Source organism: Tachyglossus aculeatus, unplaced genomic scaffold, assembly GCF_015852505.1.
Source record: "Tachyglossus aculeatus isolate mTacAcu1 unplaced genomic scaffold, mTacAcu1.pri scaffold_179_arrow_ctg1, whole genome shotgun sequence".
In the NCBI taxonomy this organism is placed as follows: domain Eukaryota; kingdom Metazoa; phylum Chordata; class Mammalia; order Monotremata; family Tachyglossidae; genus Tachyglossus; species Tachyglossus aculeatus.
The window spans coordinates 83,974-155,674 of record NW_024044899.1 but is presented as its reverse complement, the minus strand read 5'-3'; the positions used below and the strand labels follow the sequence as shown (position 1 = coordinate 155,674).

Genomic DNA, 71,701 nt, shown 5'->3' with positions numbered 1-71,701 from the left:
GAAAAATTATAGTGGGCTGATTGATGGATAGACTGAGTGTCTCAGACTGGGAATTAGACAAAGGTGAAACCATTCGCAATGGCTAAAGATGGTCGTTGGAAAGAGGAACAGTTGGGACGCTGGGATGGAGATGCCGCTGTCTCCTCAGGAACCCCGAGGGCCGGCTCCATCGCTTACGGTGCAGGGACAGGGTCGTCGTCTCCCAGAAGCTTCAAGAACCACATGACCAGAGGGTGTTTGGCTCGTTCACGTCACGAGGTTCCCTCGGCAGGGCCCCGAGCCATCCTCCAGGGATAAAGCTCCTGCTTTATCTACAGCGACGAGGGCCCGTCTGGAGAGCTTATCAGGGTCTGAGGCAGAGCAGAGAGGGATAGAGGGCTCCTCTCTGCTCCTTCCTGGCTGACCGAACCCAGGCGTCTGAGGGGAAAGAAGGGACCAGACCAGCCCTGAAGAGGTCGGTGACCCCCAGCCCCATGCTGCCATGATGACAGTGACCGGGAGTGAGTGGGATGGAGGGGCGGGGGGACGAGGATGAGGATGGAAGAGATGGAGCCAGTCTGGGGCCGAATTTGGGGTTAGAACCAGGGCTGAGGACCCCAACGGGGCAGGGGTGTTAGCAGGAGGGGAGGGGTTTTCCAGTTCAGTAACCCCCAACCCGTCACACCCCTCTCCTCCTTCCTCCTCAAACCTCGCTACCATGCCAACTATCTGCCGGGCTACAGTGCTCCAGGACAGCGTCAGCGCTGTAGACAGTCGCTTTGGCCTTCAGTGGGTCCCAGAATCCCTTGCAGAGGGTCAATGACAGGCAGAGCTGAGAGAGCGTGGCCAGCCTTGGACAACCACTGCACTATCAGCAATTCCTCCCTGTAAGGGTTCTTCCCAAATGTTGGGAGAAGACAAATAGTGGGAAAGGCTGGAATCCCTGCCCTCAAGAACTTTCCAGCCAACTGGGCTAGGTTGACACGGTATAAATTATTATCAATCGGTTAATCTTGAATCATATTGATTGAGGGCTTATTGTGTGCACTAAGCACGTGGAGAGTAATAATAATGAGAGTAGTACTTGTTAAGCTCTTACTCTGTCCCAAGCACTGTCCTAAGTGCTGGGGTAGATACACGTTAAGCAGGTTGTATACGGTCCTTGTTCCACATGGGGCTTACAGTCTTAACCCCCATTTTACAGATGAGGTAACTGAGGTTCAGAGAAGTGAAATGGCTTAGCCATGGTCACACAGCAGACATGAGGTGGAGCTGGAATTAGAACCCAGGTCCTTCTGACTCCCAAGCCCTGCTCTATCCACTTTAGAGCACCATTACAGGCACATTTCCTGCCCCTCCTAGAAGGAAAGATGAATATGCAATTATTGGGCGCCATTTTACAGATGGGGAAACTGTGGCCCAGAGAAGTGAACGACTTGTCCAAGGTCCCACAGCAGCAAAGGGACAGAGGCAGGATTAGAACCCAAGTCCGCTGACTCCGGCTGAGCTATGTTTGGGAGAGTCCAATAGAACAGAGCTGGGAGGTGTGTATGCTCCCCTCAAGGAGCTCGCGGTCAAGAAGAGAACTCCTGGGCCCATTCTTTTCCGCTAAATGAGGATGGACTTGAGTTGATTCACGCTTGAGTTGGGTAAAGTGGGTTTAGAGGGCTGGGAAATTAATCGGGGAAGCTGTTTGGAGGAGGGGGGATTTTAGCGGTGCTCAGAGTTCGGAAAGTACTGTGCCCTCTCTGATTTTGAGCCGATAAGAGAGGGAGTTCCAGGCTAGGATGGGAACGAGAGAGTCAATCGCGAGTAACTACTAGAAAGTTGCTCTGAGAGCTGGGGAGACGTGTTGAATGATGGAAAGGGAGTGAAGTGCAGTCTTAGGGCAGGGAGCCTTCAAGCCGATCGTGAGTTTTTGTTGCTTGAGAAAAGACACAACTTGTCATGAGGGGAGGTTGAGGAGAGGACAGATGTAGGCTGAGCGATGCTTTAGGAAAGGACTTGATGAGCTATGCTTGTGTTTGTGTGAGTACGTGTGGGAATGCAGATATGTCGTCAAATGGATCCAGCTTGGTGTATATGTGGGTTTTATTTTTGTTGTTTGTTATATGATATCATTAAGTGCTTATTATGTGCCAGGTACTGTACTAAACACTAGGGTGGATACAAGCTCATCCGGTTGGACGCAGTCCATGCCCCACATGGTGCTTTCAGTAAAAATCCCCAATTTACAGATGAGGTAACTACTGAGGCACAGAGAAGGTAAGCGACTGGCCCCAGGTCATACAGCGGACAAGAGGCGGAGATGGTTAGAATCCAGGGCCTTCTGTCTACCAGGCCCATTCTCTCGCCACTAAATGGATGAATTTATGTAGAAAGACCCTTCTTGTTTGGCTCTAAAACCATCAAAAAAATTTCACTACAGTCCATGTTCGAATCTTTACATTCTCTGACCTCTCCTATCCGCTATTCATTTTAGTTTCGGTCTCCTCAACCGAAAATAATACTCTTGATATGTATTAAGTGCTTACTGCATTCCAAACAGAGTATTACGTGCTGGGGGAGATTCAAGACCCTGTGGTAGAACACAGTCCGGGTCTCAGGAGGGATTCACAGACTAAGTAGGAGGGAAAACAGATATCGAATCCTCTTTTTACTATTGAGAAAACAGAGGCGTAGAGAAATTGTCACTTTCTCATGGCTTTGCAGCAGAGAACTGGTAGAGGTGGGGTTAGAACCCAGGTCCTAGGATTCTCAGGCCTGTGTTCTTCCCAATAGCCCCCTGCTTCTACACAGTTGGGAGCTTGGTGCCTCCAATAGAATGGAAGCTCCCTGGGGACAGTGATTATATGGATTAATACCACGTCCTCTGTAGGTCCTCAATAAATAGAACCGATCGACTTTGTCCTATTCCTTCACCCCCAACATCAATGTCTCTGAATTGAAGTCTTCCCTCTTCCTGTGCAGGGAGTCAACATCATTCCCCAGAAACGTTCAGTGTCTCCACCGTGAACTCAGAGATCATTTTGAATTCAATAACTCCCTCCTCTCCATAGAGAATCACCAGCAAGTGTCCTGTCAATTCCTTCAATCATACCCTCAATGGACTCTAACTATGGCTCTTCCCTCATACACTACAGAAAGTCACTGCTGCCTCCCCAAAATGCCCAATGTCTCCACGGTGAAGGAATTCCTCCTGCTGGGTTTCTCGGAGGTCAGGGAGCTGCAGCTGGTCCACACTGCGCTGTTCTTCCTGATCTACCTGGCGGCCCTGACGGGGAATCTCCTCATCGTCACCGTCACCGTCCTTGACCGGCGCCTCCACACCCCCATGTACTTTTTCCTCAGGAACCTGTCCGTCCTCGACCTCTGCCTCATCTCCGTCACCGTCCCCAAATCCATCCACGACTCCCTGACCGACAAGAGATGCATCTCCTTCCTGGGCTGTGCCACCCAGCTCTTCTCGGTGATTCTGTTTGCCGGATCCGAGCTGTTCCTTCTCATGGCGATGTCCCACGACCGCTACGCAGCCATCTGCCTCCCCCTGCGCTACGAGCTCATCATGACCAACACAGCCTGTGGAAAGATGGCGGCCGCCTCCTGGCTCACCGGTGTGATGTTTGGAGTCTTGTATTCAGCTTTGACTCTCTCCCTGAGCTTCTGTGGGTCCAGCCTCGTCCTGCAGTTCTTCTGTGACATCCCCTCCCTGCTGAAGATCTCCTGCTCCGAGGAGCATATCGCCATCGACGTGAGCGTCAACGGTGGGGTAGCTTTTGGTGTCGTCTGCTTCATTCTCATCATCGTCTCATACGTGAGCATCTTCCGGGCCGTGCTGAGGATGCCGGCCGCCGAGAGCCGGGCCAAAGCCTTCTCCACCTGCCTGCCTCACCTCGCCGTCGTCACTGTCTTCCTCTCGGCTGCGGCGGTTGACTACGTTAAGCCCGTGTCAGACTCTCCTTCGACCCTGGACCTGCTGGTGTCCGTTTTCTATACCGTGGTGCCTCCCGCCCTTAACCCCCTCATCTACAGCCTGAGGAACCGGGACATGAAGGCCGCCCTGGGGAGAGTCCTAAAGGGGAGATTCCTCCTCCCTCTTCTAAGAGACAAAATGTCTGTTTCCTTTTGCTATCTCATTCCTCATCAGGTTCTGACTTTGGGGGTAGCCATGTAAGGAGGTGTCCAAAGAGAAAGTGCAGCGTCTGAGGATTTCTCAATGTCTGGGATGGAGGCTGATAAGCCGCGTGTGACTGTAAGCCCGGCGTGGTGAGGGATTTTCTCTCTTTATCCTGAATGGTACTTTCCAAGCGCTTAGTACGGTGCTCTGCACTCGGTGAGCACTCAATAACTATGATGGAATGAATGACTGACAAGTGATTGTTTGGGCAGCATCGTGGCTTAGCGGAATGAGCACGTGGCTGGGAGTCATGAGATTTGAAATGTCTGCCCGATTCTGCCACCGGCCGGCTGTATCACCTTGGATCAGCTACATAACCTCTCTGGATCTCGCTGTAAAATAGGGGTTCAATATATACCCTCTTTTTCTCTTACAATCTGAGCCCCCGTGGGTCAGGAAACATGTCCGATCTGATTAGTTTTTGTCTTCTCTGGCACTTGGCAGTGTTTTGCAAATAAATTCTTCATAAATTAAATAATAATCATGTTGATACTACTACTGAGAATAACAGTAATTCTATGAATTTTAAGATCACTCTTGGTGGTTACGAAAATCAGAAAATCGGAGCGTGACAAGGGAGAAGGGACACAATCATGGAAACTTTTCTCCACATTTAGTTGCCTGTTTACTTGTTTTGATGCCTGTCTCCCCCCTTCTAGACTGGGAGTCCGTTGTGGGCAGGGTTTATCTCTATTTGTGGCTGAATTGTACTTTCTAAGCATTTAGAAAGTGCTCTGCACACCATAAGCGCTCAATAAATGCGATGTAACCAATCAATGAATGAATTTGACTGATCAAATCGTCGCCTCGAACCCACTCGTTCATTCATTCATTCATTCAATCGTATTTATTGAGCACTTACTGTGTTCATCCATCCATCCATCCGTTCAACCATCCATCCATCCATCTGTCTGTCAGTTTACCCATCTGTCTGTCCATCCATCCATCCATCCATCCATCTATCCATCCATCCATCCATCAATCCATTCACCCATCCATCCATCCATAATAATAGACACACTAAGACTAAGACACCCTCCAGAGGGGTGCACGTGAACAGTTGTCTTTTCCGGCTGAAAGGAGGCTTTCTCGGGGTCCGGAGGGACGTCTGATAAGATCAGTGTGTGATGGACAATTCCGCCTCAGAGGGCATTGTGCTGGGGTCGATACAAGCCACCAGGTTGGACCAAGTTTATATCCCACGAGGGACTCAATCTTCATCCCCATTTTACAAAAGAGGGAACCGAAACCATAGAGAAGTGAAGTGACTTTTTGATGGCATTTATTAAGCTCTTACTATGTGTAAAGCTCTGTTCTAAGTGCTGGGGAGATTACAATCTGATCAGGTTGTCCCACGTGGGGCTCACACTCTTAATCCCCATTTTCCAGATGAGGTAACTAAGGCCCAGAGAATTTAAGTGACTTGCCCAAAGTCACACAGCTGAAAATTGACGGAGCCAGGATTTGAACCCGTGACCTCTGACTCCAAAGCCCGTGCTCTTTCCACTGAGCCACGCTGCTTCTCTTGGGTAAGTCATTTAACCTTCACAATTAACAAAAGTATTTTTTCCTTCCCAGACCACTGAAACTCTCCAAAATCTATCAGTCTCACGGGATGTGGAAAAATTCCCTCCTTGTGTCGCATTCCTTAGTATCGATGTCTTCTTCGGAATAAAGTTTATCTGTCCGACTTGGTACTTTTCCTTTCTGAAAGTGAACGTGTTATCAGCGCTGTGACTTGTGAAGTCCAGTGAAAACAGCATGGGCCTAAGAGCCATTCATTCATTCAATCAATCGTTTGAGTGAGCGCTTACTATGTGCAGAGCACCCTCAGAGCGCTTGGGAAGCAGTGTGACTCAGTGGAAAGAGTCCGGGCTTGGGCGTCAGATGTCATGGGTTCTAATCCCGGCTCGGCCACGTGTCTGCTGGGTGACCTTGGGATAGTCACTTCACTTCTCTGAGCCTCATCTGTAAAATGGGGTTTAAGACTGTGAGCCCCCCGTGGGACAAGCTGATCACCTTTTATCCCCCTCCAGCGTTTAGAACAGTGCTTTGCACATAGTAAGCACTTAACAACTGCCATTATTATTATTATTATTATTATTATTATTATTATTATTATTATTATTATTATTATTATTATCCAAACTGCCAAGGCTGTGCCACAGTGCCAAAACCGAGCAGGCGGCTGTCCGGTAGTCATGGTCGGGCAGTGGATAATAATAATAATAATAATAATAATAATAATAATAATAATAATAATAATAATTGTAATTCTCTTACTATGAGCCCGGCACTGTAGTGAGCACTGGGGTGGATACAAACCAATCAGGATGGAGGGGCTTGTGATGTTTGAGGTCACTGCAGTGAACAAGCCCCCTGCTCGGTCGTGGGACGTGGCCCTGTTCTGAACCCCGACATAGTTCCCGTGTGTGAGCATCTCCCCAGGCTGGCTCCGACTCTTCCATCCACCTCCTTGTCTTTCCCGGTCCCTCCACCAAAATCCGACTCTTCCATCCGCCTCCTTGTCTTTCCCTGTCCCTCCACCAAAATCCGACTCTTCCGTCCGCCTCCTTGTCTTTCCCGGTCCCTCCACAAAAGTCCCTCTCACTGGGGAGCGTGGGTCTGAGGGGCCCTGGCCTCCATCTCCCCTTGGTCTTCTGGGTGGGGAAGGTCACGAAGTCCCCAAAAAGCAGGCCACCACACTTGACGCACAAGATGTGCTCGATAAATTGCGGTGATGGACTACTGGATGGATGAATGGGTAGATTCAGAGAAGCAGTGTGGCTCAGTGGAAAGAGCCTGGGCTTTGGAGTCAGAGGTCATAGGTTCAAATCCCGGCTCTGCCACTTGTCAGCTGTGTGACTTTGGGCAAGTCACTTAACTTCTCTGTGCCTCAGTTACCTCATCTGTAAAATGGGGATGAAGACTGTGAACCCCCTGTGGGACAACCTAATCACTATGTAACCTCCCCATTCATTCATTCATTCAATCGTATTTATTGAGCGCTTACTGTGTGCAGAGCACTGTACTAAGCGCTTGGGAAGTACAAGTTGGCAACATATAGCGCTTAGAACAGTGCTTTGCACATAGTAAGCGCTTACTAAATGCCATCATCATTATTATTATAGATGGTTGGATGAGAGGAGAAGGATCTGAGCAGTTGGATGGGATCTGTATCTATCTACAGATTTACAGTCTAGAAGCAGAGTGACAGGCATCAAAACAAGTAAACAAGCAGTCAAATGTGCAGAAAGGTTTCAACGATTGCGTCCCTTCTCCCTTGTCACCCTCCGATTTTCTGCTTTTCATAACCATCAAGAGTGATCTTAAAATTCATAGAATTACTGTTCTCAGTAGTAGTATCAACATTATCATTATTGAATTTATGAAGAATTTATTTGCAAAAGACCGCCAAGTGCCGGAGTAGAAATGAATTAATTAGATCGGACACGTTTCCTGACCCACGGGGGCTCAGATTGTAAGAGAAAGAGAGAGCATATATTTCACCCCGATTTTACAGCGAGACCCAGAGAGGTTACGTAGCTGAACCAAGGTGATACTGCAGGGCCGTGGCAGAACCAGGCAGACATTTCTAATATCATGACACCCAGCCACACGTTCATTCCACTAAACCATGGTGTCGCCCAAACAATCACTTGTCAGTCATTCATTCATTTAATCATACTTACTGAGTGATTACTGTGAGCAGAGCACCGTACTAAGCGCTTGGAAAGTAGCATTCAGAACAAAGTGAGACAGTCCGTGCCCACACTGGGCTAACAGTCACACCTGGCTTGTCAGACTCAGCCCCAGACATAGACAAGTCCTCAGATGCCGGACTTCCTCTTTGGAAAGCTCTTTATATGGCTACCCACACAGTTGGAATCCTGATGAGGAACGGGATAGTCAGCAAAAGGAAACAGACGTTTTGTCCCTTAGAAGAGGGAGGAGGAGTCTCCCCTTTAGGACGCTTCCCAGGGCAGCCTTCATGTCCCGGTTCCTCAGGCTACAGATGAGGGGGTTCAGGGCGGGGGCCATCACGGTGTAGGATATGGACAACAGGAGGTCCAGGGTCGAGGGGGAGTCTGACACGGGCTTGAGGTAGGTGAAAGTTCCGGTCACGAGGAAGATGATGACGACGGCGACGTGAGGCAGGCAGGTGGAGATGGCTTTGGCCCGACTCTCGGCGGCCAGCATCCTCAGCATGGCAAGGAAGATGTGCACGTACGAGATGATGATGGAGACCAAGCAGATGACAACTACAGCTACCACACAGGAGACGGTCACGTCAACGACGATGTGGTCCTTGGAGCAGGAGATCTTCAGCAGGGAGGAGATGTCACAGAAGAACTGCTGGATGATGTTGGACTCGCAGAAGCTCAGGGAGAAAGTTGAAGCTGAATACAAGACCCCAAACATCACCCCAGTGAGCCAGGAGGCTGCCGCCATCTTTCCACAGGCCGTGTTGGTCATGATGAGCTCATAACGCAGGGGGAGGCAGATGGCGGCGTAGCGGTCGTAGGACATCGCCATGAGGAGGAACATCTCTGAACCACCAAACAGGACCACCAAGAAGACCTGGGCGGCACAGCCCAGGAGGGAGATGGCTCTACCATCGGTCAGGGAGATGATGGCACACTTGGGGACGGTGACGGAGATGTAGCAGAGGTCGATGACGGACAGGTTCCTGAGGAAGAAGTACATGGGTGTGTGGAGGCGCCGGTCGAGGGCGGTGATGGCGACGATGAGGAGATTCCCCGTCAGGGCCGCCAGGTAGACCAGGAGGACCAGCGCGGCGTGGACCAGCTACAGCTACCGGACCTCCGAGAAACTCAGCAGAAGGAATTCCTTCACCGTGGAGACGTTGGGCATTTTGGGGAGGCAGCACTGACTTTCTGCATGTGATGAGAGAGAAGCCAAAGTTAGAGTCCATTGATGGGATGAGTGAAGGAACTGACAGGACACTCGCTGGTGATTCTCCATGGAGAGGAGGGAGTTATTGAATTCAAAATGATCTCTGAGTTCACGGCGGAGGCATGGAACGTTTCTGGGGAATGATGTCTACTCCCTGCACAGGATGAGGGAAGACTTCAATTCAGAGACATTCATGTTGGGGGTGAAGGAGTAGGACTAAGTCGATAGGATCTATTTATTGAGGACGTACAGAGGACGTGGTATTAATACATACAACCACTGTCCCTGGGGAGCTTCCATTCTATTGGAGGCACCAAGCATCGAACTGTGCAGAAGCAGAGGGCTATTGGGAAGAACACAGGCCTGGGAATCAGAGGACCTGGGTCCTAATCCCAGTTCTACCAGTTCTCTGCTGCATAGCCATGGGAAGGTGACTTAATTTCTCTACGCCACAGTTTTCTCACTAGTAAAATGAGGATTCGATATCTAGTTTCCCTCCTACTGAGTCTGTGAATCCCTCGTGAGACACGGACTGTGTTCTACCAGATGGTCCTGGATCTCCCCCAGCATTTAATACTTTTCTTGGAACGTAGTAAGCACTTAATAAATATCAAGAGTATTATTTTTGGTTGAGGAGATCAAAACTAAAATGAATAGCAGATAGCAGAGGTCAGAGAACATAAAGATATGTTCGTGACTATCTTGAAATGTTTTCGGTGGTTTTAGAGTCAAACGAGAAGTGCCTTCACACATAAATTGTGTGAGCCCCCTCCTCCCAGACTGAGCCTCCTCCTTCCTCTCCCCCTCGTCCCCCTCCCCATTCCCCTGCCTCACCTCCTTCCCCTCCCCACAGCACCTGTATATACGTATATATATTTGTACATATTTATTACACTATTCATTTATTTTATTTGTACATATTTATTCTATTTATTTTATTTTGCTAATATGTTTTGTTTTGTTCTCTGTCTCTCCCTTCTAGACTGTGAGCCCGCTGTTGGGTAGGGACCATCACTATATGCTGCCAACTTGTACGTCCTAAGCGCTTAGTACAGTACTCTGCACATAGTAAGCGCTAAATAAATGCGATGGAATGAGTGAATGAATAAATTCATCCATTTAGTGGAGAAACTATGGGCCTGGTAGAGAGTAGGACCTGGATTCTTAGCCTGTCTTCGCTCCTTGTCTGCTGTGTGACATGGGTCCCGTGGCTTACCGTCTCTGTGCCTCGGTTACATCATCTGAAAAATGGGGGTTACAACTGTGAGCACCCTATGGGGCATGGACTTTTTCCAACCTGATCACCTTGTATCTACCCCAGTGCTTAGTACAGTACCTGGCACATAATGAGCACTTAAAAACACCATAAACCAACCAAACAACAGCAACAAAAAACCACGTATACTCCAAACCGATCCCATTTGCTCAGATATCTGCATTCACACTTGTACACACACAAACACAAGTGTACCTCATCATTCATCTAGTCCTTTCCTATAGCATCGCTCAGTCTACATCTCTCCTCTCCTCATCCTCCTCTCATGACAAATTGTGTCTTTTCACAAGGAACAAAAACTCTTAATCGGCTTGGAGGCTCTCTGCCCTATGACTGCACTTCACCCCCTGCAATCGTTCAACTCGTCTTCTCAGCTCTCAAAGCAACTTTCTAGTTCGTACTCACGATCGACTCTCCCGTTTCTATCCTAGCTTGGAGCTCCCTCCCTTTCTGTCTCAAAATCAGAGAGAGCACAGTTCTATCAGAATTCTTCACTGCTAAAATCCCCCCTCCTCCAACCAGCTTCCCGGATTCATTTCCCAGCCCTCTAAACCCACTTCACCCAACTCAAGAGTGAATCAACTAAAGTCCATCCTCATTTAACAGAAAAAGGATGGGCCCAGGAGTTCTCTTCCTGACCGCGAGCTCCTTGAGGGGAGCATACACATCTCCTAGCTCTGTTCCACTGTACTCTTCCAAGCATAATTTAGTGGGAGTCAGAGGACTTGGGTTCTAATCCTGCCTCTGTCCCTTCGCTGCTGTGGGATTTTGGGCAAAGTACTTAACTTCTCCGGCCTCAGTTTCCTCATCGGTAAAATGGCATGCAATAATTGTACATTAATCTTTCCATTCATTTTTTTGTCTTCTAGGAGGGCTAGGGAATGTGTCTGTTGTGGTGTGATAAAGTGGATTAAGCATTCCCCCTCTGCCTTCAAACATGCCCACGTCTCCCCAAAACTAGCTCTCTTCCCCTGTTCAAAGCCCTGACGCCTGTCTGCTTATTTTTTTGTGGATTGTCTCCCCCTTCTAGACTGTGAGCCCGTTTTTGGATAGGGATTGTCTCTATCTGTTGCCGAATTGTACTTTCCAAGCGCTCAGTACATGCTGTGCACACAGTAAGCGCTCAATAAATACAATTGAATGAATGAATTAGAGCCCAGATCCTCTTGACTCCCGGGCCCGTGCTCTTTCCACTAAGCGACACTGCTTCTGATTTAGAGAAATTGCGATTCTGACCCTGGTCATCCCAGTTCCCTACTGAAATTTCCCTCAGCTTTCCCCGGCTCCTCTCCGGATTCACCGGGCCCGTCCTGGGCTGGGGAGCGTTGAACTCTACTGAGAGAGCGACTCACTCCATCTTGTCGGTCCTGGAGGTGGATGGGGATGACAGGAAGGGCTGGGCGAGGGATGGGGCCTGTCAGGATCCTTCCTCCCCCTCTCTGCTCTCCGGCTGGCTATGCCATCCCCTCAGACGACGGCGGGATATTTCCTGGGAGATTCCCCGTGGGAGGACGGACCCGGGCCTCCGCTGAGACGGCCGTCCATCCGGGACTCTCAGAAGGCCTGGATCGTGCTCTCCCTGTGGTCCCGGCCCTCACAACTTAAATAACTGCCCATTCCCGTGTGGTTCCCACTCTGTGACTCCTTCAACAGACTAATCATCATTCCCTTTCTGTGATTCATTCATTCATTCATTCAATCATATGTATTGAGCACTTACTGTGTGCAGAGCACTGTACTAAGCGCTGGAAAAGTACAATTCGGCAACAGAGACAATCCCTACACAACAACGGACGCACGGTCTAGAAGGGGCAGCCAGACTATGAGACAAAACAAGTAGACAGGCGTCAATACCATCTAAAGAGATAAACTGAATTATAGATATACACATATCATTAATAAAGTAAATAGATTTTTAATAGCGTTCTGGTTATGCTCTGAGGTTTACAGTTTCCTCCCACACCAAGGCTTGGGACCCCTTCTAGACTGTGAGCCCATCGTTGGGTAGGGACCGTCTCTCTATGTTGCCAACTTGTTCTTCCCAAGCGCTTAATACAGTGCTCTGCACGCAGTAAGCGCTCAATAAATACGATTGAATGAATGAATAAATACGATTGAATGAATGAATGAATCTGAAATCTGCAGCAATCTAACTTTGACATTCCCCTCTAGACTGTAAGCTCATCATGGGCAGGAAATGTGGCTACCAACCCTGTTACATTGTTCTATCGTACTCTCCCAAGCACTTACTACCAAGGTCTGCACTAGTAAGCACTCAAAAAATAAGATGGATTGATGGATGTGCATTATCTTCCCCTGCTGAATTTCTATCTGCATTCTCCATCCCTCCCAAGCTCCCCCTCTCACTGTGCCATATTCCCAACGCCCCCGACTCAGACCCCTACCTCACCACCTATCCCCCACTTGGAATTCCCTCTCCTTTCATATCCACCAGCCCTCGGGGCTTCCCATCTTCCACACTCCTTCCCGAAACTCTATGAAATCCAGGGGACCATCTCCGATTAATTTTGTCATAATGGTACATGGTAAATGTTTCCTATTTTCTAGGGACCCCTCTAGGGACTAAAGTCCCCAAAAGCTAGTCAGGCTGGAACAGTCCCTGTCCTGCATAGGACTTCCAGTCTTAATCCCCATTTTACAGATGATGCAGTTGAGGCAAGAAGTGAAATGACTTGCCCAAGGTCACATGGCAGACAAGCGATGGAGGTGGAATTAGAACCCAAGCCCTCGGACGCCCAGGTCCATGCTCTATCCACTGGGCTATGCTGCTTCCCCGTTCTTCCTTATCTCAGGGTGCTTAATTGTCTCCATCTGGGCCTGTGTAAAAAGCCCCCTACCCATCCTTAATAATAATGACAACAATAATAATAATCGTGATATTTGATAAGCGTTTATTATATGCTGGAGTGAATATAAGCCAACTGAGTCAGACGTGTCCCTGTCCCACACGGTCTCAGAGTCTCAACGTCCATTTTACAGCCGAGGGAACTGAGGCCCAGAGATGCGAAGAGACTTGGCCGAGGTCACACGGCAGACAAGTGGCAAAACTGGGATTAGAACCCGTGACCTCTGACTCCCAAGCCCGGGCTCTGTATGGATGAATGGATTGATGGATGGATGGATGGATGGATGGATAAATGTATGGTTGGAAGGATGGATGGACGGAAGGAAGGAAAGATGGATTGCTGAGAGAGGATGGATTTGCCAAGGCAGTTGGAGCTGCAGTCATCCTTTCTTCCCTACTCACATACCAACTCCCAATTCCCAACTTTCATTCCCACCCCCAGAGGCATGCTAAAGAGGGTATCATTACATTTTCATAGTCATTACTAATAATGATATCTTTATCATATTAATTAAAAAGTCGTGTGCCTAAATCATTCCGCTTGCTGGAGTAGAAACCAAAGAATCGGTTCAGACACAATTTCTGTCCCACAGGGGCTCAGAGTGTAAGAGGAACAGAGATCGTAGGGTTGTTACGTCACTGACCCTAGGTCCCTTCTCCCTTGTGACCCCCTGATTTTCTGATTTTCATAACCGACAAGAGGGATCTTAAAATTCATAGAATTATTATGATTATCAATAGAAGTATCGACATTATCATCATTGAATTTACTAAGAATTTACTTACAAAAAGACTGCCAGGTGTCAGAGTAGAAACAAACAAAGGAGGCCTTCCCAGACTGAGCCCCTTCCTTCCTCTACCCCTCGTCCCCCTCTCTATCCCCCCATTTTACCTCCTTCCCTTCCCCACAGCCCCTGTATATATGTATATATGTTTGTACATATTTATTACTCTATTTATTTATTTATTTTACCTGTACATATCTATTCTATTTATTTTATTTTGTTAGGATGTTTGGGTTTTGTTCTCTGTCTCCCCCTTTTAGACTGTGAGCCCATTGTTGGGTAGGGACTGTCTCTATATGTTGCCAACCTGTACTTCCCAAGCGCTTAGTACAGTGCTCTGCACACAGTAAGCGCTCAATAAATACGATTGATTGATTGATTGATTGATTGATATCGGAGACGATTCCTGACCCGCGGGGGCTCAGTTTGAAAGACAAAGAGAGAGCGCCGATTGAATGCCGATTTTACAGCGAGACCCAGAGGGGTTATGTAGCTAAACCAAGGTGATACAGCAGGCCCGTGGCAGAACTGGGCAGACCTTCCTAATCTCATGACGCCCAGCCACACATTCATTCCACTAAACCATTGTGTCGCCCAAACAATGACTTGTCAGTCATTCATTCATTCATCAATCATATTTATCGAGTGCTTACCGCGAGCAGAGCACAGTAGTAAGCGCTTGGAAAGTACCATTCAGAATAAAGAGAGATATTCCGTGCCCACACCGGGCTTACATTCACACCCGGCTTATCAGCTTCCATCCCAGACATTGTCAAATCCTCAGACGCCTGACTTTGTTTTTTGAAAGCTCTTTATACGGCTACCCCCACGGTCGGGAAACCTTAGGAGGAACGGGATAGTCAGCGAAAGGAAACGGACGTTTTGTCCCTTAGAAGAGGGAGGAGGACTCTCCCCTTCAGGACTCTCCCCAGGGCGGCATTCATGTCCCGGTTCCTCAGGCTGTAGATGAGGGAGTTCAGGGCGGGGGCCATCAGGGTGTAGGATATGGACAACAGGAGGTCCAGGGTCGAGGGGTCGTCTGACACGGGCTTGACGTAGGTGAAAGTTCCGGCCAAGAGGAAGACGATGACGACGGAGAGGTGAGGCAGGCAGGTGGAGAAGGCTTTGGCCCGGCTCTCGGCGGCCGGCATCCTCAACATGACCCGGAAGATGTGCACGTACGAGACGACGATGGAGACCAAGCAGATGACAACTACAGCTACCCCACAGATGACGGTCACGTCGATGACGTCGTGGTCCTCGGAGCAGGAGATCTTCAGCAGGGAGGGGATGTCACAGAAGAACTGCTGGATGATGTTGGATCCTCAGAAGCTCAGGGAGAAAGTCGAAGCTGAATGCAACACCCCAAAAATCACCTCGGTGAGCCCGGAGGCGGCCGCCATCTTTCCACAGGCCGTGTCGGTCATGGTGAGCTCATAACGCAGGGGGAGGCAGATGGCGGCGTAGCGGTCGTAGGACATTGCCGTGAGGAGGAACATCTCTGAACCACCAAACAGGACCACCGAGTAGACCTGGGTGGCACAGCCCAGGAAGGAGATGGCTCTACGATCGGTCAGGGAGATGATGGCAGATTTGGGGACGGTGACGGAGATTTAGCAGAGGTCAACGACGGACAGGTTCCTGAGGAAGAAGTGCATGGGGGTGCGGAGGCGCCGGTCGAGGGCGGTGACGGAGACGATGAGGAGATTCCCTGTCAGGGCTGCCAGGTAGACCAGGAGGAACAACGCGGCGTGGACCAGCTGCAGCTCCTGGACTTCCGAGAATCCCAGCAGGAGGAATTCCTTCACCGTGGAGACGATGGGCATTCTGGGGAGGCAGCACTGACTTTCTGCATGTGATGAGAGAAGAGCCAAAGTTGGAGTCCATTGATGGGATGAGTTAAGGAATTGACAGGACACTCGCTGGTGATTCTCCATGGAGAGGAGGGAGTTATTCAATTCAAAACGATCTCTGAGTTCACGGTGGAGGCACTGAACGTTTCTGGGGAATGATGTCGACTCCCTGCACAGGATGAGAGAAGACGTCAATTCAGGACATTCATGTTGGGGGTGAAGGAATAGGACTAAGTCGATCGGTTCTTTTTATTGAGGACCTACAGAGGACATGGTATTAATACATATAATCACTGTCCCCAAGGAGCTTCCATTCTATTGGAGGCACCAAGCTTCGAACTGTGCAGAAGCAGGGGGCTATTGGGAAGAACACAGGCCTGGGAATCAGAGGACCTGGGTTCTTATCCCACCTCTAACAGTTCTCTGCTGCATAGCTATGGGAAGCTGACTATTTCTCTACGCCTCAGTTTTCTCACTAGTAAAATGAGGATTCGATATCTAGTTTCCCTCCTACTTAGTCTGTGAATCTCCCGTGAGACACGGACTGTGTTCTACCAGATGGTCCTGGATCTCCCCCAGCACTTAATACTTTGCTTGGAACGTAGTAAGCACTTAATATTTATTAAGAGTATTATTTTTGGTTGAAGATACCAAAACTAAATCAAATAGCAGATAGCAGAGATCAGAGAACATAAAGATATGTTCGTGACTGTCGTGAAATGTTTTCGGTGGATTTAGAGTCAAACGAGAAGTGCCTTCACACATAAATTCATCCATTTAGTGGAGAAAGAATGGTCCTGGTTGAGAGTAGTACCTGGATTCTAATCCTGTTTTCGCTCCTTGTCTGCTGGGTGACCTGGGGCCCATCACTTTCCGTCTCTGTGCCTCGGTTACCTCATCTGAAAAACGGGGGTTACAACTGTGAGCACCCTATGGGGCATGGACTGTGTCCAACCTGATACGTTTGTATCCACCCCAGCGCTTAGTACAGTACCTGGCACATAATGAGCACTTAAAAACACCATAAAACAAACAAACAACAACAACAAAAAACCACATACAACTCCAAACCGATCCCATTTGCCCACATATCTGCATTCACACTTGTACACACACAAACACAAGTATACCTCATCATTCATCGAGTCCTTTCCTATAGCATTGCTCAGCCAACATCTCTCCTCTCCTCACCCTCCTCTCATGACAAATTGTGTCTTTTCACAAGGAACAAAAACTCTTAATCGGCTTGACGACTCTCCGCCCTACGACTGCACTTCACCCCGTCCATCGTTCAACTCATCTTCTCTGCTCTCAGAGCAACTTTCTAGTTGTTACTCACGATCGAATCTCCCGTTTCCATCCTAGGCTGGAACTCCTTCTCTTATCAGCTCAAAATCAGATCAAGCACAGTTCTTTCTGAATTCTTTACTGTTAACCGCCCCCTCCGCCTCCAACCAGCTTCCCTGATTCATTTCCCAGCCCTCTAAACCCTCTTCACCTAACTCACGCGTGAATCAATTCAAGTCCATCCTCAGTTAGCGGAAAAAAATGGGCTCAGGAGTTCTCTTCTTGACCGTGAGCTCCTTCAGGGGAGCATACACATCTCCCAGCTCTGTTCCATTGTACTGTCCCACGCATAGTTTAGTGGGAGTCAGAGGACTTGAGTTCTAATCTTGCCTCTGTCCCTTTGCTGCTGTGGGACCTTGGGCAAGTCGCTTCACTTCTCTAGGCCTCAGTTTCCTCATCGGTAAAATGGCATGCAATAATTGCATATTCATCTTTCCATTCATTTTTTTTTTCTAGGAGGGGCAGGGAATGTGTCTGTTGTGGTGTAATAAAGTGGATAGTGCACTTCCCCTCTGCCTTCAAACATGCCCATGTCTCCCCCAAACTAGATCTCTTCCGCTGTTCAAAGCCCGGACACCTGTCTATTTGTTTTTTTTATGTGGAATGTCTCCCCCTTCTAGACTGTGAGCCCGTTGTTGGATAGGGATTGTCTCTATCTGTTGCCGAATTGTACTTTCCAAGCTCTTAGTACAGTGCTCTATAAATACCATTGAATGAATGAATTAGAACCCAGATCCTCTTGACTCCCGGGACCGTGCTCTTTCCATTAAGTGACACTGCTTCTAATTAAGAGAAATTACGACTCTGACCCTGGTCATCCCAGTTCCCTACTAAAATTTCCCTCAGTTTTCCCCTGCTCCTCTCCGGACTCACCGGGCCCGCCCTGGTCTGTGGAGCGTCGAACTCTGCTGAGAGAGAGGCTCACTCCATCTCGTCGGTCCTGGACGTGGATGGAGGTGACAGGAAGGTCTGGACGAGGGATGGGGGCTGGCAGGATCCTCCCTCCCCGTCTCGGCTCTCCGGCTGGCTGCACCGTCCCCTCAGACGATGGCGGGTTATTTCCTGGGAGATTCCCTGTGGGAGGACAGAACCGGGGATCCGCTGAGACAGCTGGCTGTTCGGGAATCTCAGAAGTCCAGGATCGTGCTCTCCCTGCGGTCCCGGCCCTCACTACCTAAATAACGACCCATTCCCATGTGGTTCCCACTCTGGGACTCCTTCAACAGACTAATCATCATTCCCTTTCGTGATTCATTCATTCATTCATTCAATCATATTTATGGAGCGCTTACTGTGTGCAGAGCACTGTACTAAGCGCTGGAAAAGTACAATTTGGCAACAGAGACAATCCCTACACAACAACGGGCTCGCGGTCTAGAAGGGGGAGCCAGACAACAAAACAGAACAAGTAGACAGGCAATAATACCATCTAAATAGATAAATTGAATTACAGATGTATACATGTCATTAATAAACTAAATAGATTAATAATAGTATTCTGGTTATGATCTGCGGTTTGGAGTTTCATCCTACGCCAGGGCTTGGGATCCCTTCTAGACTGTGAGCCCGTTGTTGGGTGGGACCGTCTCTATGTGTTGCCAACTTGTACTTCCCAGGTGCCTAGTACAGTGCTTTGCATGCAGTAAGCGCTCAATAAATACGATTGAATGAATGAATAAATACGACTGAATGAATGAATGAATCTGAAATCTCCCTCAATCCAACTTTTACATTCCCCTCTAGACTGTAAGCTCATAATGGGCAGGAAATGTGGCTACCAACCCTGTTACATTGTTCTATCGTACTCTCCCAAGCGCTTACTACCAAGGTCTGCACATAGTAAGCACTCAGTAAATAAGATCGATTGATGGATGCGCATTATCTTCCCCTACTGAATTTCTATCTGCATTCTCCATCCCTTCCAAGCTCACCCTCTTACGGTGCCTCGTTCCCAACTCCCCCGACTCAGACCCTTACCTCACCACCTTTCCCCTGCTTGGAATTCCCTCTCCCTTCATATCCACCAGCCCTCGGGGCTTCCCATCTTCCTCACTTCTTCCTGAAACCCTATGAAATCCACGGGACCTTCCCCTATTCATTTTTTTTCATAATGGTACATGGTAAATGTTTCCTATTTTCTAGGGACCGCTCTAAGCGCTGAAGACACCGAAAGCTAGCCAGGTTGGACCAGTTCCTGTCCAACATAGGACTTCCAATCTTAATCCCCATTTTACAGATGAGGTAGGTGAGGCAAGAAGTGAAATGACCTGCCCAAGATCACATAGCAGACAAGCGGTGGAGGCAGAATTCGAACCCAGGCCCTCTGACGCCCAGGTCCATGCTCTATCAACTGGGCTATGCTGCTTCCCCGTGCTTCCTTATCTCAGGGTGCTTAATTGTCTCGGTCTGGGCCTGTGTAAAACGCCTCCCTCCCCATCCTTAATAATTACGATAACAATAATCAGAATAGTGGTATTTGATAAGTGTTTATTATGTGCTGGAGTGGATACTAGCAAATTGGGTCAGAATTTATTAAGAATTTCCTTACAAAAAGACTGCCAAGTGTCACAGTAGAAACAAACGAATCGTATCGGAGACGTTTCCTGACCCGCGGGGGCTCAGATTGTAGGAGAAAGAGAGAGCATATATTTAACCCCGATTTTACAGCGAGACCCAGAGAGGTTACGTAGCTGAACCTAGTTGATACGGCAGGCCCGTGGCAGAACCGGGCAGACATTTCTAAGCTCATGAGGCCCAGCCACACGCTCATTCCACTACATCATGGTGTCGCCCAAACAATCACTTGTCAGTCATTCATTCATTCATCAATCATATTTATCGAGTGCTTACCGCGAGCAGAGCACCCTACTAATCATTTGGAAAGTACCATTCAGAATAAAGGGAGACAATCCGTGCCCACACCGGGCTTACAGTCACACCCGGCTTAACAGCTTCCATCCCAGACATTGTCAAATCCTCAGACGCCGGACTTTGTCTTTGGAAAGCTCTTTATATGGCTACCCCCACGGTCGGAATCCTGATGAGGAACGGGATAGTCAGCAAAAGGAAAGAGCCGTTTTGACCCTTAGAAGAGGGAGGAGGAGTCTCCCCTTTAGGACTCTCCCCAGGGCGGCCTTCATGTCCCGGTTCCTCAGGCTGTAGGTAAGGGGGTTCAGGGCGGGGGGCACCACGGTGTAGGATACGGACAACAGGAGGTCCAGGGTCAAGGGGGAGTCGGACACGGGCTTGACGTAGGTGAAAGTTCCGGTCACGAAAAGATGGTGACGACGGCGAGGTGAGGCAGGCAGGTGGAGATGGCTTTGGCCCGGCTCTCTTTGGCCGGCATCCTCAGCACGGCCCGGAAGATGTGCACGTACGAGACGATGATGGAGACCAAGAAGATGACAACTAAAGCTACACCACAGAGGACGGTCACGTCGATGACGACGTGGTCCTCGGAGCAGGAGATCTTCAGCAGGGAGGTGATGTCACAGAAGAACTGCTGGATGATGTTGGACCCGCAGTAGCTCAGGGAGAAAGTCAAAGCTGAATACAAGACCCCAGACATCACCCCAATGAGCCAGGAAGCGGCTGCCATCTTTCCACAGGCCGTGTCGGTCATGATGAGCTCATAACGCAGTGGGAGACAGATGGCGGTGTAGCGGTCGTAGGACATCGCCGTGAGGAGGTACATCTCTGAACCACCAAACAGGACCACCGAGAACACCTGGGCGGCACAGCCCAGGAGGGAGATGGCTCTACGATCGGTCAGGGAGATGACGGCAGACTTGGGGACAGTGACAGAGATGTAGCAGAGGTCGATGAGGGACAGGTTCCTGAGGAAGAAGTACATGGGGGTGCGGAGGCGCCGGTCAAGGGCGGTGATGGCGACGATGAGGAGATTCCCCGTCAGGGCCGCCAGGTAGACCGGGAGGAACAGCGTGGCATGGACCAGCTGCAGCTCCCGGACCTCCGAGAAACTCAGCAGGAGGAATTCCTTCACCGTGGAGATGTTGGGCATTGTAGGGAGGCAGCACTGACTTTCTGCATGTGATGAGAGAAGAGCCAAAGTCAGAGTCCATTGATGGGATGAGTAATTCGTATTACTCCCTCACAGAGATCTCCGCTCTCTTGACCCCATCCAACTTTCTAAGCGCCTCACACCCCACCTCACCCCACCTCGCTTCCCTCTCCTCTCTACCCAATCTTGATGATCAGATTACTGCTCTCAACTCTACGCTCTCTACTCAGCTAGACTCACTCGCTCCCCTTTCCCTTCGCCGCTCTCGTACCAGTAACCCACAGCCCTGGATCACTGCCACTGTCCGCCTCCTTCGCTCTTATGCTAGAGCTGCCGAATGCTGCTGGCGAAAGTCCTAATCCTCCTCGACCTCTCAGCTGCCTTCGACACTGTGGACCAGCCCCTTCTCCTCAACACGCTATCCAACCTTGGCTTCACAGACTCCATCCTCTCCTGGTTCTCCTCATCTCTCCCGTCATTCATTCTCAGTCTCCTTTGCGGGCTCCTCCTCCCACTCCCATCCCTTTACTGTAGGGGTTCCTCAAGGTTCAGTTCTTGATCCCCTTCTGTTCTCGATCTACACTCACTCCCTTGGTGACCTCATTCGCTCCCACAGCTTCAACTATCATCTCTACGCTGATGACACCCAGATCTACATCTCTACCCCTGCTCTCTCCCCCCCGCTCGAGGCTCGCATCTCCTCCTGCCTTCAGGACATCTCCATCTGGATGTCTGCCGGCCACCTAAAACTCAGAATGTCCAAGACTGAACTCCTTGTCTTCCCTCCCAAACCCTGCCCTCTCCCTGACTTTCCCATCACTGTTGACGGCACTACCGTCCTTCGCGTATCACAGGCCCGCAACCCTGGTGTCATCCTCGACTCCACTCTCTCGTTCACCCCTCACATCCAAGCCGTCACCAAAACCTGCCGGTCTCAGCTCCGCAACATTGCCAAGATCCGCCCTTTCCTATCCATCCAAACCGCTACCCTGCTCGTTCAAGCTCTCATCCTATCCCGTCCGGACTACTGTATCAGCCTCCTCTCCGATCTCCCATCCTCTTGTCTCTCCCCACTTCAATCCATACTTCACGCCGCTGCCCGGATCGTCTTTGTCCAGAAACGCTCTGGGCATGTTACACCCCTCCTCAAAAATCTCCAGTGGCTACCATTCAACCTACGCATCAGGCAGAAACTCCTCACCCTGGGCTTCAATGCTGTCCATCACCTCGCCCCCTCCTACCTCACCTCCCTTCTCTCCTTCTCCAGCCCACCCCGCACCCTCCACTCCTCTGCCGCTAATCCCCTCACCATGCCTCGTTCTCCCCTGTCCCGCCGTCGACCCCCGGCCCACGTCATCCCCCTGGACTGGAATGCCCTCCCTCTGCCCATCCGCCAAGCTGGCTCTCTTTCTCCCTTCAAGGCCCTACTGAGAGCTCCCTTCCTCCAGGAGGCCTTCCCAAACTGAGCCCCCTCCTTCCTCTCTCCCTCCTCCCCCTTTCATCCTCCCCGACCTACCTCCTTCCCTTCCCCACAGCACCTGTATATATGTATAGATGTTTGTACGTATTTATTACTCTAGTTATTGATTTATTTTACTTGTACATATCTATTCTATTTATTTTATTTTGTTAATATGTTTTGTTTGGTTCTCTGTCTCCCCCTTCTAGACTGTGAGCCCTACTGTTGGGTAGGGACCGTCTCTATATGTTGCCAACTTGTACTTCCCAAGAGCTTAGTACAGTGCTCTGCACTCAGTAAGTGCTCAATAAATATGACTGATTGATTGATTGATTGATTGATTGACTGATTGAAGAAATTGACAGGACACTCGCTGGTGATTCTCCATGGAGAGGAGGGAGTTATTGAATTCAAAATGATCTCTGAGTTCACGGTGGAGGCACTGAACGTTTCTGGGTAATGATGTCGACTCCCTACACAGGATGAGGGAAGACTCCAATTCAGAGACATTGATGTTGGGGATGAAGGAATAGGACTAAGTCGATCGGTTCTATTTATTGAGGACCTACAGAGGACGTGGTATTAATACATATAATCACTGCCCCCAGGGAGCTTCCATTCCATTGGGGGCACCAGGCTTCAAACTGTGTAGAAGCAGGGGGCTCTTGGGAAGGACACAGGCCTGGGAATCAGGGGACCTGGGTTGTAATCCCACCTCTACCAGTTCTCTGCTGCAAAGCCATGAGAAAGGAACTTAATTTCTCTACGCCTCAGTTTTCTCTATAGTAAAAAGAGGATTTGATATCTGTTTTCCCCCCTAATTGGTCTGTGAATCCCTCGTGAGACATGGACAGTGTTCTACCAGATGGTCCTGAATCTCCTTAATACTTTACTTGAAATGTAGTATGCTCTTAATGAGGATCAAGAGTATTATTTTTGGTTGAGGAGACCAAAGATGAAATGAATAGCGGGTAGAAGAGGTCAGAGAATATAAAGATATGTTCATGACTGCTGTGAAATGTTCTCGGTGGTTTTAGAGTCAAACGAGAAGTGCCTTCACACATAAATTCATCCATTTATTGGAGAAAGAATGGGCCCAGTAGAGAGTAGTACCTGGATTCTAATCCACTTTACGCTCCTGTTTTCTGCTGTGGACCTGGGGCCCGTGGCTTACCGTCTCTGTGCCTCGGTTACCTCATCTGAAAAACGGGGGTTACAAGTGTGGGCACGCTGTGGGGCATGGCCTGTGTCCAACCCGATCAGCTTGTATCCACCCAAGTGCTTAGTACAGTACCTGGCACATAATGAGCACTTAAAAACACCATAAAAGAAACAAACAACAACAACAAAAAACCACGTGTAACTCGTAACCGATTCCATTTGCTCACATATCTGCATTCACACTTGTACACACACAAACACAAGTATACATCATCATTCATCGAGTCCTTTCCTATAGCATCGCTCAGTCTACATCTCTCCTCTCCTCATCCACCTCTTATGACAACTTGTGTCTTTTCACAATGAACAAAAAAACCTTTTCATTGGCTTGAAGGCTCTCTGCCCTAAGACTGCACTTCACTCCCTTTCCATCGTTTAACATGTCTTCTCAGCTCTCAAAGCAACTTTCTAGTTGTTATTCACGATCGACTCTCCCGTTTCCATTCTAGGCTGGAACTCCCTCTCTTAACAGCTCAACATCAGAGCGAGCACAGTTCTTTCTGAATTCTTTGCTGCTAAAATGCCCCCCACCTTCAATCAGCTTCCCCGATTCATTTTCCAGCCCTCTAAACCCACTTCACCTAACTCAAGCGTGAATCAACTCAAGTTCATCCTCATTTAGCGGAAAAAGGATGGGCCCAGGAGTTCTCTTCTTGATCGCAAGCTCCCGGAGGGGAGCAAACACATCTCCCAGCTCTGTACCATTGTACTCTCCCAAGCATAGTTTAGTGGGAGTCAGAGGACTTGGATTATAATCCTGCCTCTGTCCCTTTGCTGCTGTGGGACCTGGGGCAAGGCACTTCACTTCTCTGGTCTCAGTTTCCTCATCGGTAAAATGGCATGCAATAATCGTATATTCATCTTTCCATTCATTTTTTTTTCTTCTCGGAGGGGCAGGGAATGTGTCTGTTGTGGTGTCATAAAGTGGATAGAGCATTCCCCATCTGCCTTTAAACATGCCCACGTCTCCCCCAAACTAGCTCTCTTCCCCTGTTCAAAGCCCTGACGCCTGTATACTTGGTTTTTTTTGTGGACTGCCTCCCCCTTCTAGACTGTGAGCCCGTTGTTGGGTAGGGATTGTCTCTATCTGTTGCCAAATTGTACTTTCCAAGCCCTTAGTACAGTGCTCTACACATAGTATGCGCTCAATAAATACGATTGAATGAATGAATTAGAGCCCAGGTCCTCTTGACTCCCGGGTCCGTGCTCTTTCCACTAAGCGACACTGCTTCTGATTTAGAGAAATTGCGACTCTGACCCTGGTCATCCCAGTTCCCTACTGAAATTTCCCTCAGCTTTCCCCCGCTCCTCTCCGGACTCACCGGGCCCGTCCCGGGCCGGGGAGCGTCGAACTCTACTGAGAGAGAGGCTCACTCTATCTCGTCGGTCCTGGACACGGATGGGAGTTACCGGAAGGTCTGGACCCGGGATGGGGGCTTTCAGGATCCTCCCTCCCCATCTCGGCTCTCCGGCTGACTGTGCTGTCACCTCAGATGATGCCGGGTTATTTCCTGGGAGATTCCCCATGGGAGGACAGACCCGGGGCTCCGCTGAGACGGCTGGCTGCCTGGGAATCTCAGAAGGCCGGGATCGTGCCCTCCCTGCGGTCCCGGCCCTCACAACCTAAATCACTACCCATTCCCGTGTGGTTCCAACTCTGTGACTCCTTCAACAGACTAATCATCATTCCCTTTCGTGATTCATTCATTCATTCATTCATTCATCCATCCATTCATTCATTCATTCAATCACATTAATTGAGCGCTCACTGTGTGCAGAGCACTGTACTAAGCGCTGGAAAAGTACAATTCGGCAACAGAGACAATCCCTACACAACAACGGGCTCAGGGTCTAGAAGGGAGAGCCAGACAGCAAAATAAAACAAGTAGACAGCCGTCTATACCATCTAAATAGATAAATGGAATTACAGATGTATACACATCATTAATAAACTAAATAGATTAATAATAGCATTCCGGTTATGCTCTGAGGATTGGAGTTTCATCCCACGCCAGGGCTTCGGATCCCTTCTGGACTGTTAGCCCGTTGTTGGGTGGAACTGTCTCTATGTGCTGCCAACTTGTACTTCCCAAGTGCTTAGTGAAGTGCTCTGCATGCAGTAAGCCCTCAATAAATACGATTGAATGAATGAATAAATACGATTGAATGAATGAATGAATCTGAAATCTGCAGCAATCCAACTTGGACATTCCCCTCTAGACTGTAAGCTCATCATGGGCAGGAAATGTGGCTACCAACCCTGTTACATTGTTATATCGTACTCTCCCAAGCGCTTACTACCAAGGTCTGCACATAGTAAGCACTCAGTAAATAAGATCGATTGATGGTTGTGCATTATCTTCCCCTACTGAATTTCTATCTGCAATCTCCATCCCTCCCAAGCTCACCCTCTCACTGTGCCCGTTCCCAACGCCCCTGACTCAGACCCCTACCTCACCCCCTTTTACCCGCTTGGAATTCCCTCTCCCTTCATATCCACTAGCTCTCGGGGCTTCCCATCTTCCACACTCCTTCCCGAAACTCTATGAAATCCACGGGACCTTACCCGATTAATTTTTTCATAATGGTACATGGTAAATGTTTCCTATTTTCTAGGGAACGCTCTAAGCACTGAAGTCACTGAAAGCTAGCCAGGTTGGACCAGTTCCTGTCCAACATAGGACTTCGAGTCTTAATCCCCATTTTACAGATGAGGTAGATGAGGCAAGAAGTGAAATGACTTGCCAAAGGTCACATGGCAGACAAGTGGTGGAGGAGGAATTCAAAGCCAGGCCCTCTGACTCCCAGGTTCATGCTCTATCAACTGGGCTATGCTGCGTCCCCATGCTTCCTTGTCTTAGGGTGCTTAATTGCCTCGGTCTGGGCCTGTGTAAAAAGCCCCCCTCCCCATCCTTAATAATAATGATAACAATAATCAGAATAGTGGTATTTGATAAGTGTTTATTATGTGCTGGAGTGGATGCTAGCAAATTGGGTCAGAATTTATTAAGAATTTCCTTATAAAAAGACTGCCAAGTGTCAGAGTAGAAACAAACTAATCATATCGGAGACGTTTCCTGACTCGCGGGGGCTCAGATTGAAAGACAAAGAGAGAGCGCATATTGAATGCCGATTTTACAGCGAGACCCAGAGGGGTTACGTAGCTGAACCAAGTTGATACGGCAGGCCCGTGGCAGAACCGGGCAGACATTTCTAAGCTCATGACGCCCAGCCACACGCTCATTCCAGTACACCGTGGTGTCGCCCAAACAATCACTTGTCATTCATTCATTCATTCATCACTTATATTTATCGAGTGCTTACCGCGAGCAGAGCACCCTACTAAGCGTTTGGAAAGTACCATTCAGAATAAAGAGAGACAATCCGCGCCCACACCGGGCTTAAAGTCACACCCGGCTTATCAACTTCCATCGCAGACATTGACAAATCCTCAGACACCGGAATTTGTCTTTGTAAAGCTCTTTATAAGGCTACCCCCACTGTCGGAATCCTGATGAGGAACGGGATAGTCAGCAAAAGGAAAGAGACGTTTGGTCCCTTAAAAGAGGGAGGAGGAGTCTCCCCTTTAGGACTCTCCCCAGGGCAGCCTTCATGTACCGGTTCCTCAGGCTGTAGATGAGGGGGTTCAGGGCGGGGGGCATCACGGTGTAGGATATGGACAACAGGAGGTCCAGGGTCCAGGGGGAGTCTGACACGGGCTTGATGTTGGTGAAAATTCCGGTCAAGAGGAAGACGATGACGAAAGCGAGGTGAGGCAGGCAGGTGGAGAAGGCTTTGGCCCGGCTCTCTTTGGCCGGCATCCTCAGCACGGCCCGGGAGATGCGCACGTATGAGACGACGATGAAGACCAGGGAGACGACAACTAAAACTGACCCACCGGTGATGCTTACGTCGCTGACGACGTGATCCTCGGAGCAGGAGATCTTCAGCAGGGAGGGGATGTGACAGAAGAACTGCTGGATGATGTTGGACCCGCAGAAGCTCAGGGAGAAAGTCGAAGCTGAAGATACGAACACAAACATCACCCCGGTGAGCCAGGAGGCGGCCGCCATCTCTCCACAGGCCGTGTCGGTCATGATGAGCTCGTAGCGCAGGGGGAGGCAGATGGCGGCGTAGCGGTCGTAGGTCATTGCCGTGAGGAGGTGCATCTCTGAACCACCAAACAGGACCACCGAGAAGACCTGGGTAGTACAGCCCAGGAGGGAGATGGCTCTACAATCGGTCAGGAAGATGACGGCAGACTTGGGGGCGGCGATGGAGATGTAGCAGAGGTCGACGATGGACAGGTTCCTGAGGAATCAATCAATCAATCAATCAATCAATCAATCGTATTTATTGAGCGCTTACTATGTGCAGAGCACTGTACTAAGCGCTTGGGAAGTACAAATTGGCAACACATAGAGACAGTCCCTACCCAACAGTGGGCTCACAGTCTAAAAGGGGGAGACAGAGAACAGAACCAAACATACCAACAGAATAAAATAAATAGGATAGAAATGTACAAGTAAAATAAAAAAATAAATAAATAAATAGAGTAATAAATATGTACAACCATATATACATATATACAGGTGCTGTGGGGAAGGGAAGGAGGTAAGATGGGGGGATGGAGAGGGGGACGAGGGGGAGAGGAAGGAAGGGGCTCAGTCTGGGAAGGCTTCCTGGAGGAGGTGAGCTCTCAGCAGGGCCTTGAAGGGAGGAAGAGAGCTAGCTTGGCGGAGGGGCAGAGGGAGGGCATTCCAGGCCCGGGGGATGACGTGGGCCGGGGGTCGATGGCGGGACAGGCGAGAACGAGGTACAGTGAGGAGATTAGCGGTGGAGGAGCGGAGGTTGCGGGCTGGGCAGTAGAAGGAGAGAAGGGAGCTGAGGTAGGAGGGGGCGAGGTGATGGAGAGCCTTGAAGCCCAGGGTGAGGAGTTTCTGCCTGATGCGCAGATTGATTGGTAGCCACTGGAGATTTTTGAGGAGGGGAGTAATATGCCCAGAGCGTTTCTGGACAAAGATAATCCGGGCAGCAGCATGAAGTATGGATTGAAGTGGAGAGAGACACGAGGATGGGAGATCAGAGAGAAGGCTGGTGCAGTAGTCCAGACGGGATAGGATGAGAGCTTGAATGAGCCGGGTAGCAGTTTCGATGGAGAGGAAAGGGCGGATCTTGGCAATGTTGCGGAGCTGAGACCGGCAGGTTTTGGTGACGGCTTGGATGTGAGGGGTGAATGAGAGAGCGGAGTCGAGGATGAAACCAAGGTTGCGGGCTTGTGAGATGGGAAGGATGGTAGTGCCGTCAACAGAGATGGGAAAGTCAGGGAGAGGACAAAGTTTGGGAGGGAAGACAAGGAGCTCAGTCTTCGACATGTTGAGCTTTAGGTGGCGGGCGGACATCCAGATGGAGATGTCCTGAAGGCAGGAGGAGATGCGAGCCTGGAGAGAGGGGGAGAGAGCAGGGGCAGAGATGTAGATCTGGGTGTCATCAGCGTAGAGATGATAGTTGAAGCCGTGGGAGCGAATGAGGTCACCAAGGGAGTGAGTGTAGATTGAGAACAGAAGGGGACCAAGCACTGAACCTTGGGGAACCCCCACAGTAAGAGGATGGGAGGGGGAGGAGGAGCCTGCAAAAGAGACTGAGAAAGAACGACCGGAGAGATAAGAGGAGAACCAGGAGAGGACGGAGTCTGTGAAGCCAAGGTCAGATAGCGTGTTGAGGAGAAGGGGGTGGTCCACAGTGTCAAAGGCAGCTGAGAGGTCGAGGAGGATTAGGACAGAATATGAGCCGTTGGATTTGGCAAGCAGGAGGTCATTGGTGACCTTTGAGAGGGCAGTTTCCGTGGAATGAAGGGGACGGAAGCCAGACTGGAGGGGGTCGAGGAGAGAGTTGTTGTTGAGGAATTCTAGGCAGCTCGTGTAGACAACTCGTTCAAGGAGTTTGGAAAGGAATGGTAGGAGGGATATGGGACGATAACTAGAAGGTGAGGTGGGGTCAAGAGAGGGTTTTTTTAGGATGGGAGAGACATGGGCATGTTTGAAGGCAGAGGGGGAAGGAACCAGTGGAGAGTGAGCGGTTGAAGATGGAAGTTAAGGAGGGGAGAAGGGATGGAGCGAGAGATTTCATAAGATGAGAGGGAATGGGGTCAGAAGCACAGGTGGCCGGAGTAGCACTTGAGAGGAGGGAGGAGAGTTCCTCTGAGGATACCGCTGGGAAGGATGGGAGAGTATCAGAGAGAGTTGAGAGCCGGGGGGATGGAGAAAGGGGGGAAGAGACTTTGGGGAGGTCGGACCTGATGGATTTAATTTTGTTAATGAAGTAGGAGGCCAGATCGTTGGGGGTGAGGGAAGGAGGAGGGGGAGGAACCGGGGGCCTGAGAAGGGAGTTGAATGTACGGAAGAGCTGGCGGGGGTGATGGGCATGGGTGTCAATGAGGGAGGAGAAATAGTTTTGTTTGGCAGAAGAGAGGGCTGAGTTAAGGCAGGAAAGGATAAACTTGCAGTGAACGAGGTTGGCATGGTGTTTAGACTTTCGCCAGCAGCGTTCGGCAGCTCGAGCATAAGAGCGAAGGAGGCGGACAGTGGCAGTGATCCAGGGCTGTGGGTTAGTGGTGCGAGAGCGGCGAAGGGAAAGGGGAGCGAGCGAGTCTAGCTGAGTAGAAAGGGTAGAGTTGAGAGCAGTAATCTGATCATCAAGACTGGGTAGAGAGGAGAGGGCAGCGAGGTGGGGTGTGAGGCGCTCCGAAAGATGGGTGGGGTCCAGAGAGCAGAGATCTCTGTGAGGGAGTAATACGGATTTACAGGGGAAAGGACTGTGAGTGAGGAGGCAGGTGAGAAGATTATGATCAGAGAGAGGGATTACAGAGTTGGTGAGGGTGGACACAGTGCAGCGGTAGGAGATGATGAGGTCGAGGGTATGACCAAGTTGGTGAGTGGGCGAGGTGGGGTGGAGGAAGAGGTTGGCAGCGTCAAGGAGAGATAGAAGGCGGGTGGCAGAGGAGTCGTTAGGGATATCCATGTGGATATTGAAGTCTCCGAGGATCAGAGTGGGCATGGAGAAGGAGAGAAGGAAGGTGAGGAAGGGGTCAAAGTCGTTAAAGAAGTTGGAAGTAGGGCCGGGAGGGCGGTAGATGACGGCTACAAGAATCTGGAGGGGGTGGTAGAGGCGAATAATGTGGGCTTCAAAGGAAGGGAAGGAAAGGGAAGGGGGAGGAGGGATAGTGCGAAAGCGACATTGGGGGGCGAGAAGGAAACCGACACCTCCTCCTTTTCCGGTGAGTCTGGGGGAGTGGGAGAAGAAGAGGCCTGCACTGCAGAGAGCAGCAGAAGAGACTGTGTCGTCCGGCGACAGCCATGTTTCAGTTAGGGCGAGGAGGAGTAGAGAACTGGAAAGGAAAAGGTCCAGGATGAAAGGGGTCTTACTTAAAACGGAGCGGGGGTTCCAGAGGCCACACTTGGCAGCAGCTGTCGAGAGTGGGGAGGGAGGGGGAAGGGTGCGAGGGGTGGGGAGGGTTTGGATTGGGATGAGTTGGCGGGGGCCTGGGCGGGGAGAGTGGGAAGGGGGGTGGCGATGGGAAAGGAGAACTGGGATGGGGTGGGGGCGGGGAGAAGGGGAGGGAGGGGGCCGGGAGGGAGAAGCGGCGGACCTGCGCTGGTACAGAGGAATCCTTGGTAGGGGGTGAGGGGGAGTGGTCTTGGTGGGTGAGAGGGAGGGAAACAGCTGGGTAGGAGAGGGGAAGGGGAAGGTGAGGAATGGGAATGGCAGTTGGGAGCAAGGGAACTGAAAGTTCATGGTGAGGTCAGCAGGGCGAGTGACAGTACAGCGGGGGATTAACAATTGAGATGCAGAAGCAATAAAACAGTAGCAATGATAAAAGTAGGTGATGGCATCGCAGGGTGTAGTTAAGCAATCAATATGCTATGGCAATAATAGAATTGGCAGATAATGATGCCACAGAGAGCAGATACAAACTATTAAGAGTTGGAGTAGGGTGGGCCAGTTAAGGGGGGTCAGGGAGCAGAGATACCTGGTGAGGGGAGCGAACAGTCAACTAGCATGGGAGGGCTGAGTAGGTGTGAATGAGGTTGTCGTTAATGTAACATGTAACATGGTGCTAACATGGTGCTAACAAGGTGCTAACAAGGGCTTTTTACCTGGGGGCGGGGGGAGAGTCAGTCAGGACCGGACCGGGAAGGGGGGGGGGATGAGGGGCACTTTACGGAAGGCCTCCTAAGTTGGGGGGGTGGAAGCAGGGGGGGCGTCCGTGGGGGCGCTGAGATGGCGGGTGGGTGGGCGGCCGGGCCTCTCGGGAACGGAGTCCCGGGCGTCAATGGCGGCGCTCTGAGGAGAGGATCCTTCCGGGAGCGGCAAGGCCGCGCGGTGTGATGGCGGGCGGGCCTCTCGGGAACGGAGTCCCGGGCGTCTATGGCGGCGCGCTCTGAGGAGATGAACCTTCCGGGAGCAGCAAGACCTCGCGGTGTGATGGCGGGCGGGCGGGCGGATCTCTCGGGAACGGAGTCCCGGGCATCTCGCGGTGTGATGGCGGGCGGGCGGGCGGGCCTCTCGGGAACGGAGTCCCGGGCATCTATGGCGGCGCTCTGAGGAGAGGATCCTTCCGGGAGCAGCAAGGCCTCGCGGTGTGATGGCGGGCGGGCCTCTCGGGAACGGAGTCCCGGGCGTCTATGGCGGCGCTCTGAGGAGAGGATCCTTCCGGGAGCAGCAAGGCCTCGCGGTGTGATGGCGGGCGGGCAGGCGGGCCTCTCGGGAATGGAGTCCCGGGCGTCTATGGCGGCGCTCTGAGGAGAGGATCCTTCCGGGAGCAGCAAGGCCTCGCGGAAGAAGTACATGGGGGTGCGGAGGTGGCGGTCGAGGGTGGTGACGGCGACGATGAGGAGATTCCCTGTCAGGGCCGCCAGGTAGACCAGAAGGAACAGCGCGGCGTGGACCAGCTGCAGCTCCCGGACCTCCGAGAAACCCAGCAGGAGGTATTCCTTCACCGTGGAGACGTTGGGCATTTTGGGGAGGCAGCCCTGACTTTCTGCATGTGATGAGAGAAGAGCCAAAGTTAGAGTCCATTGATGGGATGAGTGAAGGAATTGATAGGACACTCGCTGGTGATTCTCCATGGAGAGGAGGGAGTTATTCAATTCAAAATGATCTCTGAGTTCACGGTGGAGGCACGGAACGTTTCTGGGGACTGATGTCGACTCCCTGCACAGGATGAGGGAAGACTTCAATTCAGAGACATTGATGTTGGGGGTGAAGGAATAGGACTAAGTCGATCGGTTTCATTTATTGAGGACCTACAGAGGACGTGGTATTAATACATACAATTACTGCCCCCGGGGATCTTCCATTCTACTGGGGGCAGCAAGCTTCAAACTGCATAGAAGCAGGGGGCTATTGGGAAGGACACAGGCCTGGGAATCAGAAGACCTGGGTTCTAATCCCACCTCTATCAATCAATCAATCAATCAATCGTATTTATTGAGCGCTTACTGTATGCAGAGCACTGTACTAAGCTCTTGGGAAGTACAAGTTGGCAACATATAGAGACAGTCCCTACCCAACAGTGGGCTCACAGTCTAGAAGGGGGAGACAGAGAACAAAACCAAACATATTAACAAAATAAAATAGAATAGATATGTTCAAGTAAAATAAATAAATAAATAAATAGAGTAATAAATATGTACAAACATATATACATATATACAGGTGCTGTGGGGAAAGGCAGGAGGTAAGACGGGGGATGGAGAGGGAGACGAGGGGGAGAGGAAGGAGGGGGTCCAGTCTGGGAAGGCCTCCTGGAGGAGGTGAGCTCTCAGTAGGGCCTTGAAGGGAGGAAGAGAGCTAGCTTGGCGAATGTTGGGAGGTAGGGCATTCCAGGCCAGGGGGATGACGTGGGCTGGGGATCGACAGCGGGACAGGAGAGAATGAGGCCCGGTGAGGAGATTAGTGACAGAGGAGTGGAGGGTGTTGGCTGGGCTGGAGAAGGACAGAAGGGAGGTGAGGTAGGAGGGGGCGAGGTGATGGACAGCCTTGAAGCCGAGGGTGAGGAGTTTCTGCCTGATGCGCAGATTGATTGGTAGCCACCGGAGATTTTTGAGGAGGGGAGTAACATGCCCAGAGCGTTTCTGGACAAAGGCAATCCGGGCAGCTGCATGAAGTATGGACTGAAGTGGGGGGAGACACAAGGATGGGAGATCAGAGAGAAGGCTGATGCAGTAGTCCAGACGGGATAGGATAAGAGCTTGAACGAGCAGGGTAGCGGTATGGATGGAGATGAAAGGGCGGATCTTGGCAATGTTGCAGAGCTGAGACTGGCAGATTTTGGTGACGGCTTGGATGTGAGGGGTGAATTAGAGAGCGGAGTCGAGGATGACACCAAGGTTGCGGGCTTGTGAGACGGGAAGGATGGTAGTGCCGTCAACAGTGATGGGAAAGTCAGGGAGAGGGCAGGGTTTGGTAGGGAAGACAAGGAGTTCAGTCTTGGACATGTTGAGTTTTAGGTGGCGGGCAGACATCCAGATGGAGATGTCCTGAAGACAGGAGGAGATGCGAGCCTGGAGGGAGGGGGAGAGAGCAGGGGCAGAGATGGAGATTTGGGTGTCATCAGCGTAGAGATGATAGTTGAAGTCGTGGGAGCGAATGAGGTCTCTACCAGTTCTCTGCTGCAAAGCCATGAGAAAGTGACTTAATTTCTCTAAGCCTCGGTTTTCTCTATAGTAAAAAGAGGATTCGATATGTCTTTTCCCTCCTACTTAATCTGTGAATCCCTCGTGAGACACGGACCGTGTTCTACCAGATGGTCCTGAGTCTCCCCCAGCACTTAATACTTTGCTTGGAATGTAGTACGCTCTTAATGAGGATCAAGAGAATTAATTTTGGTTGAGGAGACCGAGACTAAAATGAATAGCAGATAGCAGAGGTCAGAGAATATAAAGATATGTTCGTGACTGTTGTGAAATGTTCTCGGTGGTTTTATGGTCAAACGAGAAGTGCCTTCACACATGAATTCATCCATTTAGTGTAGAAAGAATGGGTCTGGTAGAGAGTAGTACCTGGACTCTAATCCTGTCTTTGCGCCTTGTCTGCTGTGTGACCTGGGGCCCGTGGCTTACCGTCTCTGTGCCTCGGTTACCTCATTTGAAAAATGGGGGTTACTACTGTGAGCCCCCTATGGTGCATGGACTGTGTCCAATCTGATCAGTTTGTATCCACCCCAGTGCTTAGTGCAGTACCTAGCACATAATGAGCACTTAAAAACACCATAAAACAAACAAATAACAACAACAAAGAACCACGTATACTCCAAACCGATCTCACTTGCTCAGGTATTCATTCGTTCAATCGTATTTATTGCACGCTTACTGTGTGCAGAGCACTGTACTAAGAGCTTGGGAAGTACACGTTAACAACATATATAGATGGTCCCTACCCAACAACGGGCTCAAAGTCTAGAAGGGGGAGACAGACAACAAAACAAAACATGTGGACAGGGGTCAAGTCGTCAGAACAAATAGAATTAAAGCTAAATACATATCTGCATTCACACTTGTAAGCTCAAACACAAGTATACCTCATCATTCATCGAGTCCTTTCCTATAGGATCGCTCAGCCTACATCTCTCCTCTCCTCATCCTCCTCTCATGACAATTTGTGTCTTTTCACAATGAACAAAAAACCTCTTCATCGGCTTGAAGGCTCTCCGCCATATGACTACACCTCACCCCCTTTCCATCGTTCAACTCGTCTTCTCAGCTCTCAGAGCAACTTTCTAGTTGTTACTCATGATCGACTCTCCGGTTTCCATCCTAGGCTGGAACTCCCTCTCCTATCAGCTAAAAATCAGAGCGAGCACAGTTCCTTCTGAATTCTTTACTGCTAACCAGCCCCTCCCACCACCAACCAGCTTCCCTGGTTCATTTCCCAGCCCTCTAAACCCACTTCACCCAACTCAAGTGTTAATCAACTCAAGTCCATCCTCATTTAGTGGAAAAAGGATGGGCCCAGGAGTTCTCTTCTTGACCGTGAGCTCCTTGAGGAGAGCGTACACATCTCCCAGCTCTGTTCCATTGTACTCTCCCAAGCATAGTTCAGTGGCAGTCAGAGGACTTGGGTCCTAATCCTGCCTCTGTCCCTTTGCTGCTGTGGGACCTTGGGCAAGTCGCTTCACTTCTCTGGGCCTCAGTTTCCTCATTGGTAATATGGCATGCAAGGATTGTATATTCATCTTTGCATTCATTTTTTTTTCTTCTAGGAGGGGCAGGGAATGTGTCTGTTGTGGTATGATAAAGTGGATAGAGCATTCCCCCTCTGCCTTCAAATATGCCCACGTCTCCCCCAAACTAGCTCTCTTCCCCTGTTCAAAGCCCTGACGCCTGTCTGCTTATTTTTTTTTTGTGGACTGTCTCCCCCTTCTAGACTGTGAGCTCGTTGTTGGATAGGGATTGTCTCTATCTGTTGCCGAATTGTACTTTCCAAGCGCTCAGTACAGTGCTCTGCACACAGTAAGTGCTCAATAAATACAATTGAATGCATTAATTAGAGCCCAGATCCTCTTGACTGCCGAGCCTGTGCTCTTTCCACTAAGCGACACTGTTTCTGATTTAGAGAAATTGTGATTCTGACTCTGGTCATCCCTGTTCCCTATTGTAATTTCCCTCAGCTTTCCCCGCTCCTCTGCGTACTCACCAGTCCTGTCCTGGGCTGGGGAGCCTCGACCTCTGCTGAGAGAGAGACTCACTCCATCCCATCGGTCCTGGACATGGGTGGGGGTGACAGGAAGGTCTGGGAGATGGGTGGGGGCTGTCAGGATCCTCCCTCCCCATCTCGGCTCTGCAGCTAGCTGCGCCGTCCCCTCAGATGACGGCGGGTTATTTCCTGGGAGATTCCCCTTGGAAGGATGGGCCCGGGGCTCCGCTGAGATGGCCATCCGTCCGGGAATCTCAGAAGGCCGGGTCTGTGGGCTCCCTGCGGTCCCGGCCCTCACAACCTAAATAACTACCCATTCCCGTGTGATTTCCACTCTGGGACTCCTTCAACAGACTAACCATCATTTCCTTTCTATGATTCATTCATTCAATTATATGTATTGAGTGCTTACTGTGTGCAGAGCACTGTACTAAGTGCTGGAAAAGTAAAATTCGGCAACAGAGACAATCCTTACACAACAACGGGCTCACAGTCTAGAAGGGGGAGCCAGACAACCAAACCAAACAAGTATACAGGCATCAAAACCATCTAAATAAATAAATTGAATTATAGATTTATACATATCATTAATAACGTAAATAGATTATTAATAGCATTCTGGTTATGCTCAGAGGTTTGGAGTTTCCTCCAGGGCTTGGGACCCCTTCTAGACTGTGAGCCCGTTGTTGGGTAGGGACCGTCTCTCTATGTTGCCAACTTGTACTTCCCAAGCGCTTAGTACAGTGCTCTGCACGCAGTAAGCGCTCAATAAATATGATTGAATGAATATATAAATACGATTGAATGAATGAATGAATCTGAAATCTGCAGCAATCCAACTTTGACATTCCCCTCTAGACTGGAAGCTCATCATGGGCAGAATATGTGGCTACCAACCCTGTTACATTGTTCTACCGTACTCTCCCAAGTGCTTACTACCAAGGTCTGCACATAGTAAGCACTCAATAAATAAGATGGACTGATGGATGCGCATTATCTTCCCCTACTGAATTTCTATCTGCATTCTCCATTCCTCCCTAGCTCCCCCTCTTACTGTGCCTTGTTCCCAACTCCCCCAACTCAGACCCCTACCTCACCACCTTTCCCCTGCTTGGAATTCCCTCTCGATTCATATCCACCAGCCCTCGGGGCTTCCCATCTTCCAATCTCCTTCCCGAAACTCTATGAAATCCACGGGACCTACCCCGATTAATATTTTCATAATGGTACATGGTAAATGTTTCCCATTTTCTAGGGACCGCTCTAAGCGCTAAAGTCCCCACAAGCTAGTCAGGTTGGACCAGCCCCTGTCCCTTTATAGGACTTCCAGTCTTAATCCCCTTTTTACAGATTAGGTAGCTGAGGCAAGAAGTGAAACGACTTGCGCAAGTTCACATGGCAGACAAGCGGTGGAGGTGGAATTAGAACCCAGCTCCTCTGATGCCCAGGTCCATGCTCTATTAACTGGGCTATGCTGCTTCTCCGTGCTTCCTTGGTTCAGGGTGCTTAATTGTCTCGGTCTGGGCCTGTGTAAAAAGCCTCTCTCTCCATCCTTAATAATAATGATAACAATAATAATAATCGTGGTATTTGATAAGCGTTTATTATGTGCTGGAGTGGATACAAGCCAATTGGGTCAGACAAGTCCCTGTCCCACACTGGCTCACAGTCTCAACCCCCATTTTACAGCCGAGGGAACTGAGGCCCAGAGAAGTGAAGAGGCTTGCCCAAGGTCACACGGCAGACAAGTAGCAGAAGTGAGATTAGAACCCACGACCTCCCATTTTCCAACTTTCATTCCCACCCCAGAGTCATGCTAAAGAGCGTATCGTTACATTTTCATAGTCATTACTAATAATTATATCATTATCGTATTTATTAAGAAGTCGTAGGCCTAAATCGTTCCGCTTGCTGAAGTAGAAACAAAAGAATCAGTTCGGACACAATTTCTATCCAAAACGGGCTCAGAGTGTAAGAGGAAGAGAGATCGTAGGGATGTTACATCAATGACCCTAGGTCCCTTCTCCCTTGTGGCCCTCCGATTTTCTGATTTTCATAACCGCCAAGAGGGATCTTAAAATTCGTAGAATTATTGTGATTATCAATAGTAGTATCGACATTATTATTACTGAATCTATTAAGAATTTACGTACAGAAAGACTGCCAAGTGTCAGAGTAGAAGCAAACCAATCATATCAGAGACGTTTCCTGACCCGCGGGGGCTCAGACTGAAAGACAAAGAGAGAGCGCATATTGAATGCCGATTTTACAGTGAGACCCAGAGGGGTTCCGTAGATGAACCAAGGTGATACAGCAGACCCGTGACAGAACCGGGCTGATATTTCTAATCTCATGACGCCCATCCACACGCTCATTCCACTAAACCATGGTGTCGCCCAAACAATCACTTGTCACTCATTCATTCATTCATCAATCATATTTATCGAGTGCTTACCGCGAGCAGAGCACCGTACTAACTGCTTGGAAAGAACCACTCAGAATAAAGAGAGACAATCCCTGCCCACACCGGGCTTACAGTAACACCCATCGTATCAGCCTCCGTCCCAGACGTTGACAAATCCTCAGGCGCTGGACTTCCTCTTTGGACAGCTCTTTATATGGCTACCCCCGCGGTCGGGAAACCTTATGAGGAACGAGTCAGCAAAAGGAAAGAGACGTTTTGTCCCTTAGAAAAGGGAGGAGGAGTCTCCCCTTTAGGACTCTCCGCAGGGGGGCCTTCATGTCCCGGTTCCTCAGGCTGTAGATGAGGGGGTTCAGTGCGGGGACCACCACAGTGTAGGACATGGACAACAGGAGGTCCAGGGTCGAGGGGGAGTCTGACATGGGCTTGACTTGGGTGAAGGTTCTGGTCAAGAGGAAGATGATGACGACGGCGAGGTGAGGCAGGCTGGTGGAGAAGGCTTTGGCCCGGCTCTCTTCGGCCGGCATCCTCAGCACGGCCCGGAAGATGTGCACGTACGAGACGACGATGGAAACCAAGCAGACGACAACTAAAGCTACCCCACTGGTGACACTCACGTCAATGACGACGTGGTCCTCGGAGCAGGAGATCTTCAGCACTCAGGGGATTTCACAGAAGAACTGCTGGATGATGTTGGACTCGCAGAAGCTCAGGGAGAAAGTCGATGCTGAATACAAGACCGCAAACATCACCCCAGTGGGTAAGCAGGCGGCCGCCATCTTTCCAAAGGTCGTGTTGGTCATGATGAGCTCATAACGCAGGGGGAGGCAGATGGCGGAGTAGCGGTCGTAGGACATCGCCGTGAGGAGGAACATCTCTGATCTACCAAACAGGACCACCAAGAAGACCTGGGCGGCACAGCCCAGGAGGGAGATGGCTCTACGATCGGTCAGGGAGATGACGACAGACTTGGGGACGGTGACGGAGATGTAGCAGAGGTCGAGGACAGACAGGTTCCTGAGGAAGAAGTACATGGGGGTGCGGAGGTGCCGGTCGAGGGCGGTGACGGTGACGATGAGGAGATTCCCCGTCAGGGCCGCCAGGTAGACCAGGAGGAACAACGCGGCGTGGACCAGCTGCAGCTCCCGGACCTCCGAGAAACCCAGCAGGAGGAATTCCTTCACCGTGGAGACGTTGGGCATTTTGAGGAGACAGCACTGACTTTCTACATGTGATGAGAGAAGAGCCAAAGTTAGAGTCCATTGATGGGATGAGTGAAGGAATTGACAGGACACTCGCTGGTGATTCTCCATGGAGAGGAGGGAGTTATTCAATTCAAAATGATATCTGAGTTCACGGTGGAGGCACGGAACGTTTCTAGGGACTGATGTCGACTTCCTGCAAAGGATGAGGGAAGACTTCAATTCAGAGACATTGATGTTGTGGGTGAAGGAATAGGACAAAGTCGATCGGTTCTATTTATTGAGGACCTACAGAGAACGTGGCATTAATACATATAATCACTGCCCCCAGGGAGCTTCCATTCCATTGGAGACACAAAGCTTTGAACTGTGTAGAAGCAGGGGGCTATTGGGAAGAACATAGACCTGGGAATCAGAGGACCTGGGTTCTATTCCCACCTCTACCAGTTCTCTGCTGCATAGCCATGGGAAGGTGACTTGGAATGTAGTATGCTCTTAATGAGGATCAAGAGTATTATTTTTGGTTGAGGAGACCAAAACTGAAATAGCAGATAGCAGATGTCAGAGAATATAAAGATATGTTCGTGACTGCTGTAAATTGTTCTCGGTGGTTTAAGAGTCAAACGAGAAGTGCCTTCACACATAAATTCATCCATTTAGTGGAGAAAGAATGGGCCTGGTAGAGAGTAATACCTGGATTCTAATCCTGTTTTCGCTCCTTGTCTGCTGTGTGAACTGGGGCCCGTCGTTTACCGTCTCTGTGCCTCGGTTACCTCATCTGAAAAATGGGCGTTACAATTGTGAGCATCCTATGGGGCGTGGACTGTGTCCAACCTGATCAGTTTGTATCCACCCCAGTGCGTAGTACAGTACCTGGCACATAATGAGCACTTAAAAACACCATAAAACAAACAAACAACAAAAAAAAACCCACGTGTACTCCAAACCAATCCCATTTGCTCACATATCTGCATTCACACTTGTACACACACAAATACAAGTATACCTCATCATTCATCGAGTCCTTTCCTATAGCATCACTCAGCCTACATTTCACCTCTCCTCATCCTCCTCTCATGACAAATTGTGTCTTTTCACAAGGAAAAAAACCTCTTAATCGACTTGAGGTTTCTCCGCCCTATGACTGCACTTCACCCCCTTTCCATCGTTCAACTCGTTTTCTAAGCTCTCAAAGCAACTTTCTAGTTGTTACTCACAATCGGCTCTCCCGTTTCCATCCTGGGCTGGAACTCCCTCTCTTATCAGCTCAAAATCAGAGCGAGCACAGTTCTTTCTGAATTCTTTACTGCTAAAATCCCCCCCGCCTCCAACCAGCTTCCCCGATTCATTTCCCAGCCCTCTGAACCCATTTTATCTAACTCAAGCGTGAATCAACTCAAGTCCATCCTCATTTAGTGCAAAAAGGATGGGCCCAGGATTTCTCTTCTTGACCGCGAGCTCCTGGAGAGGAGCATACACATCTCCCAGCTCTGTTCCATTGTACTCACCCAAGCATAGTTTAGTGGGAGTCAGAGGACTTGGGTTTTAATCCTGCCTTTGTCCCTTTGCTGCTGTCGGGCCTTGGGCAAGGCGCTTCACTTCTCTGGTCTCAGTTTCCTCATCAGTACAATGGCATGCAATAATTGCATATTCATTTTTCCATTCACTTTTTTTCTTCTAGGAGGGCCAGGGAATGTGTCTGTTGTGGTGTGATAAAGTGGATAGTGCACTTCCCCTCTTCCTTCAAACATGCCCACGTCCTGCCCAAACTAGCTCTCTTCCCCTGTTCATAGCCCTGACACCTGTATACTTGTTTTTTTTTTGTGGACTGTCTCCCCCTTCTAGACTGTGAGCCCGTTGTTGGATAGGGATTGTCTCTATCTGCTGCCGAATTGTACTTTCCAAGCCCTTAGTACAGTGCTCTACACATAGTAAGCGCTCAATAAATATGATTGAATGAATGAATTAGAGCCGAGGTCCTCTTGATTCCCGGACCCGTGCTCTCTCCTCTAAGCGGCACCGCTTCTGATTTAGAGAAATTGCGATTCTGATCCTGGTCACCCCAGTTCCCTATTGAAATTTCCGTCAATTTTCCCCCGCACCTCTCCTGACTCACCGGGCCCGTCTTGGGCTGGGGAGCGTCGACCTCTGCTGAGAGAGAGGCTCACTCCATCCCATCGGTCCTGGACGCAGATGGGGGTGACAGGAAGGTCTGGGCTAGGGATGGGGGCTGGCAGGATCCTTCCTCCCCTTCTCGGCTCTCTGCCTGGCTGCGCCGTCCCCTCAGACGATAGCGGATTTTTTCCTGGGAGATTCCCCGTGGGAGGACGGGCCCGGAGCTCCGCTGAGACGGTCGGCCGGCCGGGAATCTCGGAAGGCCGGGATCGTGGGCTCCCTGCGGTGCTGGCCCTCACAACCTTAATAACTACCCATTCCCGTGTGGTTCCCACTCTGTTACTCCTTCAACAGACTAATCATCATTCCCTTTCTGTGATTCATTCATTCAATTATATGTATTGAATGCTTACTGTTTGCAGAGCACTGTACTAAGCACTGGAAGAGTACAATTCGGTAACAGAGACAATCCCTACACAACAACCGGCTCACAGTCGAGAAGGGGGAGCTAGACAATGAAACAAAGCAAGTAGACAGGCATCAATACCATCTAAATAGATAAATTGAACTATAGATGTATACACATCATTAATAAAGTAACTAGATTAATAATAACGTTGTGGTTATGTTCTGAGGTTTGCAGTTTCATCCCACGCCAGGGCTTGGGACCCCTTCTAGACTGTGAGCCCATCGTTGGGTAGGGACCCTCTCTCTATGTTGCCAACTTGTACTTCCCAGGCGCTTAGTACAGTGCTCTGCACGCAGTAAGCGCTCAATAAATTCAATTGAGTGAATGAAAGAATAAATACGATTGAATGAATGAATGAATTTGAAATCTGCAGCAATCCAACTTTGACATTCCCCTCTAGACTGTAAGCTCATCATAGGCAGGAAATGTGGCTATCAACCCTGTTACATTGTTATATCGTACTCTCCCAAGCTCTTACTACCAAGGTCTGCACATAGTAAGCACTCAATAAATAAGATCGATTCAAGGATGCGCATTATCTTCCCCTACTGAATTTCTATCTGCATTCTCCATCCCTCCCAAGCTCCCCCTCTCACTGTGCCTCGTTCCCAACTTCCCCGACTCAGACCCCTACCTCACCACCTTTCCCTCGCTTGGGATTCCCTCTCCCTTCTTATCCACCAGCCCTCGGGGCTTCCCATCTTCCGCACTCCTTCCCGAAACTCTATGAAATCCATGGGACCTTCCCTGATTAATTTTTTCATAATGGTACATGGTAAATGTTTCCTATTTTCTAGGGACCGCTCTAAGCACTAAAGTCCCCCCAAGCTAGTCAGTTTGGACCAGTCCGTGTCCCGCATAGGATTTCCAGTCTTAATCCCCATTTTACAGATGAGGTAGGTGAGGCAGGAAGTAAAATGACTTGCCCAAGGTCACATGGCAGACAAGCGGTGGAGGCAGAATTAGAACCCAGGCCCTCTGATGCCCAGGTCCATGCTGTATCAACTGGGCTATGCTGTTTCCCTGTGCTTCCTTGTCTCAGGGTGCTTAATTGTCTCGGCCTGGGCCTGTGTAGAAAGTCCCCCTCCCCATCCTTAATAATAATGATAACAATAATCATAATCGTGGTATTTGATAAACGTTTATTATGTGCTGGAGTGAATACAAGTCAATTGCGTCAGACAAGTGCTTGTCCCACACGGGCTCATAGTCTCAACCCCTATTTTACCGCTGAGGGAACTGAGGCCCAGCGAAGTGAAGAGACTTGCCCGAGGTCACACGGCAGACAAGTAGCAAAACTGGGATTAGAACCCGTGACCTCTGACTCCCAAGTCCGTGCTCTGGATGGATGGATGGATGGATGGATGGATGGATGGATGGATGAATGGATGGATGGATGGATAGATGAATGCTTGGAAGGATAGATGGATTGTCGGAAGGAAAGATGGATTGAAGAGAGAGGGTGGATTTAAGAAGACAGATGGAGCTGCAGTCAACCTTTCTTCCCTTCTCCCATACCACCTACCATTTGCCAACTTTCATTCCCACCCCCAGAGTCATGCTAAAGAGCATAACGTTATATGGGGAGAGTTAAGTTTACCAGAGTTTTTAAACGCATTCCCTGCCCACAGTCTCCAGGGCCTCCCCTTCCTTTCGGCCACAATGCCTCCCCGAACCTGGATTGTCAGTCCTAACTTCCGTTTTAGCCGCCTCCCTCCCAGACTTTGACAATTCATCGACGTCCCGTGTTTTCTGTGAACTCCGTAGGGCAGCTAGGCATCTGGCTAGGTGCAAGGGCAATTCCTGGGTTAAGTGGTGAGGTGAGATGATTTGTACAAGGAAGGAGACATTTTCTCCCAGAGCGGAGGCCGGGTGAGTGACCCTTTTAAGATCCTGCACATGGCAGCCTTCATGTCCCGGTTCCTCAGATTGTAGATGAGGGGATTCAGGACGGGGGGTACCATGGAGTAGAACACGGACATCAGAAGATCCATGATCGAGAAGGAGTCAGAGGGCGGCTTGAGGCTGGCAAATACCGCCACCGAGACAAAAACAGTGACGACGATGAGGTGGGGCAGGCAGGTGGAGAAGGCCTTGGCCCGGCCCTCGGCAGCCGGCATCTTCAGGACGGCCCGGAAGATGCGCACGTACGAGACGACGATGAGAATGTAGCAGGTGACGCCTAACACTACCCCAGCGGCGACGGTCACGTCGATGGCGACATGGTCCTTGGAGCAGGAGATCTTCAGCACAGAGGGGACGTCACAGAAAAACTAACGGACGATGTTGGACCCGCATAAGGACAGGGAGAACATCCCGGCTGAACACATTACTGCAAACAGGCCAGAGGTGAGCCACGAGACGGCCGCCATCTTCCCATAGGCCCCTCTGTTCATGACGGCCTCGTAGCTCAGGGGGAGGCAGATGGCGGCATACAGGTCGTAGGACATTGCCGTGAGGATAAAATATTCTGTACCTGCAAAGAAAATCACCAGATAGACCTGTGCTCTACAATATAAGAAGGAGAATTCTCTAAGGTCGGTCAGGGAGTTGTGAATGGATTGGGGGACGGAGACGGAGATCATCATCATCAATCGTATTTATTGAGCGCTTACTATGTGCAGAGCACTGTACTAAGCACTTGGGAAGTACAAATTGGCAACATATAGAGACAGTCCCTACCCAACAGTGGGCTCACAGTCTAAAAGGGGGAGACAGAGAACAAAACCAAACATACTAACAAAATAAAATAAATAGAATAGATATGTACAAGTAAAATAAATAAATAGAGTAATAAATATGTACAAACATATATACATATATACAGGTGTTGTGGGGAAGGGAAGGAGGTAAGATGGGGGGCATGGAGAGGGGGACGAGGAGGGGATGTAGCAGAGATCGGCCACGGACAGTTTCCTGAGGAAGAAGTACATGGGAGTGTGGAGGCGTCGCTCGAGGGCAGTGACGGCGACGATGAGGAGGTTCCCCATCAGGGCTGCCAGGTAGACCAGGAGGAATAGCGCGGCATGGACCAGCTGCAGCTCGCGGACCTCCGAGAATCACAGCAGTAGGAATTCCCTCACCGTGGAGATGTTGGGCATTTTTGGAAAGCGGCATGGACTTTCTGCAGTGGATGAGGGAAGAGCCAAAGTCACAGTCCATTAAAGAGTGAAGAAACTGACAAGACATTTGTTGGTGATTCTCCATGGAAAGGAGACAGTTATTGAATTCAAAATGATCTTGGAGTTTCATATCCAGCAGGGATAAGGAAAGGTCCATATTTTCACATTATTTTGGTCAATTGAAAGGGAATCCCTGAGATCGTCCCCACCAGCCACCCCAACGGAGTCGGCAGACACGTTCCCTACCCACATCGAGTTCACAGTCTGAAGGGAAATCTTTTTCTATCTTCGTCTTCAACCCTCCCCGCTGCCTGAACTTGTTCGCTGCTTTCACTTCCCAATACTTTGTGTACGCACACAGACACACACTCACACCCCTCTTCTAGCACAGGGAACCTGATTGCAGCAGCTCCCGTAAAGTGGAAAATGAATTCGTTCAGTAATATTTATGAAGCGCTTACTGTGTGCAGAGCACTGTACTGAATGCTGGGGAGAGTACACTAGAAAAATAAACAGACACAGTCCCTGCCCACAACGAGCGTACAGTCTTGTTGTCACTCATGATCGACTCTCCCGTTTCCATCCTAGCTTGGACTTCCCTCCCTTTCTGGCTCAAAATCAGAGAGAGCACAGTTCTTTCTGAATTCTTTACTGCTAAAATCTCCCCTTCCTCCAACTATTACCCAGCCCTCTAAACCCACGTCACCTAACTCAAGCGTGAATCAACTCCAGTACATCCTCATTTAGTGGAAAAAGGATGGGACCAGGAGTTCTGTTCTTGACTCTGAGCTCCTTGACGGGAGCATACGCATCTCCCAGCTCTGTTCCATTGTACTCTCCCAAGCATAGCTTAATGGGAGTCAGAGGACTTGGGTCCTAATTCTCCCTCTGTCCCTTTGCTGCTGTGGGACCTTGGGCAAGTCGCTTCACTTCTCTGGGCCTCAGCTTCCTCATCTGTAAAATGGCATGCAATAATTGCATCTTCATCTTTCCATTCATTTCTTTTCTTCTAGAAGGGGCAGGGAATGTGTCTGTTACGGTGTGATAAAGTGGACAGAACTCTTGCCCTCTGCCTTCAAACATGCCCACGTCTCCCCCATACAAAAAGATCCTCTCTTGACCCCACTGCCCCTTCCAGTTATCACCCTATCTCCCTCCTATCCTTCCTTTCCAAAATTCCAAAGCGAGTCATCAGCACTCGCTGCCTCGAATTCCTCAACTCCAACTCTCTCCTGGCCCCCCTCCAATCTGGCTTCCGTCCCCTCCACTCCACCGAAACTGCCCTCTCAAAGGTCACCAATGACCTCCTTCTTGCCAAATCTAACGGCTCCTACTCTATCCTAATCCTCCTCGACCTCTCAGCTGCCTTCGACACTGTGGACACACACCCCCCGCCCCTTCTCCGCAACACGCTATCAGACCTTGGCTTCACAGACTCCGTCCTCTCCCGGTTCTCCTCTTATCTCTCTGGCCGTTCATTCTCGCTCTCCTTTGCGGGCTCCTCCTCCCCCTCCCATCCCCTAACTGTAGTGGTTCCTCAAGGGTCGGTTCTTGGTCCCCTTTTGTTCTCTGTCTACACTCACTCCCTCGGTGAACCCATTCACTCCCACGGCTTCAACTATCATCTCTACGCTGATGACACCCAAATATACATCTCTGCCCCTGCTCTCTCTCCCTCCCTTCAGGCTCGCATCTCATCCTGCCTTCAGGACATTTCCATCTGGATGTCTGCCCTCCATCTAAAACTCAACATGTCCAAGACTGAGCTCCTTATCTTCCCTCCCAAACCCTGCCCTCTCCCTGACTTTCCCATCACTGCGGATGGCACTAACATCCTTCCTGTCTCACGAGCCCGCAACCTTGGTGTCATCCTCGACTCCGCTCTCTGGTTCACCCCTCACATCCAATCCCTCACCACAACTTGCCGGTCTCACCTCTGCAACATTGCCAAGATCCGCCCTTTCCTCTCCATCCAAACCGCTACCCTGTTCGTTCAATCTCTCATCCTATCCCGACTGGATTACTGCATCGGCCTCGTCTCCGATCTCCCATCCTCCTGTCTCTCCCCACTTCAATCCATACTTCACGCCGCTGCCCGGATCGTCTCTGTGCAGAAACGAGCCCCCGTTTTCTTCTGCCCTTCCTCCCCTCCCTCTGCTCCACCCCCTTCCCTTCCCCATAGCACTTGTGTATATTTGTACATATTTATTACTCGATTTATTTTATTAATGATGCGTATATATATATATATCTATAATTCTATTTATCTGTTTTAATGCTATTGATGCCTGTCTACCTGTTGTGTTTTGTGGTCTGTCTCCCCCTTCTAGACCGTGAGCCCGTTTCTGAGTAGGGATTGTCTCCATCTGTTGTCGAATTGTACTTTCCAATCGCTTGGTACAGTGCTCTGCACACAGAAACTACTCAATAAATACGATTGAAATGAATGCATTAGAACCCAGGTCCTCTTGACTCCCGGGCCCGTGCTCTTTCCACTAAGCGACACTGCTTCTAATTTAGAGAAATTGCGACTCTGACCCTGGTCATCCCAGTTCCCTATTGAAATTTCCCTCAGCTTTACCCCGCTCCTCTCAGGACTCACCGGGCCCGTCCTGGGCTGGGGAGCCTCGTCCTCTTCTGAGAGAGGGGCTCACTCCATCCCGTCGGTCCTGGTCACGGGTGGGGATGACAGGAAGGTCTGGGAGAGGGGTGAGGGCTGTCAGGATCCTCCCTCTCTCTCTCGGCTCTCCGGCTGGCTGTGCCGTCCCCTCAGACGACGGTGGGTTATTTCCTGGGAGATTCCCCGTGGGAGGACGGGCCCGGGGCTCCGCTGAGACGGATGTCTGTCCGGGAATCTCAGAAGGCCGGGATCGTGCTCTCCCTGTGGTCCCGGCCCTCACAACCTAAATAACTACCCATTCCCGTGAGGTTCCCACTCTGGGACTCCTTCAACAGACTAATCATCATTCCCTTTCTGTGATTCATTCTTTCATTCATTCAATCATATTTATTGAGTGCTTATTGTGTGCAGAGCACTGTACTAAGCCCTGGGAAAGTACAATTCGGCAACAGAGAGGGACAATCCCTACCCAACAACGGGCTCACGGTCTAGAAGGGGAGCCAGATAACAAAAGAAAACAAGGAGACAGGCGTCAATACCATCTAAATAGATAAATAGAATTATAGATATATATACTTCATTAATAAAGTAAATAGATTAATAATAGCTTTCTGGTTATGCTCTGTGGAGTTACATCCCATGTCAGGGCTTGGGACCATCTGAAATCTGCAGAAATCCAACTTAGACATTCCCCTCTAGACTGTAAGCTCATCATGGGCAGGAAATGTGGCTACCAACCCTGTTACATTGTTCTATCGTACTCTCCCAAGCGCTTACTACCAAGGTCTGCACAAAGTAAGAACTCAGTAAATAAGATCGAGTGATGGATGCGCATTATCTTCCCCTACTGAATTTCTATCTGCATCCTCCATCCCTCCCAAGCACACCCTCTCACTGTGCCTCGTTCCCAATTCGCCCGACTCAGACCACTACCTCACCACCTTTCCCCCGCTTGGAATTCCCTCTCCCTTCTTATCCACCAGCCCTCAGGGCTTTCCATTTTCCACACCCCTTCCCGAAACTCTATGAAATCCACCGGACCTTCCCCGATTATCTTTTTCATAACGGTACGGGGTAAGTGTTTCCTATTTTCCGGGGACCGTTCTAAGCGCTGAAGACCCCTCAAGGTAGTCAGGTTGGACCAGTCCCTGTCCCGCATAGGACTTCCAGTCTTAATCCCCATTTTAAAGGTGACGTAGTTGAGGCAAGAAGTGAAATGACTTGCCCAAGGTCACATGGCAGACAAGCGGTGGAGGCGGAATTAGAACCCAGGCCCTCTGACGCCAAGGTCCATGCTCTATCAACTTGGCTATGCTGCTTCCCTGTGCTTCCCTGTCTCAGGTGCTTAACTGTCTCGGCCTGGGCCTGTGTAAAAAGCCCCCCTCCCCATCCTTAATAATAACGATAACAATAATAATAATCGTGGTATTTGATAAGCATTTATTATGTGCTGGAGTGGATACAAGCAAATTGGGTCAGACAAGTCCCTGTCCCACATGGACTCACAGTCTCAACCCCCATTTTACCGCTGAGGGAACTGAGGCCCAGACAAGTGAAGAAACTTGCCCAAGGTCACAGGGAAGACAGGTAGCAGAACTGGTATGAGAACCCGCGACCTCCGACTCCCAAGCCCGTGCTCTGGATCGATGGAGGAATGGATGGATGGATGGATGGATGGATAGATGAATGGTTAGAAGGATGGATGGATGGAAGCAAGGAAAGATGGATTGATGAGAGAGGATGGATTTAAGACAGATGGAGCTGCAGTCAACCTTTCTTCCCTTCTCTCATACCACCTCCCACTTTCCAGCTTTCATTCCCACCCTAAGAGTCATGCTAAAGAGCGTATAGTTATATGGGGAGAGTTCAGTTTACCAGAGTTGTTAAATTCATTCCCTGCCCACAGTGAGCTAACAGTCTCCAGGGCCTCCCCAACATTTCGGCCACGATGCCTCCCTGAAACCGGATTGTCAGTCTTGCTTCCGTCTTAGCCGCCTCCCTCCCAGACTTTGACAATTCATCGACGTCCAGCTTTTTCTGTGAACCCTGTCAGACAGCTAAGTATCTGGCTAGGTCCAAGGGCAATTCCTTGGTTAAGTGGTGGGGTGAGATGATTTGCACAAGGAAGGAGACATTTTGTCCCAGAGCGGAGGCCGGGCGAGTGACCCTTTTAGGATCCTGCCCATGGCGGCCTTCAGGTCCCGGTTCCTCAGGCTGTAGATGAGGGGGTTGAGGGCGGGGGGCACCATGGAGTAGAACATGGACGCCAGCAGATCCGTGATCGAGTAGGAGTCCGAAGGTGGCTTGAGGTAGACAAATACCGTCGCTGAGACGAAAATGATGACGATGGCGAGGTGGGACAGGCAGGTGGAGAAGGCTTTGGCCCGGCCCTCGGCGGCCGGCATCGTCAGCACGGCCCGGAAGATGCGCACGTACGAGAAGATGATGGGAATGAAGCTGGGGACGCCTAACACTACCCCAGTGGTGACACTCACGTTGACGGCGACGTGGTCCTTGGAGCAGGAGATCTTCAGCAGGGAGGGGATGTCACAGAAAAACTGCGGGACGATGTTGAACCCACAGAAGGACAGGGAGAACGTCCCAGCTGAACGCATTGCTGCCAACAGGCCCCCAGTGAGCCACGAGGCGGCCGCCATCGTCCCACAAGCCTGTCCGTTCATGATGACCTCGTAGCTCAGGGGGAGACAGATGGCGGCGTAGCGGTCGTAGGACATCCCCGTGAGAAGTAACATCTCTGAACCACCAAACAGGACCACCGAGAAGAGCTGGGTGGCACAGCCCAGGAAGGAGATGGATCTACGTTCGGTCAGGGAGTCGTAGATGGATTTGGGGATGGTGACGGAGATGTAGCAGAGGTCGAGGACGGACAGGTTCCTGAGGAAGAGGTACATGAGGGTGTGGAGGCGTCGGTCGAGGGCGGTGACGGCGACGATGAGGAGGTTCTCCGTCAGGGCTGCCAGGTAGACCAGGAGGAACAGCGTGGCGTGCACCAGTTGCAGCTCCCAGACCTCCGAGAATTCCAGCAGGAGGAATTCCCTCACCGTGGAGATGTTGGGCATTTTTGGAAAGCGGCATGGACTTTCTGCAGTGGATGAGGGAAGAGCCAAAGTCACAGTCCATTGATGGGAAGAGTGAAGAAACTGACAAGACATTTGTTGGTGATTCTCTATGGAAAGGAGACAGTTATTGACTTCAAAATGATCTTGGAGTTTCATATCCAGCAGGGATAAGGAAAGGTCCAGATTTTCACAGTACTTTGGTCGATTGAAAGGGAATCCCTGAGATCGTCCCCCACCTCAGCCACCCCAACACCGCCGGCAGACACGTTCCCTACCCACATCGAGTTCACAGTCTGGAGGAAGATCATTTTCTATCTTCGTCTTCAACCCTCCCCGCTGCCTGAACTTGTTTGCTGCTTTCACTACCCGATACTTTGTGTACGCACACATACACACTCACACCCCTTCTCTAGCGCAGGGAACCTGATTGCAGCAGCTCCCGTAAAGGGGAAAATGAATTCGTTCAGTAATATTTATGAAGCGCTTACTGTGTGCAGAGCACTGTGCTGAATGCTGGGGAGAGTACACTAGAATAATAAACAGACACAGTCCCTGCCCACAGTGAGCATACAGTCTTGTTTTTACTCACGATCGACTTTCCCGTTTCCATCCTAGCCTGGAACTCCCTCTCTTATCAGCGCAAAATCAGAGAGAGCACTGTTCTTTCTGAATTCTTTACTGCTAAAATCCCGCCCCCCCGCCTCCAACCAGCTTCCCCAGTTCATTTCCCAGCCCTCTAAACCCACTTCCCTTAACTCAAGCGCGAATCAACTCAAGTCCATCCTCATTTAGTGGAAAAGGAATGGGCCCAGGAGTTCTGTTCTTGACTCTGAGCTCCTTGACGGGAGCATACACATCTCCCAGTTCTGTTCCATTGTACTCTCCCAAGCATAGCTTAGTGAGAATCAGAGGACTTGGGTCCTAATCCTCCCTCTGTGGGACCTTGGGCAAGTCGCTTCACTTCTCTGGGCCTCAGCTTCCTCATCTGTAGAATTACATGCAATAATTGCATCTTCATCTTTCCATTCATTTCTTTTCTTCTAGAAGGGGCAGGGAATGTGTCTGTTATGGTGTGATAAAGTTGATAGAGCACTTCCGCTCAGACTTCCAACATGCCCACGTCTCCCCCATCCTGAAAAGATCCTCTCTTGACCCCACTGCCCCTTCCAGTTATCGCCCTATCTCCTTCCTAACCTTCCTTTCCAAACTCCCAAAGCGAGTCATCAGCACTCGCTGCCTCGAATTCCTCAACTCCAACTCTCTCCTGGGCCCCCTCCAATCTGGCTTCCGTCCCCTCCACTCCACCGAAACTGCCCTCTCAAAGGTCACCAATGACCTCCTTCTTGCCAAATCCAACGGCTCCTACTCTATCCTATTCCTCCTCGACTTCTCAGCTGCCTTCGACACTGTGGACCCCTCCTTCTCCGCAACACCCTGGTCATCCCAGTTACCTATTGAAATTTCCCTCAGCTTTCCCCTGCTCCTCTCCGGACCCACCGGGCCTGTCCTGGGCTGGGGAGCGTCGAACTCTGCTGAGAGAGATGCTCACTCCATCTCGTCGGTCCTGGACCCTGGCAGTAGTGACAGGAAGGTCTGGGCGAGGGGTGAGGGCTGTCAGGATCCTCCCTCCCCCTCTCGGCTCCCCGGCTGGCTGCGCTGTCCCCTCAGATGGCGGCCGGGTTATTTTCTGGAGTGATTCCCCATGGGGCGATGGGCCCGGGACTCCGCTGAGACGGCAAACCATCCGGGAATCTCGGAAGGCCGGAATCGTGGGCTCCCCGCGGTCCCGGCCCCCACGACCTAAGTAACTGCCCATTCCCATGTGTTTCCCACTCTGGTACTCTTTCCTGGGACATCAACAGACTAATCATCATTCCCTTTCTGTGATTAATAATAGCATTCTGACTAAGCTATGAGGTTTGGAGCTTCATGCCATGCCAGGGCTTGGGATCATCTGAAATCTGCAACAATCCAACTTAGACATTCCCTTCTAGCCTGGAAGCTCATTATGGGCAGGAAATGTGGCTACCAACCCTGTTATATCATTATATCATACTCTCCCAGGCGCTTCACTACCAAGGTCTGCACATAGAAAGCGCTCAGTAAATATGACTGATTGATTGATGCGCATAATTTTCCCCTACTGAATTCCCATCTGCAGTCTCCATTCCTCCCAAGCTCACCCTCTCACTGTGCCTCGTTCCCAACTCCCCCGACTCAGACCCCTACCTCACCACCTTTCCCTGGCTTGCAATTCCCTCTCCCTTCATATGCACCAGCCCTCAGGGCTTCCCATTTTCCACACTCCTTCCTGAAACTCTGTAAAATCCACGGGGCCTTCCCTGATTATTTTTTTCATAATGGTACGTGGTAAGTGTTTACTATTTTCCATGGACCATTCTAAGCGCTGAAGTTCCCACGAATTAGGTTGGACCAGTCCCTGTTCCGTATAGAACTTCCAGTCTTAATCCCCATTTTACAGGTGACGTAGTTGAGGCAAGAAGTGAAATGACTTGCCCAAGGTCACATGGCAGACAAGCGGTGGAGGTGGAATTAGAACCCAGGCCCTCTGACGGCAAGGTCCATGCTCTATCAACTGGGCTATGCTGCTTCCTTGCACTTCCCTGTCTCAGGGTGCTTAATTGTCTCGGTCTGGGCCTGTGTAAAAAGCCCCCCTCCTCGTCCTTAATAATAATGATAACAATAATAATAACCGTGGTATTTGATAAGGGTTTATTATGTGCCGGAGTGGATACAAGCCAATTGGGTCAGACAAGTCCCTGTCCCACATGGGCTCACAGTCTCAACCCCCATTTTACAGCCGAGGGAACTGAGGCCCAGAGAAGTGAAGAGACTTGCCCAAGGTCACACGGCAGACAAGTAGCAGAACTGGGATTAGAACCCGTGACCTCAGACTCCCAAGCCTGTGCTCTGGATGGATGGATAGATGAATGGTTGGAAGGATAGATGGATGGAAGGAAGGAAAGATGGATTGATGAGAGAAGCAGCGTGGCTCAGTGGAAAGAGCCCGGGCTTTGGAGTCAGAGGTCATCGGTTCAAATTCCGGCTCCGCCACTTGTCAACTGTGTGACTTTGGGCAAGTCACTTCACTACTTCACTACTCAGTTCCCTCATCTGTAAAATGGGGATTAAGACTGTGAGCCCCCCGTGGGACAACCTGATCATGTTGTAAACTCCCCAGCGCTTAGAACAGTGCTTTGCACATAGTAAGCACTTAATAAATGCCATCATTATTATTATTATTATTATAGAGAGGATGGATTTGATAAGACAGATGGAGCTGCACTCAACCTTTCTTCCCTTCTCCCTTACCACCTCCCATTTTCCAACTTTCATTCCCAACCCCAGAGTCATGCTAAAGAGCATATCGCTATATTTTCATAGTCACTACTAATAATGATATCATTATCGTATTTATTAAGACGTTGTGTGCCTAAATTGTTCCACTTGCTGGAGTAGAAACCAAAGAATCAGTTCAGACAGGGGCTCAGAGTGTAAGAGGAAGAGAGATCCTAGGGATGTTATGTCACTGACCCTAGGTCACAAAGCAAGCCAGTAGCAGAGATAGAATAAGAACTCGTCTCATTCAATCAATCAGTCATATTTATTGAGCACTTTTTCTAGGCCCAGCGCTGTACTGAGCACATGGAAAAGTTCAATATAACGGAGTTGGTAGACACATTCCCTGCCCACGATGATCGTACAGTCTAGAGCGATTCCCATTCCTTCAGGCCACGATAAAAGTTTAAAAAAAGATGGTATTTGTTAAGCACTTGCTATGTGGCATGCGCTGTTCTAAGGCCAGTGGGGTAGATAGGAGGTCATCGGGTTGTCCCACGTGGGGTTCACAGTCTTAATCCCCATTTTACAGATGGGGTCACTGAGGCACGGAGAAGTGAAGTGGCTGACCCGAGGTCACCCAGAAGACAAGCGGCAGAGCAGGGCTTCGAACCGCCCCCAAACATGATTTACTGTCTGAGGAAGTACCAAGCACGTGGGAGAGGTCAGTTTACCAGAGTTGTTAAGCTCATTCCCTGCCCACAGTGAGCTAACAGTCTCCAGGGCCTCCCCTTCATTTCGGCCACGATGCCTCCCCGAAACCGGATTGTCAGTCCTGCTTCCGTCTTAGCCGCCTCCCTCCCAGACTTTGACAATTCATCGACGTCCCGCGTTTTCTGTGAACCCTGTAGGACAGCTAAATATCTGGCTAGGTCCAAGAGCAATTCCTTGGTTAAATGGTGGGGTGAGATGATTTGCACAAGGAAGGAGACATTTTGTCCCAGAGCGGAGGCCGGGCGAGTGACCCTTTCAGGATCCTGTCCATGGCGGCCTTCACGTCCCGGTTCCTCAGGCTGTAGATGAGGGGATTCAGGACGGGGGGCACCACGGAGTAGAACACGGACACCAGCAGATCCACGATCGAGGAGGATTCCGAGGACGGCTTGAGATAGACAAATGCCGCCGCCGAGATGAAAATAGTGACGACGGCGAGGTGGGGCAGGCAGGTGGAGAAGGCTTTGGCCCGGCCCTCGGCGGCCGGCATCCTCAGCACGGCCCGGAAGATGCGCACGTACGAGAAGATGACGAGAATGAAGCCAGGGAAGCCTAACACTGCCCCAGCGGTGACGCTCACGTCGACGGCGACATGGTCCGTGGAGCAGGAGATCTTCAGCAGGGAGGGGATGTCACAGAAAAACTGCGGGACGATGTTGGACCCACAGAAGGACAGGGAGAACGTCGCAGCTGAACACATTACTGCCAAAAGGCCCCCAGTGAGCCACGAGGCGGCCGCCATCGTCCCACAGGCCCGTCCGTTCATGACGACTTCGTAGCGCAGGGGAAGGCAGTTGGCGGCGTAGCGGTCGTAGGACATGGCCGTGAGGATGAACACCTCTGAGGCGGCAAACAGGACCACCGAGAAGAGCTGGGCGGCACAGCCCAGGAAGGAGATGGAACTACGGTCGGTCAGGGAGTTGTGGATGGATTTGGGGACAGTGACGGAGATGTAGCAGAGGTCGAGGACGGACAGGTTCCTGAGGAAGAAGTACATGGGGGTGTGGAGGCGCCAGTCGAGGGCCGTGACGGCGACGATGAGGAGATTCCCCGTCAGGGCCGCCAGGTAGACCAGGAGGAACAGCACGGCGTGGACCAGCTGCAGCTCCCGGACCTCCGAGAATCCCAGCAGGAGGAATTCCGTCACCGTGGAGATGTTGGGCATTTTTGGAAAGCAGCATGGACTTTCTGCAGTGGATGAGGGAAGAGCCAAAGTCACAGTCCATTAAGGAGTGAAGAAACTGACAAGATATTTGTTGGTGATTCCCTATGGAAAGGAGGCAGTTATTGAATTCAAAATGATCTTGGAGTTTCATATCCAGCAGGGATAAGGAAAGATCCAGATTTTCACATTATTTAAAGGGAATCCCTGAGATCGTCCCCGCCTCAGACACGTTCCCTACCCACACCGAGTTTACAGTCTGGAGAGAGATCTTTTTCTATCTTTGTCTTCAATCCTCCCCGCTGCCTGAACTTGTTCGCTGCTTCCACTCCCCAATACTTTGTATTCACACACACAAACACACAACACACACACACACACACAACACACACACACCCGCTTATAGCACAGGGAACCTGATTGCAGCAGCTCCCGTAAAGTGGAAAATGAATTCGTTCAGTAATATTTATGAAGTGCTTACTGTGTGCAGAGCACTGTACTAAATGGTGGGGAGAGTACAATAGAATAATAACCAGTCACAGTCCCTGCCCACAACGAGCGTACAGTCTAGAGGAATAACGGATTGTAGTTGGATTGATTTCACTGGCTTCAGTTCCATCCACCTGTTCTAACTCTTCTCATTATCCGCTCTCTTCAACCAACCTTCCAAAAAGAACCTTCTTACCGTGATTCGCTTTCAACGCTTCCTCCTTCCACCTCTGGCTCCCAGCCTCCCTTTGGCTAGGAAATTCACCCTTTTCAATTCCCCAGGCCGAAGATATCCCACCGTCCAAAACCCTCTGGAATTCCACCTTCTCGAGGAGGATTTAGCTAATTCACTTCTTCCAACCACCTGTCAGTGACCAGCTCCAGACCTAATGCATCCGCAGACCCTCGGGATATTTATGCTGAAGGTAACGTTCATTATTCTAGACTGTAAGCTCCTTGAGGAAACATGTCTACCAACTCTTTCATATTGTAGTCCTCCAAGCATTTAGTACAGTGCTCTGCACACAGTAAGCGCTCAATAAATGTCTCCGATCGGATGACTGATTAATCTATGTTTCCCCCGTAGACGGTGAGCTCCTTGCGGGCAGGGACATGTCTCCCAACTCTTTTATAGGTTGCGCTCTTCAGCACTCAGTTTAGTGCTCTGCACAAGTTAAGCAGTAAAAATATGATTATCAACCACTAAGAATAATAACGATAGTGTTTGTTAAGCGCTTACTATGTGCCAAGCACTGTTATAAGCGTTGTGGGGGGATAGAAGGTAATCAGATTGTCCCACGTGGGGCTCACAGACTTCATCCCCATTTTACAGATGAGGTAACGGAGGCACAGAGAGGTTAAATGACTTGCCCGAAGTCACACAGCTGACAAGTGGCAGAGTCGGGTTTAGCAACCACGACCTCTGACACCCACGCCTGCCCCCTTTAATAATAATAATAATAATGATGATGGTACTTGTTAAGCGCTTACTATGTGCAAAGCACTGTTCTAAGCACTGGGGAGGTTACAAGGTGATCAGGTTGTCCCACGGAGGGCTCACATTTTAATCCCCATTTTACAGGTGAGGTAACTGAGGCACAGAGAAGTTAAACGACTTGCCCAAAGTCACACAGCTGACAGTTGGTGCGGCCGGTATTTGAACCCACGACCTCCGACTCCAAAGCCCGGGCTATTTCCACTGAGCCACACTGCTTGTCATCCACATATCCACTGTTCCATTCTTTTCTCCTTCCATCTGTAAATGACATTTTGCCTATCCATCCTATTAGACAGGGAAGTCTTTGAAAGCGAGGATCAGGCCTTTTCTCTCTCTTTTTATGGTATTACTTAAGCTCACATTATGTGCCCGGCACCGTACTAAGATCTGGTGTGAATACAAGAAAATTGGGTGGGTCACAGTCGCCGTCCCACACAGGGCTCACAGTCTCAGTCCCCATCTTACAGATGAGGGAACTGAGGCCCAGAGAAGCGAAGCGACCTGCCCCAAATCACCCAGAAGAGAAGTAGCCTGGCCCATTGGAAAGAGCACGCGCCTGGGCTCTATTTCCAGCTCTGCCAATTGCTTGCTGTGTGACCTTGGGCAAGTCACTTACCTTCACTGTGCCTCACTTCTCCTGTTCTCCCTCCTGCTCAGTCTATGAGCCCCAGGAAATGCAGGGACTGTGCCCAACCGGATTACCTTGCCCAGGGCTTGGAACGATGTTTGACGCATAGTAAGCGCCTCACATATACCGTTAAAAAAAATGAAAAAGACGCGTAGCCGTGATTAGAACCCAAGGCCTCTAACTTGCAGCCCATGCTCTATCTGCTAGGCCGCACTGCTTCTCTCTTGCGTCCGCCCAAGATTTGTTGGGGGAAGACCTGTGAGGGAGAATAGGTGATGAAAAATCTGGCCAGTACAATCTCAGTCATACTGACTTGTCCCTGCCCGGAAGGTTGAAGTCACCACGGCCTGCGGCTGACGGCATGCCATTCATTCAGTCAATTATATTTATTGAGCGCTTACTGTGTGCAGAGCACTGTGATAATAATAATAATAATAATGTCATTTATTAAGCGTTTACTAGTCTAAGCGCTGGGGAGGTTACAAGGTGATCAGGTTGTCCCACGGGGGGCTCACAGTCTTCATCCCCATTTTGCAGATGAGGTAACTGAGGCGCAGAGGAGTTAAGTGACTTGCCCAAAGTCACACAGCTGAAAATTGGCGGAGGCGGGATTTCAATCCATGACCTCTGACTCCAAAGACTGTGCCCTTTCCACTGAGCCACGCTGCTCCCCTGTACTAAGCGCTTGAACGCTCTAGCCCGGCAGCCACGGTAGCCGGGGTTTGGGCTGTGGATGGAGGGGGCCAGGGGGCTACCGTAGGGGCAAATATTTTCTCTCTGCTTGCGTACGCAGTCCTGGTTCCAGCTCCACCCAGGACCCCGGGTACGAACGTCTTCCCTGAGTGACCCTCACACTCATGGCGGTTAGCCTGCTTGTCCCTCCCCGTCCCTCTCCACCCTCTCACCGGGCCAGCGTGGGGCTGGTGGAGCGCTGACCCGCTGTGGGCCAGTCCGGTCCCCCCTCTCTCCTCGGACTCCTGGATGCAGTGGCCACGGAGGGATGGCGAGGAGCCGTCAGCCCCGCACTGCTCTCCCGCGGAAACTGAGGCACGCTTTCCAGACAGGGCCCCCGTCCCCTTAGATAAATCCACCGCTGCCCCGAGGGGGGTCCCCGGAGGACCGGATCCCAGCGACTCGTCCCCACAATCCTTGATTCCCCACAGAGATGAGGATCTGGTGATGGCATGGCGTTCCCATGGCAACGGTATCCTAACAGTTCCCTCTATTAGTGACCATCTGGGTCAACAGGTGGGGGCTTCAGCTTCTTTTTTTTTCTTCAGTGGTACCTGTTAAGCACTTACTATGGTCCAGGCACTGGGCTAAGTGTCGGAATGCGATACAAGCTGATCAGGTTGGACACAGTCCCTATCCCACATGGGGCTCGCAGTCTCAATCCCCATTTTCCAGATGAGGGAACTGAAGCCCAGAGAACAGTCTCAATCCCCATTTTCCAAATGAGGGAACTGAAGCCCAGAGAAGTGAAGAGACTCACCCAAGGTCCCACGGCAGAAAGAGAGCAGAGACGAGAATAGAATCCAGGTCATTGTGACTCCCGGGTTCAAGCTCTATCAACTAGTCCATGCTGCTTCTCTGAGTTTCATAATAATAATAATGATTATAATAATAATAATAATAATAATAATAATAATGGCATTTTTAAGCACTGACTATGTGCAAAGCGCTGTTCTAAGCACTGGGGAGGATACAAAGTGATCAGGGTGTCCCACGTGGGGCTCACAGTCTTAATCCCTATTTTACAGATGAGGGAACTGAGGCTCAGAGAAGTGAAGTGACTTGCCCAAGGTCACACAGCAGACATGTGGCGGAGCATTTATGATAGCATTTATTAAGCGCTTACTACGTGCAAAGCACTGTTCTAAGCGCTGGGGAAGTTACAAGGTGATCAGGTTGTCCCACGAGGGGCTCAGAGTCTTAATCCGCATTTTCCAGATGAGGGAACTGAGGTGCAGAGAAGTGAAGGGACCTGCCAAAAGTCCCACAGCTGACAAGTGGTGGAGCCGGGATTTGAACCCATGACCTCGGACTCCAAAGCCTGGGCTCTTTCGACTGAGCCACTCCGCTTCATCTTGTTCATTAGCTCAAACGATCAGTCGGTCATTTAATCTGTAGTATTTTCTGACGTCTTCTGATTGCGAATCTAGAGAGAATGAGAAATTACTCTTAAATCCATCCTAAGCCCCTCCCGCGGGTAGGTTTGGGGGATCAACCCAAAGAAGCAGCATGGCTCAGTGGCAAGAACCCGGGCTTGGGAGTCAGAGGTCATGGGTTCTAATCCCGCCTCCGCCACATGTATGCTGTGTGACTTTGGGCAAGCCACTTAACTTCTCTGGGCCCCAGTTACCTCATCTGGAAAATGGGGATAAAGACTGTGAGCCCCATGTGGGACAACCTGATCACCTTGTATCTACCCAGCGTTTAGAACAGTGCTTGGCACGTAGTAAGTACTTAAGAAATACCAAAATTCATTCATTCATTCAATCGTATTTATTGAGCGCTTACTGTGTGCAGAGCACTGTACTAAGCACTTAGGAAGTACAAGTTGGCAACATATGGAGACGGTCCCTACCCAACAATGGGCTCACAGTCTAGAGACGGGCTCATAGTATAGAGAATTATTGAATTATTATTATTATTATTATTATTATTATTATTATTATTCATCTGCATCTTTTTGCTGGACCTCCATCTTTCTGAATTGTTCTTCATAGTCTAGAGAATTATTAAATTATCATTATTATTATTCATCTGCATCTTTTTGCTGGACCTCCATCTTTCTGAATTGTTCCTCTCACTGCTCCCGCCAGATTAGCGCTTAAAACGGTGCTTTGCACATAGTAATAATAATAATGATGGTATTTGTTAAGCACTTACTATGTGCAAAGCAGTGTTCTAAGCGCTGAGGCTTAGTAAGCGCTTAATAAATGCCATCATTATTATTATTATCCCAATTTTTATGGCTGCAGGCTCGCTTTCCCTCCTTGGCTCTTGTTTCGCCTGACATTGACAGAACTGTGCTGGATGTTTGGAATTCTGGGTGCAGTGTGAAGAGTTCAGAGTCTCTCATTTCCATTTAGGACTTTAGTTTCTGCTGAAACAAAGGCCAGTCTGTTTACAGACACACCCTTGACTGCTTCTGATTCTTTCTCCTGCTTCTTCTTCTTGTTCTAGGTGCAATGAGTTCAGAGTCTCTCATTTCCATTTATGACTCTAGTTTCTGCTGAGACAAAGGCCAGTCTGTTTACAGACACACCCTGGACTGCTTCTGATTCTTTCTCCTGCTTCTTCTTCTTGTTCTAGGGGCAATGAGTTCAGAGTCTCTCATTTCCATTTAGGACTTTAGTTCCTGCTGAGGCAAAGGCCAGTCTGTCTACAGACACACCCTGGACTGCTTCTGATTCTTTTTCCTGCTTCTTCTTCTTGTTACTAAGCCCTTACTATGTGCCAGACATTCATTCATTCATTCAATCGTATTTATTGAGCGCTTACTGCGTGCAGAGCACTGTACTAAGCGCTTGGGAAGTCCAGGTTGGCAACATATAGAGACGGTCCCTACTCAACAGCATTATCACAGTCTAGAAGACATCGTACTAAGGGCTGGGGTCGATTCATTCATTCATTCAATCGTATTTATTGAGCGCTTACTGTGTGCAGAGCACTGTACTAAGCGCTTGGGAAGTACAAGTTGGCAACATATAGAGACGGTCCCTACCCAACAGTGGGCTCACAGTCTAGAAGGGGGAGACAGAGAACAAAACAAAACATATTAACAAAATAAAATAAATAAATAGAATATGTACAAGTGAAATAATCAGGTTGGACGCAGCCCCTGTCCCACGTTGGGTTCACAGTCTTAATCCCCATTTTTCAGATGAGTTAACTGATGCACGGGGAAATGAAGCGACTTGCCCAAGGTCACACAGTGGAGGCAGATTTAGAACTCAGGGCCTTCTGACACCATGCCCTGCGTGCTCTCCACTCTTCACACTGCTACTCAGAAAGAGCCTGGGCTTTGGAGTCAGAGGTCATAGGTTCAAATCCCGGCTCCGCCAACTGTCAGCCGTGTGACTTTGAGCAAGTCACTTCACTTCTCTGTGCCTCAGTGACCTCAGCTGTAAAATGGGGATTAAAACTGTGAGCCCACCATGGGACAGCCTGATCACCTTGTATTCTCCCCAGAGCTTAGAACAGTGCTTTGCACATAGTAAGTGCTTGATAAATACCATCATTATTATTATTACTACTCAGGCTTGTATGCTTTGCTCTAGAATTACAATTCTGGGTGATTTAGTTCAGGAGTTCTGCTTCCATGGTTTGTGAAAGAGGCCGGGCTTTGGTGTCCACGGTCATGGGTTCAAATCCCGACTCTGCCAATTGTCAGCTGGGTGACCTTGTGCAAGTCACTTCACTTCTCTATGCCTCAGTTACCTCATCTGTAAAATGGGGATTGACTGTGAGCCCCCCATGGGATAACCTGCTCATCTTGTATCCTCCCAGCGCTTGGAACAGTGCTTTGCACATAGTAAGTGCTTAATAAATGCCATTATTATTATTGTTGTTATTATTATTATTATCATTATTATTATTATTATTATTAACTCGATGTGGGCAGGGAACGTTCCTACCAACAGGGTTGTAGTGTCCCGAGTGCTTAGTACAGTGTTCTGCACAGTACGTGCTCACTAAATACCATTGATCCAAGCAGCGTGGCTCAGTGGAAAGAGCCCGGGCTTAGGAGTCAGAGGTCATGGGTTCAAATCCCGACTCCGCCAATTGTCAGCTGTGTGACTTTGGGCAAGTCACTTCACTTCTCTGGGCCTCAGTTCCCTCATCTGGAAAATGGGGATTAAGATTGTGAGCCCCACGTGGGACAACCTGATCACCTTGTATCCTCCCCAGTGCTTAGAACAGTGGTTTGCACATAGTAAGCGCTTAATACGAAAATTATTATTATTATTATTATTATTATTATCATTACTACTACTATTATCATTATTATTATTATTATTATTATTAGAGTTTGTTTCAGGGTTCCACTACTGAACTGGGACTGATTACCATGTGGGACAAGGACTGTGTCCACCCTGATGAGTTTGCATCTTCTCCGGCGCTTAGTACAGCGCCTGGCACACAGTAAGTGCTCAACAACTACCATTAAAAAAAATTGGTAGTTTAAGTGAGTGATTGATTGCCTGAGCCTTCCCTAGAAGAAGAGAAGCAGCAGCGCGGCTCAGTGGAAAGAGCCCGAGGTTTGGAGTCAAAGGTCATGGGTTCAAATCCCGGCTCCACCACTTGTCATCTGTGTGACTTTGGGCAAGTCACTTCACTTCGCTGGACCTCAATTCCCTCGTCTGTAAAATGGGGAATAAGAGTGTGAGCCCCACGTGGGACAACCTGAAGACCTTGTATCTACCCCAGTGCTTAGAACAGTGCTTGGCACGTAGTAAGTGCTTAACAAATACCATCATTATTATTATTGAGAAGAGAAGCAACGTGGCTTAGTGGAAAGAGTCCGAGGTTGTGGGTTCTAATCCCGGATCCGCCACATGTCAGCTGTGTGACTTTGGGCAAGTCACTTCACTTCACTGGACCTCAATTCCCTCATCTGTAAAATGGGGAATAAGAGTGTAAGCCCCACGTGGGACAACCTGACGACCTTGTATCTACCCCAGTGCTTAGAACAGTGCTTGGCACATAGTAAGCGCTTAACAAATATGAACATAAGAAGGTGACGTGTTTCCAACAGGATTTTTCCCCCAAAGTTAGCCGTCCCCAGGACGAACTTTATGTGTCCCTGTTTCTCAGAGCCATCCTCTCACTTCCAGCACTCTCCTCAGGGCGGCCTTCACATCCCGGTTCCTCAGGGGTTGAGGGCGGGGGGCACCACGGCATAGGACACGGACACTAGCAGGTCCAGCGTGGAGGAGGAGTCTGAGGGCGGCTCGAGGTGGACGACAGTTCCCGTGGAGATGAATAAAATCACCACGGCGAGGTGGGGCAAGCAGGTGGAGAAGGCTTTGGTCCGGCCCTCGGACGACGGCATCCTCAGCACGACCCGGAAGATGCGCACGTACGAGACGACGATGGAGATGAGACACGAGACGTTCAGGATGGCAGAGAAGATTGTGACTCCGAGCTCCCGGAGGCTCCCACTTGGGCCATGATCTGGTTCCATCATCTGGGGAGCATCACAAAAGAAGTGGTGGATCACGTTGGACCCGCCGAAGCCAACGGAGAAGGTGGCGGCCGCGTGCGTGGAGGCGTTCACGGGACCACCCAGCCAGGAGGCGGCCACCATCTTCCCACAGGCCCCCCGGTCAATGATGAGGTTGTACCGGTCGTAGGACATCGCCGTGAGCAGGGCTGCTTCGACGCCCGCAAGGCTGGTTACTAAGAAAACTTGGGAGATGCAACCCGGGACAGAAATTTCTCCCCGGCCGGTCAGGGATTCGTGGAAGGATTTGGGGACGGTGACGGAGATGTAGCAGAGATCCAGGACGGACAGGTGCCTGAGTAACAAGTACATGGGGGTGCGGAGGCGCCGGTCGAGGGCGGTGACGGCGACGATGAGGAGATTCCCCGTCAGGGCCGCCAGGTAGACCAGGAGGAACAGCGCGGCCTGGACCAGCTGCAGCTCCCGGATCTCCGTGAATCCCAGCAGGAGGAATCCCGTCACCGCCGTGCCGTTGGCCATTTCCTTCCCAGAGATAAGATGTCCTAGCTGTGGAAGAGAAGACCGCTTTGAAACATTACAAATTCACTCATTCAATCGTATTTATTGCGCGCTTCCTGTGTGCAGAACACTGTACTAAGCGCTTGTGAAGTACAAGTCGGCAACATCTAGAGACGGTCCCTACCCAACAATGGGCTCACAGTCGAGAAGGGGGAGACAGAGGACGAAACAAAACATGTGTCACATCATCTCACAGTAAGTCTTTGTAAATACTTTGTGAATACTTTTACTACTGATGAGAAGCAGCGTGGCTCAGTGGAAAAAGCCCAGGCTTTGGAGTCAATCAATCAATCAATCGTATTTATTGAGCGCTTACTGTGTGCAGAGCACTATACTAAGCGCTTGGGAAGTACAAGTTGGAGTCAGAGGTCATGGGTTCAAAACCCGGTTCCGCCACTTGTCAGCTGGGTGACTTTGGGCAAGTCACTAAACTTCTCTGGGCCTCAGTGACCTCATCTGTAAAATGGGGAGTAAGACTGTGAGCCCCCCGTGGGACACCCCGATCACCTTGTAAACTCCCCAGCGCTTAGAACAGTGTTTGGCACATAGTAAGTGCTTAATAAATGCCATTATTATTATTATTATTATTATTATCATTATTATTATTATTTACTACTAAGCGTTTAATACATTGCTCTGCACACAGTAAGCGCTCAATAAATACGGTTGAATGAAAGAATACTATTCCTACTTTCTTCTGCTGGGCAAGATCATGGGGACACATATCTGACTCTCCCAAGTGCTTAGTACAGTTCTCTGTGCATGGTCAGTGCTCAATACATAAGCGCTCAATAAATACGATTGAATGAATGAATGAATACATGTCATTGATTGATGGCTGAATTAATCAATGGCTGCTTCCCCTCCTAGACTATAAACTCCTTGTCAACCAAGGAACATGTCAACCAACTCTGTTATACTATACTCTCCCTGGTGCTTAGTACAGTGCTCTGTACATAGTAAGGGCTCAATAAATACGATTAATTGATAGCGCTCCTTAAACACCATTGATTGATCGATTGATTGATGACACACAGCTGGTTTGAGGTTACCCATTTTCTATTAGACTGTAAATATACCATAATAATAATAATATGTTCGATTCACCGGATTTGAATAGTACTTGCGGTATTTGTTGAGCACATACTATGTTCCAAGCGGTGGAATGGATAAAGTCCAATGGATAAAGTCCAATCGTGGCTTAGTGGAAATATCCCGGGCTTGGAAGTCAAAGGTCGTGGGTTCTAATCCCGGCTCTGCCACTTATCAGCTGTGTGACTTTGGCCAAGTCACTTCACTTCTCTGCGCCTCAGTTACCTCCTCTGTAAAATGGGGATTAAGACCGGGAGCCCCACGTGGGACAACCTGATTACCTTGTATCTACCCCAGTGCTTAGATCAGTGCTTCGCACATAGTAAATACTTAACAAATACCATCATAATTATTATTATTATTATTGTTAGATCAGATGCAGTTCCTGTCCCACACGGGACTCATAGTTTAAGAGGAAGGGAAACAGGTATTTTAATGCCCATCTTATCAATCAATCAATCAATCAATCGTATTTATTGAGCGCTTACTATGTGCAGAGCACTGTACTAAGCGCTTGGGAAGTATAAATTGGCATCACATAGAGACAGTCCCTACCTAACAGTGGGCTCACAGTCTAAAAGGGGGAGACAGAGAACAGAACCAAACATACCAACAAAATAAAATAAGTAGGATAGAAATGTACAAGTAAAATAAATAAATAAATAAATAAATAGAGTAATAAATATGTACAACCATATATACATATATACAGGTGCTGTGGGGAAGGGAAGGAGGTAAGACGGGGGGATGGAGAGGGGGACGAGGGGGAGAGGAAAGAAGGGGCTCAGTCTGGGAAGGCCTCCTGGAGGAGGTGAGCTCTCAGCAGGGCCTTGAAGGGAGGAAGAGAGCTAGCTTGGCGGATGGGCAGAGGGAGGGCATTCCAGGCCCGGGGGATGACGTGGACCGGGGGTCGATGGCGGGACAGGCGAGAGCGAGGTACAGTGAGGAGATTAGCGGTGGAGGAGCGGAGGGTGCGGGCTGGGCAGTAGAAGGAGAGAAGGGAGGTGAGGTAGGAGGGGGCGAGGTGATGGACAGCCTTGAAGCCCAGGGTGAGGAGTTTCTGCCTGATGCGCAGATTGATCGGTAGCCATTGGAGGTTTTTGAGGAGGGGAGTAATATGTCCAGAGCGTTTCTGGACAAAGATAATCAGGGCAGCAGCATGAAGTATGGATTGAAGTGGAGAGAGACACGAGGATGGGAGATCAGAGAGAAGGCTAGTGCAGTAGTCCAGACGGGATAGGATGAGAGCTTGAATGAGCAGGGTAGCAGTTTGGATGGAGAGGAAAGGGCGGATCTTGGCAATGTTGCGGAGCTGAGACCGGCAGGTTTTGGTGACGGCTTGGATGTGAGGGGTGAATGAGAGAGCAGAGTCGAGGATGACACCAAGGTTGCGGGCTTGTGAGACGGGAAGGATGGTAGTGCCGTCAACAGAGATGGGAAAGTCAGGGAGAGGACAAGGTTTGGGAGGGAAGACAAGGAGTTCAGTCTTCGACATGTTGAGCTTTAGGTGGCGGGCGGACATCCAGATGGAGATGTCCTGAAGGCAGGAGGAGATGCGAGCCTGGAGGGAGGGGGAGAGAGCAGGGGCAGAGATGTAGATCTGGGTGTCATCAGCGTAGAGATGATAGTTGAAGCCGTGGGAGCGAATGAGGTCACCAAGGGAGTGAGTGTATATTGAGAACAGAAGGGGACCAAGCACTGAACCTTGGGGAACCCCCACAGTAAGAGGATGGGAGGGGGAGGAGGAGCCTGCAAAAGAGACTGAGAAAGAACGACCGGAGAGATAAGAGGAGAACCAGGAGAGGACGGAGTCTGTGAAGCCAAGGTCAGATAACGTGTGGAGGAGAAGGGGGTGGTCCACAGTGTCAAAGGCAGCTGAGAGGTCGAGGAGGGTTAGGACAGAGTATGACCCGTTGGATTTGGCAAGCAGGAGGTCATTGGTGACCTTTGAGAGGGCAGGTTCCGTGGAATGAAGGGGACGGAAGCCAGACTGGAGGGGGTCGAGGAGAGAGTTATTGTTGAGGAATTCTAGGCAGCGCGTGTAGACAACTCGTTCAAGGAGTTTGGAAAGGAATGGTAGGAGGGATATGGGACGATAACTAGAAGGTGAGGTGGGGTCAAGAGAGGGTTTTTTTAGGATGGGAGAGACATGGGCATGTTTGAAGGCAGAGGGGAAGGAACCAGTGGAGAGTGAGCGGTTGAAGATGGAAGTTAAGGAGGGGAGAAAGGATGGAGCGAGAGATTTCATAAGATGAGAGGGAATGGGGTCAGAAGCACAGGTGGCCGGAGTAGCACCTTATGGACGAGGAAACTGTGTCATAGAGACTTTAAGTGATTCGTACAAGATCACACAGCAGGAAAATGACCCCCAGCCCTCTGCTCTTTCCATTATTATACACCCTTTATCGCCACATCAATATCGATCATCCAGTGGTATTTATTGAGCGCTCACTGTGTGCTATACTAAGCACTTGGAGAGTAAAACAGAACTGATAGACACATTCCCTGACCTTACTGAGCTTGTCTTCCTTCCTACTTAAACTGTGAGCTCCACGTGGGACTGGAACTGCATCCAAAGAGATTAACCTGTATCTACCCCAGTGCTTGGAACAGTGCTTGACACGTGGGGAGTGCTTAATAAATAATTAATAAATAAAAATTATAAAATACATAAATAAATAAGAACTGCATACAAACAGATTAACTTGTATCTATGAGAAGATACAAGAGCCACAAGAAGCAGCGTGGCTCAGTGGAAAGAGCCCGGGCTTTGGAGTCAGTGGTCATGGGTTCAGATACTGGCTTCACCAGCTCTCAGATGTGTGACTTTGGGCAAGTCACTTCTCTGTGCCTCAGTTGCCTCATCTGTAAAATGGGGATTGACTGTGAGCCCCCCGTGGGACAACCGGATCACCTTGTAGCCTCCCCAGCACTTAGAACAGTGCTTTGCACATAGTAAGCGCTTAATAAATGCCATTATTATTATTATTATTATTATTACCCCAGTGCTTACAGCAGTACTTGACACATGGGGAGTGTGTAATAAATAAGAATAAATAAATAGACGAGCATGTAGTCTAGAGATGCATGGTGACTGCCTGGATCCTTTCAGGAAAAATGTATTTTTTATGGTAAATGTTTAGCACTTACTATGTGCCAGGTGCTACAATAATAATAATAATAATGATAATAATAATAATAGCATTTATTAAGCGCTTACTATGTGAAAAGCACTGTTCTAATAATAATAATAACAAATATTACTCTATTTATTTATTTATTTGTACATATTTATTCCATTTATTTTATTTTGTTAATATGTTTTGTTTTGTTCTCTGTCTCCTTCTTCTAGACTGTGAGCCTACTGTTGGGTAGGGACCATCTCTATGTGTTGCCAACTTGGACTTCCCAAGCGCTTAGTACAGTGCTCTGCACACAGTAAGCGCTCAATAAATATGATTGAATGAATGAATGAATGTACGATGGCATTTATTAAGTGCTTACGATGTGCAATGCTCTGTACTAAGCGCTGGGGAGGTTACAAGGTGATCAGGTTGTCCCATGGCGGGGCTCACAGTCTTAATCCCCATTTGACAGATGTGGTAACTGAGGCCCAGAGAAGTGAAGCGACTTGCCTAAAGTCACACAGCTGACAAGTTGTGGAGCTGGGATTTGAACCTATGACCTCTGACTCCAAAGCCTAGGCTCTTTCCACTGAGCCAGAGAAGCCAAGTGACTTCAGCAGAGAAGCGTCAGAGCTGGGATTAGAACCCAGATCCTTCTAGCTCCCAGGCCCGGGCACTTTCTGATAGGCCACACTGCTTCTCCGCTGCGGCCGCTAAATCCCACAGCCAATACGTTTCCTAACAACGGATAAAATGGCACACAGAGTTGTCACGTGCTGAGAAGGGAGGGATTGAGTCGACCAATCTCGTCCGCCTCCTCTTCTCCGAACGCCGGAACCCCAAGAGCAAATCTGTGACTGTGAGCCCACTGTTGGGTAGGGACCGTCTCTATATGTTGCCAACTTGTACTTCCCAAGCGCTTAGTACAGTGCTTTGCACACAGTAAGCGCTCAATAAATATGATTGATTAATTGATTGATTGATTGATTCATGGTCACCTCCTCTCCCTTCGACGAGAGGCCGGAGCGAGCCGAGCCGCCGACGGGGTGGGATATTTGATCCCTCTCCTGTTGCGGGGCATCTTTGTATCACCGTGTCCACCCCCGGCGCCGCTTTTATTCATTCATTCAATCACATTTATTGAGCGCTTACTGTGTGTAGAACATACTAGTCGGGGTGCCGAGGTGGGCCGAGGGGCTCAGAGACACAGTGAAACCACCTGAGACACTGCATTTCCTGTGTCTAATCTCCTGGCACACGAGGTGTTTTGTTGTTTGTTTGTTTTGATGGCATTTGTTGAGCGCTTACTACCGCTGTTTGGACAATCCACTTAACCTATGGTCCAGCAATTCACGTTCAGGTAATAATAGTAATGATAATAATGGCATTTGTAAAGTGCTTACTATGTACGAAGCACTGGGGGGGATACAAGGTGATCAGGTTGTCCCACGTGGGGCTCCCAGTCTTCATCCCCATTTCACAGATGAGGGTACTGAGGCCCAGAGAAGTGAAGTGACTTCCCAAAGTCACACGGCTGAAAATTGGCGGAGCCGGGATTTGAACCCATGACCTCTAACTCGCAAGCCCGGGCTCTTTCCACTGAGCCACGCTGCTTTGCATGGTACATAAGTACTATGTACTTAATAATAGTAATGATGGCCTTTATTAAGCGCTTACTATGTGCAAAGCACTGTTCTTCTCATAGGTACATAGTAGAAGTCATAATTGCAATAATCAAGTGCTTGCTGGGTGCAAA

At 49.7% G+C, this 71,701-nt stretch overlaps 2 protein-coding genes across 2 annotated transcripts; both read right to left on the bottom strand.

Annotated features, from left to right (window-relative positions):
* Positions 1-18,255: 18,255 nt before the first annotated feature.
* On the bottom strand, positions 18,256-56,866 carry LOC119923363 (olfactory receptor 14A16-like). Its single transcript, XM_038742789.1, has 8 exons — positions 55,953-56,866; positions 51,099-51,241; positions 50,794-50,873; positions 44,957-45,048; positions 44,767-44,830; positions 27,750-27,845; positions 20,578-20,654; positions 18,256-18,274 (listed from the first exon to the last, which is right to left on the bottom strand). The coding sequence occupies exons 1-8, from the start codon at positions 56,864-56,866 to the stop codon at positions 18,256-18,258; spliced, it is 1,485 nt and encodes a 494-aa protein (XP_038598717.1).
* Positions 56,867-61,949: 5,083 nt separating this feature from the next.
* LOC119923362 (olfactory receptor 14J1-like) lies at positions 61,950-65,344 on the bottom strand. The gene is made up of 2 exons (XM_038742788.1): positions 64,871-65,344; positions 61,950-62,012 (listed from the first exon to the last, which is right to left on the bottom strand). Exons 1-2 carry the CDS (start codon positions 65,342-65,344, stop codon positions 61,950-61,952), a joined length of 537 nt encoding a protein of 178 aa, XP_038598716.1.
* Positions 65,345-71,701: the final 6,357 nt, after the last annotated feature.

Coding starts and splice junctions, on each gene's coding strand:
- LOC119923363 (XM_038742789.1), bottom strand. CDS start 56,866: ATGCCCAACATCTCCACGGTGACGGAATTCCTCCTGCTGGGATTCTCG. Junction 45,049..50,793: donor CGTCCATGTTCTACTCCATG/GTGCCCCCCGCC, acceptor TCTGTGCTGAAG/ATCTCCTGCTCCAAGGACCA. Junction 27,846..44,766: donor TGTCCGTGTTCTACTCCATG/GTACCCCCCGTC, acceptor TCCCTGCTGAAG/ATCTCCTGCTCCGAGGATCA.
- LOC119923362 (XM_038742788.1), bottom strand. CDS start 65,344: ATGTCCTACGACCGGTACAACCTCATCATTGACCGGGGGGCCTGTGGG. Junction 62,013..64,870: donor CCTATGCCGTGGTGCCCCCC/GCCCTCAACCCC, acceptor CCAAACATCCAG/CACAGTTCTGTCAATGTCAG.